The 70380-nt window shown below is 50.9% G+C and overlaps 2 protein-coding genes across 6 annotated transcripts; one reads left to right on the forward strand and one right to left on the reverse strand.

Annotated features, from left to right (window-relative positions):
- Positions 1-15336: 15336 nt before the first annotated feature.
- Snrk (SNF related kinase) lies at positions 15337-45905 on the forward strand. 5 transcript variants are annotated; one of them, XM_090323091.1, is made up of 8 exons: positions 15362-15403; positions 19099-19148; positions 27970-28029; positions 30152-30846; positions 40173-40314; positions 42185-42397; positions 43429-43563; positions 44544-45905. In XM_090323091.1, the coding sequence occupies exons 4-8, from the start codon at positions 30258-30260 to the stop codon at positions 45880-45882; spliced, it is 2418 nt and encodes an 805-aa protein (XP_090179217.1). In that variant the 5' UTR covers positions 15362-15403; positions 19099-19148; positions 27970-28029; positions 30152-30257; the 3' UTR covers positions 45883-45905. The 5 variants fall into 5 exon arrangements, with proteins under 5 accessions (XP_090179215.1, XP_090179218.1, XP_090179217.1 ...); XM_090323090.1 differs by lacking the exon at positions 15362-15403 and adding an exon at positions 16539-16860; XM_090323093.1 differs by lacking the exon at positions 15362-15403 and adding an exon at positions 16539-16860 and having other exon boundaries at positions 30195-30846.
- A 4654-nt stretch (positions 45906-50559) lies between these two features.
- LOC150043273 (GRB2-associated-binding protein 2-like) lies at positions 50560-52196 on the reverse strand. Its single transcript, XM_090323194.1, has 5 exons — positions 52120-52196; positions 51408-51708; positions 50949-51021; positions 50644-50789; positions 50560-50582 (listed from the first exon to the last, which is right to left on the reverse strand). Exons 1-5 carry the CDS (start codon positions 52189-52191, stop codon positions 50560-50562), a joined length of 615 nt encoding a protein of 204 aa, XP_090179320.1. The 5' UTR covers positions 52192-52196.
- Between the last annotated feature and the right edge of the window lie 18184 nt (positions 52197-70380).

Consider the following 70380-nt stretch of genomic DNA (forward strand, 5'->3'; position numbering starts at 1 on the left):
TTGGTGGAGTGTATTTTCAATCTCCTTCCTTCCTTCCTTCCTTCCTTCCTTCCTTCCTTCCTTCCTTCCTTCCTATCTCTCCTCCTCCTCCTCCTCCCCCTTTCTCCTTCTTCTCTTCTTCTTTTCCTCCTCCTCCTTCCTTCTTCTCACCCTTCTCTCTTATTCTTCCTCCTCTTTCTCCTCCTCCTCCTTCTTTATATTTTTAAAAAGGAATGCTGGTCAGTTGTGGGGCTTGAACTCTGGGCCTGGGCGCTGTCCCTGAGCTCTTCAGCTCAAGGCTTCCGCCCTAGCCCTTGAGCCACTGCTCCATTTCTAGTTTTGGGCATTTCATTGGCGACTCTTGTCTCATTGGGGACTTTTCTGCCTGGGCTGGCTTCAAACTGTTATCCTCAGAGGACAGCCTGCCGAGTCAGCTGAGATTCCAGGTGTGAGCCACTGGAATCTAACTTTCTTCTCTCTCTTTTTTCCCTTCTCCTTTTCCTTCTTCTCCTCCTCTTCCTCCCAGCCCTGGGGCTTGAACTCAGAGCCTCCCTTCCGCTGCTGGCTTGGAAAGGAAGCAGTCATCAGAATCACCAGGCCACCACGTCACCCGACCTGGGTGTCGTCTGAAGCGATGCTCAAGGTCTCAGGGGAGAAAATCCCAAGTGGATCCCAAATGCCAAGTAGATCTTGGGTGTCACACCTGTTAGCCCAGCTACTCAGGAGGCTGAGATCTGGAGGATGACAGTTCAAAGCCAGCCCAGGGCAGGCAAGTCGGTGAGACTCTTACCTCCCGTGAATCACCAGAAAACCGCAAGTGGAGCTGTGGCTCACGTGGTAGAGCGCTAGCCTTGAGCCAAAGCAGCTCAGGGACAGCGCCCAGGCCCTGAGTTCAACAACCAGGAGTGGAAAAGAAAGGAAGGAAGGAAGAAGAGGGAGACGTGACCGCAGGGAGGGGACGAGAGGCAAGGAAGCCAAGGGGAGGAAAGATCACAGGGTAATAAGCAGTTGGCGAGAGGTTATTAGAAGAGCAAGGTTCAACTCCAGGCTGGGCCCTTGGTGCTTTATGACGAGTCACCAAACAATCCAGGCCAGCAGGGTCACATTTATGGCCATCGAGCCAGCCACGTGTCATTCAGAAAGTGTACGCCAGCCGGTGCCAGTGGCTCACGTCTGTCATCCCAGCTACTCAGGAGACTGAGATCAGAGGGTCGAGGTTCAAAGCCAGCCCAAAGAGGGAACAATCCTCGAGACTCTCCTCTCCAATGAACCCCCAAAGAGCTGGCCGTGGAGCTGTGGCTCAAGCAGTAGAGCACCAGACTTGAGTAAAAAAAAAAAAGTGCTCAGGGGCAGTGCTCCAGGTCCTGAGTGACAGAAAATAAAAGAAGAAAGAGGAGGAGGAGGAAGAGAAGGAGGAGGAGGAGGAGGAGGAGGAGGAGGAGGAGGAGGAGAAGAAGAAGAAGAAGAAGAGGAGGAGGAGGAGGAGAAGAAGAAGAAGAAGAGGAGGAGGAGGAAGAGGAGGAGGAGGAGGAGAAGAAGAAGAAGAGGAGGAGGAGGAGGAAGAGGAGGAGGAGGAGGAGAAGAAGAAGAAGAAGAGGAGGAGCAGGAGGAGGGGAGGAGGAGGAGGAGGAGGAGGAGAAGGAGGAGGAGGAGGAGAAGAAGAAGAAGAAGAAGAAGAAGAAGAAGAAGAGGAGGAGGAGGAGGAGGAAGAGGAGGAGGAGGAGGAGGAGGAGGAGAAGAAGAAGAAGAGGAGGAGGAGGAGGAAGAGGAGGAGGAGGAGGAGAAGAAGAAGAAGAAGAAGAGGAGGAGCAGGAGGAGGGGAGGAGGAGGAGAAGGAGGAGGAGGAGGAGGAGAAGAAGAAGAAGAAGAAGAAGAAGAGGAGGAGGAGGAGGAGGAAGAGGAGGAGGAGGAGGAGGAGGAGAAGAAGAAGAAGAAGAGGAGGAGGAGGAGGAGAAGAAGAAGAAGAAGAGGAGGAGGAGGAAGAGGAGGAGGAGGAGGAGAAGAAGAAGAAGAAGAGGAGGAGGAGGAGGAAGAGGAGGAGGAGGAGGAGAAGAAGAAGAAGAAGAGGAGGAGCAGGAGGAGGGGAGGAGGAGGAGGAGGAGGAGGAGAAGGAGGAGGAGGAGGAGAAGAAGAAGAAGAAGAAGAAGAAGAAGAAGAAGAAGAAGAAGAAGAAGAGGAGGAGGAGGAGGAGGAAGAGGAGGAGGAGGAGGAGGAGGAGGAGGAGAAGAAGAAGAAGAGGAGGAGGAGGAGGAAGAGGAGGAGGAGGAGGAGAAGAAGAAGAAGAAGAAGAGGAGGAGCAGGAGGAGGGGAGGAGGAGGAGAAGGAGGAGGAGGAGGAGGAGAAGAAGAAGAAGAAGAAGAAGAGGAGGAGGAGGAGGAAGAGGAGGAGGAGGAGGAGGAGAAGAAGAAGAATAAGAGGAGGAGGAGGAAGAGGAGGAGGAGGAGGAGAAGAAGAAGAAGAAGAGGAGGAGCAGGAGGAGGGGAGGAGGAGGAGAAGGAGGAGGAGAAGAAGAAGAAGAAGAAGAAGAAGAAGAAGAAGAAGAAGAAGAAGAAAGGAGGAGGAGGAGGAGGGGGAGGAGGAGGAAGAGGAGGAGGAGGAGGAGGAGGAGGAGAAGAAGAAGAAGAAGAAGAAGAAGAAGAAGAAGAAGAAGAAGAAGAAGAAGAAGAAGAGGAGGAGGAGGAGAAGGAGAAGGAGGAGGAGGAGAAGAAGGAGAAGAAAGAATTTACTCTACATGAAACCTCTCTCTCTCTCTCTCTCTCTCTCTCTCTCTCTCTCTCTCTCTCTCTCTCTGGAGAAAGTTAACTGGGAAGCCATCTTGTGTCAGTCTGTCCCACTTGCTGTCCCCCTGTCACCCCTCACTCTCTGGCCTACTTTCCTCTCCTTGCCTAGAGCTCTTAATTTGTATGATGTATGAGGTGTCAACCTCGAGGTCTCGTTCGCTGCCAAAATTAAAAAAAAAAAAAGCACTATAAAAATTCAGCTGTGTGACCGTGTCATGCACCAATACCCTGGAAAGTGAAGCTTTAGAACGGCGTGAAGAATAGATGCAGTGTTGAGTTTTTCTTATGCCCCTCTTCAAAACAGGCTATGGGTGTATCCTCCTATGCCCCTGAACATATCACGAACCAATCAAATCTCAGGGAGCTCAGAGACATCCCATCCTACCATTTTATCTTCATTTTTTTGCCAGGCCTGGGGCTTGAACTCAGGGCCTGAGCACTGTCCTTGAGCTTTCTCAAGGTTAGAGCTCTGCCACTGGAGCCACAGGTCTGCTTCCATTCCCCCCCCCCCTGTGGATGTGGTACTGAAGAATCAAACCCAGGGCTTCATGTATGCTAGGCAAGCATTCTGTCACTAGGCCACACTCCTGGCCACCATTTTACCTTCAGAGTACAACCAGAAACGTGATCAAGTGCTAAATCAATACAACACAAATACAGTAGCATAAGGAGAGATGTTATGGGCCCTCAAAAAAAACAAACAACAGAATCACTGTGAGACCTCATTTTTGTTTTTACTTGACACATAATGGTATGATTTTATGTGAGGTGCATATATATATATATATCAAGTTAACTAAGACATCATTAAAAAAAAAAGTTCTTAGGCTGCGGGGAGTGTGGCCTAGTGGTAGAGTGCTTGCCTAGCATGCATGAAGCCCTGGGTTCGATTCCTCGGCACCACATCCACAGAAAAAGCTCACGTGGTAGAGGTGGTGAGCAAAAAAGCAGCTCAGGGACAGTGTTCAGGCCCTGAGTTCAAGTCCCAGGACTGGCCCCAAAAAAGAAAAAAACCCAAGAATGAAAGAAAAGAAAGAAAGGATCGAGTTCAGAACAGCATAATGGAACAAAACCAACCCAGATCTCAGATTGCTCAGACCGTGGGCTCTCGGGCCTGGAACAACTCTGAGGAGGAAGGAAACGGGCTGCATGGGAAATGTTTGCCCCTGTGGTTCAGGACACGGCTCTCTCCCTGCCCCAGAACAATCCTGAACCTTGTCCAAATGGCTGGACCCTCGGGTCATGTTGGAAGCATCTGGAAAAGACTTCCAGCACATTCTAGGGTCAAGATCTCCAAGTCCTGGAGCATTTCCCCTTGTTCCCACCAGAGCCACCTATGTCCCTCTTGACAGGGCCTGGGAGGAAACACGCAAGCTGAATCCTGCAAGAATGGAGAGCGGCTGAGATCTAGGAGATCAAGGTTCGAAGCCAGCCAGGGCAGGAAACGCCACCAGATGTTCCTCTCCATGAGCTGGAAGCCGACCTGTGGTTTCAGTGATGGAGACTCAGGCCTGAAGGAAAGAGCCCAAGAATGGAGCTCAGGCCCTGGGTTCAAGCACACAGACATGAGTGTCAGTCTGAGGGGCTGAATGTCTTTCTTCCCTCCCCTCCTTTCCTCCCTTCTTGGGGGTGCTTTGTTTATTTATTTATTGCCAATTCCTGGGTCTTGAGTACTGTCCTTGGTCTTGATATGTGAAGGGGTGAAAGCTTGGCTCTGTGGACAGAGAAGGAGCAAATGAGAACGCAGAAGGGATTGAGTTTGAGTCCCAGTCTTGGACCTAATAAAACAAAGGAAGGAAGGCAGGCTGGATGGAGGAATGAAGGGAAGAAAGAGAGAGAGAAAGAAAAGATAATTGACATGCCCTCAGCCATAGAGAGTTTAACTACTTACATATGCTCAGGCGCACACAGAGACAACACTGCATGCCTTTACAACCTTTTTTAGGAGCTTCTTGGAGATAAGAGTCTTACAGACTTTTTTGCCCTGGCTGGCTTTGAACCTTGATCCTCAGATCTCAACCTCCTGAGTAGCTAGGATGGCAGGTGTAAGTCACCAGAGCCTGGCCAGGAAGAAATAGATATATATATTTATTTAGTATATGTAATATTTATTTTATAAATGAAATACACACTTGTAAATGTAATATATAATATAAAGATGTAAAACTTATAAAAATAAACGTATACTATAAAATAATATTTGTTTATATTGTATATTTTTTTATTAAGGATATGGCAAGAATGATCTAAGTTCTGAGTGTAGTTAACCTGAGTAGCCGAGGACCAGATGGTTTGGCTGGAATGATAATGAGAAGCCAAAAATATAAAAAATAAAAAGAATCTCTATCTAGGTCAGCATGGAGTACAAATAACAGAATTATTTTTAGGGGGGTGAGAAGGGGTGAAATTGTGTGCTCAGAAGCTACCAGAAATGAGAGGACGCACTAAAACAATAAAATTAGAATTTTATTCTAATTAGGCTTCCTTTAATTACAAGAGGAGTTTCCTAATAGTTTAGTGTTTACTCTACTTTGTTCGCCATTTATTTATGTGTTTATACATTTATTTGCTAGTCCTGGTGCTTGAACTCATGACCTGCGCACTGCCCCTGAGTTCTTCAGCTCAAGTCTAGCACTTGAGTCACAGCACCACTTCCCGTTTTCTGCTGGCTCACTGGAGATCAGAGTCTCATGGACTTTCCTGCCCTGGGCTGGCTTTGAACCCTGATCCTCAGATCTCAGCCTCTTGGGTAACTAGGATGACAGGCGGGAGCCACCAGTGCCCAGCTCATTAAATTTTCTCCGCGTGGTGTAACACAACTCAAATGTACTTTTCTGATCTTTACTGAAAAGCAGAAAGAGAAAAAAAGGAAAGAAATCAAAGCTTCCCCAGAATTCTACACCATGGACCACGAGGTTGGAAAGTGGAACTAAAATCCATGGAGAAAGCAATCCTGTCAAAGAAGAAATGACCCAGCTGGGAGTGTGGCCTCGTGGTAGAGTGCTTGCCTACCATGCATGAAGCCCTGGGTTCGATTCCTTGGCACCACGTACATAGAGAAAGCTGGGAGCCCTGCTGTGGCTTAAGGGGTAGAGTGCTAGCCTTGAGCCCAGAGAAAGCTCAAGGGCAGTGCCCAGGCCCTGAGTTCAAGCCTCAGGACCAGCTCAAAACCAAACCAGAGCACAGAGCCTCTGCCGTGAGTACTTGACTCAAGGTCACCATAGAATTCATTCTAGATCTGAAGTTTGGTTGCCCAGAGAAGAAGCTTGGGGGGGGGCTAGATGGAACCCAGACCCGTGGGTGAGAAAAACCATTTGAAAAATTATCTTTGGAAATAGCATTCCTCCTCCTTCCCCTCCTCCTCCTCCTCTTCCTCCTCCTCCTCCTCTTCTTTCTTTTTGTCTTCCTCTTTTCCTCCTCTTTCTCCTCTTCCTCTTCTTTCTTTTTGTCTTCCTCTTCTCCTCCTCTTTCTCCTCTTCTCCTCCTCCTCCTCTTTCTGTCATTCTTTCTTAAAAATATTTTATTGTGTATGTATGTATCATTAGTTTGTGTGTGTGTGTGTGTGTGTGTGTGTGTTGTTACTGGGGCTTGAATTCAGGGTCTGAGTGCTGTCCCTTTGTGGGTTCAAGGCTGGCCCTCTACCACTTGAACCACACTTCCACTCCTGGCTTTATTTTTGCTGGTTCATTGTTGATGAGAGCCTCATGGACTTTTCTACCTCGGTTGGCTTTGAACTGTGATCCTCAGATCTCAGCCTCCTGAGTAGCTAGGATGACAGGCGTGAGCTGCCAGCACCCCGGAAACTTCAGGGGAGATGGGAAGAAGGTTCTGTCTTGCCCGATCAGAATCCGCTTAGGAGCTGGTGTCGTGTAAAGACGTGGGTTTTCGGCGTGGCTAGCTGCTTCCATTCTGATCGTTTTCCTGTCTATGCACAAAGAATGCTGACATTGGATATTCAGTGGCTTTGATTTTTTTTTTTCCTGTTGGCCTTCATTATTTCCTTCCTTCCTTCCTCCCTTCTGGCTTCCTGAGCTTTTGTGACGTTCAAACTTTTGGCACACAGAGCGGTCCTGACATATCTTTTGCACACCAAGCTGTCACGCTCTGCTTTCAGAAATAAACACAATCAAACATACAAAAAAATAAAAATGACCCCAAACAGCCTACTGGGATTAGATTATTTTTTTTTCCCTCCTCCTATCTTGATTTGGAACTGGAAAATTTCAGGTCTTATTTCTCTGCCTGCTAGCTTCAAGCACCAATAAAATATTTAAGATCTTTTTGATCATTTGCAACCAAACCAAACCAAACCATCACCACACAAACTTCCCACAATGAAATCAATACTCCTTATTTATTTTTGCCAGGCTAGGGCTTTGAACTCAGGGCCTGAGCACTGTCCTTGGGCTTTCTCAAGGCCTAGGGCTCTATCACTTGAGCCACAGCACCACTTCCAGCTTTTTTTGCTGGTTCACTGGAGAGAAGAGTCTCATGGGGGCTTTCTTGCCTGGGCTGGCTTTGAACTCAGTCTCCTGAGTGGCTGGAATGCCAACGCGAGAGCCATTTGGTACTCAGCTAGAATGTGGACCTTCTCATGAACTGAGGTAGTCAGAAACGAAGTCACAACCTCAAGTCTGCCTTCCAGTTGGGGGATTGGTTTATGTATTGATGTATTTATTTTCTTTAAATCTTTGTATTCTGACAGGATGTGTTTACAGGACAGATTTCCGACTCTGAAAGTGGAGAGAAATCTGCTGCGGGAAGGAAAAGCCTGCGTGCATTCTATGATAAACAAGGAGGCCTGAAGCCTCTATCTGGAATGTAGTTTTAAAAAAAAATAAATAAATGAAATTAAAGCAAATAACAAAAATTAAAAAACCTGTTGGCGTCAATGCTGGCAACAGAGTGATCCATTATTACAATTTTTGAAGCAGCACACTTTGGCATTCTTCTTCTTATTATTATTTCAGTTCACCTAGTGGAAAATTATTGAAGCCTATTTCAGATAAGCAGGGTCAAAAATGGATTTGGCAGTATTTAAAGAGGGGAGGAGGAGGAGAAGAAGGAAAGCCCTGAAGCCAATTAAACTGCCATGGTTTCTGCATTTGCCAGTCTGGCAATCTTTAATCAGGAGAGGAGAGAGAGAGAGAAAGAGAGAGAGAGGGAGGGAAGGAGGGAGAGGGAGGGGTGACCTCCAAAAAGAAACATACTCTTTACCTGACTCGTGTGACTATAAGCCCTCTGTACACCTTTATAATAATTTTTTTTTTTTTGCCAGTCCTGGGCTTGAGCTCAGGGCTTGAGCACTGTCCTTGGACTTTCTCAAGGCTAGAGCTCTACCACTTGAGCCTCAGCACCACTTCTGGCTTTTTTCTATGTATGTGGTACTGGAGGAATCGAACCCAGGTCTTCATGCATGCTAGGCAAGCACTTTAACCACTAGGCCAAACTCCCGGCCCCACCTTTATAATAATTTTAAAACATTTTTTTTGCCAGTACTGGGCTTGAACTCAGGCCCTGGGCACTGTCCTTGGGCTTTCTCAAGGTGAGTGCTCTATCACATGAGCCACAGCACCAATGCTGGCCTTTTCCGTATATGTGGTACCAAGGAATTGAACCCAGGGCTTTGTATGTGCAAGGCAAGCGTTTTACCACTAGACCATGCTTCTGTCCTTAAATTTTTTTTTTCCCCTGTATGTCACATTTAGGGAATGAATGAATGATGCAAAAAAAAAAAGGTAGCTTCATTCTGTCCTGGTGTCTTAGATCTAGCTGTGGCATAAGTACATTTCTTTTGCTTTCAAGTAAGCCTGCTCTGTCTGCTTTAACCGCTTTCCTGTCCCATTGCTGCTTCTTCTGTTGGTGGAAAAAACCCAAACTCGAACATGAGACAGGAACAAAACTCTGTGTTATTGGGTCTCCAAAGGGATGAGAATGCAGGAGGGAGTACAGGAGGCCTCGAACCAGCTAAGCCAGGTCCCCTGACAGTAACCAGGAAGCCAGAGTCACGAGCTTGCAGCCTCCTGGGACCTCCGTTGCCTCTGAGGAAGGGGATGTGAGTTCTTCATCTCTGTGGTTGTTGTTACTCTGGTATCTAGAACTAAAATAAAATAAATCTCTCCGCTTAAAAAGAGCAGAGCCAAAAGAAAAAACAGTAGATGGTTAACACTAGCAAAGAGACTTAGGGTGAGGGGCGTTTTTAGGAATTGGAGTTTTATGATTTGTTTGGAAGTCTTTATAATATATAGAGCTCAAGCCCAGGACTGGCAAAAAAAAAAAAAAAGTATGCTTGTCCATGAGATGACACCCAAGGATAATTCATTGAGCCAGACCCCTTTGCTAGGACAACCCCAAAGAACAGTACCTGAGCCTCTAAGTAAGGTAAAGTTCCATTTGGAAAGAAGGAAAAAAAAAATCCCCATGGTGCAGGAGAAAGGAGCCTGGATCCATTTTAGAGCTCAGATCTCACTGGAACACTGAGTGACTTAATGATTGCAAATCCTGAATTAGCCAGGAGGCTGAGATCTGAGGCTCCAGAGTTTGACTCCAGTGGCAGACATTGAGCTCCAAAAAAAAGCCTACAAGGAGAATTGTGGTTCAACCCGTAGAGGACCAAGCCTTGAGTGGATAATGGACTCAGGCCCTGAATTCAAGCCTCTGAGTCTAGGCATGGCACGTGCACACACACACACACACACACACACACACACACACACACACACACGATGAGAGTTCTTTAAAAAAAGTCCATCTAGGGGTGGGGGTCGGGGGGAGGGACTTGGGGACCAAGACATGAGAAAGGGTATCAATGTATGTGAATGAATGCACCTTCTATCTGGCGAATATCATGTAACCCTTCTATTAATTACAATAAAAATATAAAAAACAATCCATCTATCTGTTGGTGAAATGCTCACGTCATGAAGCTCTGGAATGGAAAAGTCAACATTCCTTAATGAGCCGGGGTAGGCAGAGGATAGGCCTGGATATTGAGTCACAGGGATCCCCAAAGACAGCCTCAAGAGACAGACAAGCCTCGGGGTTCCCCACTACCAGAATGGGGCACACATCGTGTAATAATCTGGGTATGTCTTAAAAGGTACAAGGCCTGGACTTCAGATCGAATTCTTCTAACTTTCCTGCCAGGATACATACATTATTTTACCTGTCCTGGTATTACAGAAAATTATTTTTCTACCTTTCCTCACCCCCCTGGTCCTGGGGCTTGAACTCAGAGCCTGGGTGCTGTCTCTGAGCTTTTATGCTTTAAGGCTAGGTAGTACTCTACCACTTAGAGCCATAGCTCCTCCTCCTCCTCCTCCTCATCTTCTTCTTCCTCCTCCTCCTCCTCCTCCTCCTCCTCCTCCTCCTTTTTCTTCCTAGTGGTTCATTGGAGATTAGAGTCTCAAGAACATTTCCTGCTCCGGCTGGCTTTGAACCCTGATCCTCAGATCTCAGCCCCCCGAGTTGCCAGGACGACAGGCATGAGCCATGGGTACCCAGCTTGGCGAAACTCTTTTTAACCCTTCAGATCAGGTTAGATTGGCAAACCAGCAAAGGTACCCAGAAACCAAGCGGCTTGCAAACCCTACAATACACCAGACCTCAGCGTGTCTGGAATGTTCTCAGACCTTGCCTAAACTTGCCTACAAACTGCCTGCTAGCCAAAAAACACATAGCAAAATGTATTAATCACCTCTACACTCCCCCTTCTTTATGGAACTCGAACCTCCCATTCTCCATGTATCTGGTGAAAAATCTCAGACTTTCCTGCCTGGGGTTGGCTTTGAACTGTGATCCTCAGATCTCAGTCTGAGGATCAAGGCCCCAGTCCTGGGGCTTGAACTCAGGGCCTGGGCACTGTCCCTGAGCTACTTTTGCTCAAGGCTAGAGCTCTACTACTTGAGCCACAGCACCACTGACAGCTTTTTCTGTGTATGTGGTACCGAGGAATCGAACCCAGGGCTTCGTGCATGCTAAGCGAGCACTCTACCACGAGGCCACATTCTCAGGTCCAAAGGCTGAGGTTTTATTATTGTTATTGTTGCTTAGGGCTTGAACCTGGGGCCTTGTGCATGCTAGGTGAGCTCCATTATCCCCCTCAGTTAATATAGCCCCGGCTAATCTGGAACTCATCCTTCTCCTGCCTTGGTTTCCTGGCTACTGAGATTCAATATGTACGCCACCATACGCAGCCTTAAAATCTTGTGAATCATCCGAATGACCAGAGGCTCAAAAGTAAAATTTTCATACCACTTGTTAATTTTTTTTTTTAAACCATCGCTGTCCTCAGCACAGCAGACGTGCAACAACACTGTTTTTCTTTTTCTTTCTTTTTTTTAAAAAACACTTTTTACAGTGGGGGAGGGGAAGTGTGACTTTGGCTGATTTGCCAACAGCCAAAGATGTTCTGAAAAGGTCTGTCATTTTTTTTTTTTTCCAGGTGGCAAGACACCCTCAACTAAATTCATTAGCAGCTTTTCTGTGTGGAGTTTGAAAATATTCTCTGACCTAGATATAATATATCACTTATATTCTCACTGGTAGTGGGGGGGGAAATGAACTGTCATGTGTCTAAGGCTTAAAGCATAAAGGACAGAACAGTGCAGGGCAGGAAGGGTCAGTCATTTCACTGGCAAAGGCACAAAACTCCACCCTCTGCTAAAAGTCTGTGAAACTCTCATCTCCAATGAAAAAGCCAAAAGTGGTGCTGTGGCTTGAGTGGTAGAGCAGATGCCTTCTGCAAAAGGAGCTCAGACTCAGGGCCTGGGCCCAGAGTTCCAGCCCCAAGACCGGCAAAAGAAGGACAATCAAATATAAGCAAATAAACAAACACATGGCTCATGCCTTTAATCCTAGCTACTCAAGAGGCTGAGATCTGAGGACCACAATTCAAAGTCTGCCTTGACAGGAAAGTCTGTGAGGCTCTTATGTTCAGCTCGTCAGCAAAAAGCCGGGAGTAAAGCGATGGCTCAGATGGTTAGAGGGCCAGCTTTGAGTTTGGAAAAAGCTAAGGGATAGCTTTCAGGCCTGGAGTTCAAGCTCCAGTACTGGCATAAATAAATAAAGAGCTCATCTTACAATTTTTTTTATTGCCATATTACATAATTATAACAGATCTCACCCACATGCTACTGAAAAGGGATTTCACTAAGTCAGGGCAATAAAACGAAGTCTTCTAATAGTCCATAAATTCATACAAGTGTATTGGGGTAGAAATAACAAAATAAGAATTGGGAGAAAATTCAGTGTTGGAAATAACCGTGAAATCCTCATGTATTAGAATTTTTTTTTTTTAACTTGCTAGTCCTGGGGCTTGAACTCAGGGTCTAAGCACTGTCCATGAGCTTCTTTTGCTCAAGGCTAGCACTTTACCACTTGAGCCACAGCACCACTTCCAGTTTTTTCTGTGTACGTGGTACTGAGGGCTTTGTGCATGCTAGGCAGACACTCTACCACCAATCCACCTACCCAGCCCTGAATTAGGACATTTAACAACACACTTCTAAATCAACCCATGGGTCAAAGAAGAATTACACCCAAGGAAATTAGAAAATAATTGAAATGACTGGAAATTTCAAAAAGCACACACACACACACACACACACACACACACACACACACACACAACCAACGATGTATCTCAGCAGGTTCTCATGATAAATGTAGAGCTTTAAAGAATTTTAAAAATTTATTATAAAGGTGATGTACAGAGGGCTAACAATTATGGAAGTCAGGTAAAGAGAGAGTATGTTTCTTTTTGAACGTCATCCTTTCTCTTGTTCTCTCCCAATTTTCCCCTCCCATCCCCACTTAAGATGTTGCATAGTTCAAGTTAAGAGATTTTAATGTCTAGCTTGGAAAACACTAGTTCCCAGCTTAAATTTGAAACAGAAGATAGGAGATGATATGGGAGTGGAAATTTTAAAAAATAAACAATACCATAGAGAAAGGCAGTGGAACTGAGAGCTGATTGGGAAAAATCCACAGAACAAACTTTTAAGCCAGACAGAGAGGGGAGGATGCACTATCAACCAACAGAAATTAAAAGACTTGCAAGGCAATGCTATGAAATGACTGGGGGCAACAAACTAGATATCTTAGCTGAAAGAGATGCACACTTAGTAACAGGCAAATTGCCTAACTGAATTCAAGAACTAGGAAATCTGAACAGACCTACAAGTAAAGACATTGAATCAGTCTTTCTTCCAGGGAGAAAGCCCATGGCCAGATGGTTTTTACTAAAAAAGTCCTACCAAATATTTAAAGTAGAATGACAAACACTCACAAACTTCCTCAGAAAACAGAAGTGGGGCAGGGTGAGGGGGCGTGGGGTCCCTTCTTTGATGATTCTATGAGATCAAAGAGAACCATTACAAAATTTTGACATGAATCTGAATAAAGACTATAAGGCCCCGACAAGTTAAATCTACCAATATAGCTCCAACAAGGAAGCTTGTTAGACTCTTATCTCCAATTAGCCGGCAAAAAAAAAAAAAAAATTGAAAGTGGTACCCAGTTTTGAGTAAAAAAGTTAAGGGACAGAGCCCAGCTCTGAAGAGGAGATATTAACTGATAGGATAGGAAAGTCATTCCAAAGGAATTTCAGTTGTAATCTTTCTGAGATGAGCCCTGGGATTTAGAAATGCACAGGTTATTATATGCAAAAAGGCGAATGAAAAAAATAAGACGTAAATGAAAATCACGTTCAACACCAAAACTCAAATTTGAGCCTCATGCCATTACAGAGTTTGAACACTTTTTTCTTTTAATCAATGATGCTAACCATGTCAAGAGAAGGTAGCTCTGTCACAGATGAACATGGTAATTATTATTATTATTATTTTTTTGCCTGTCCTGGGGCTTGAACTCAGGGCCTGGTATTGTCCTTGGACATTTTGCTCAAGTCTAGCACTCTACCACAGTTGAGTTACACCACCACTTCTGGCTTTTTCTATGTAATACTGAGGAATCGAACCCAGGGCTTCATACATAGTAGGCAAGCACTCTACCACTAGGCCACACTCCCGGCCCCAAGCATGGCAATTTCATGGATCAGTTTGATTGTTTTTTTTTTTTTTAAACATCTCCGTCTAATTCACAGCCCCTCCCTGGTTTCTTCCTGATAAACAACATCTTCCTTAAATCATCTGTATTGTTATTTTTGAGACCTGAATCAGGGAGACTGTAAGGCAAGCTGGCCTGCTCCAGCTTGTTATCTTCTACAGTTCTGTATATCTAATTAAAGCTTACCAAATCCATAAAAGACCCAACATTCAAAAAAAGCAATGGGTGTTAGAGAAAGCCTCATTTGCTTAAATCCAGAGTTCAGTAATAACATATCAATTGATACTTGAATATTTAAAAATATTGCCCAAGCTTAATCAGATCGTGTTAACACCTTTACTGTGTGGAATAATAATAATAATAATGGGTCATGTTCTTTCTAGGAGCATTCACTCCCCAGAAACATGGCGGCCAAGGAATTGAATTTACTACATGGCCTACACTGTATCTGCCTTTCTGGAAGAGAATTGAGTCTGTTGAAATTAATTTAACTTATCGGTCTTCTCTATTTTATTTTATTTTTGGTTCTGGGACTGGGTCTTGAACTCCAGAAGTCAGGCTCTGTCCTTTTTTTTTTTTTTTTTTTTCTTTGAGGCGATGACACTATACCATTCCACACTTTATCCATTCCACCGCTTCTGGCTTTTTGGTGGTTCATGAGAGATGAGAGCCTCCGGAACCTTCCTTCCCCTGGCTGGCTTGGAACCTGGGGATGAGCCACCAGTGCCTCGGCTGACTTTTGAAGGCTGCTTTCCGATGCAGGAAGGGCAACCAGCTCCTTTCCAAACTGGGTTCCCAGAAGGGAGCAGGCACAAGAATGGGAAAAGAATGCATGATGGCCTGAAGCAAAAGAGTGCAGGGATCCAGTAGCGCCTAAGCCCTGAGTTCAAGCCCCAGGACCAAGACCACCAATTAAAACGAAGAAAAAAAAAAAGAAGATTGCATTGTGAGTCACACACACACACACACACACACACACACACGTGTCAAGGTCAGTGTATACATTTGCCCTGACAGCTCAGCTGCTCCATCAAGCCATCGTCCTGGGACCCTGCCCCGTCTTTGTCACAGCTTTCATCCTCCTGGGGTGACTCCTCCCCCCCCACCCCGTGGATCCTCCTCCCCCGGGGTCCTCCCTCCCTGCTCAGCCCAGGACACCCCTTAGGTAGAAAGGGCTGGCAGCTCCAGCCTGCAGGTGTGTTGCCTTGTCTGGCCACGCCCCCTCGACCACGCCCACAAAGACACGCCCCCGATGGAACCCCATGTCGACCACGCCCCCTCCAAGAAAGCCACGCCCACAACCAACCCCACCTCCTCCGCGTACGTCAGACCGACGCTCAGTCCGCGCAGGCGCACTGGCCCTCCGCCGTCCCCCCCCCCCCACCACCTCCCCAGCCCCTGCCCTCCCCCCCCTCCCCAGCCCTTCGGCGTCCAGCCGCCCGCCCGGTATTATGATTAGCGCTGGGTGCGGGGTTCCGGCGGCCGGGAGGGAGTCGTCGTTGTCGTCGCCGTTGTCGTCGTCGTCGTCGTCGGCGCGGCGGACGCTGCTGCGGACGGACCCCCGCCTGCCGGCTGAGGTAGGGCGGGCGCGGGGCGTGTGTGTGTGTGTGAGAGGGAGCGGGAGAGGGAGCGGCGGAGGGGGGGACGGGGCCGGGAGCGGAGGCCGGGGGCGCGGGGAGGACGCGGGGCCTGAGGTGCGGCCTGGGCGGCGGCGGAGGAGCCGGAGCGGGGACCCCCGGCCGCGGACCGGGCACTGAGGCGGGGACCCCGGCCCCGGAGCGGCCCCGGCCCCGGCCCGGGCACTGAGGCGGGGACCCCGGCCCCGGAGCGGCCCCGGCCCCGGCCCGGACACTGAGGCGGGGACCCCGGCCCGGGATCGGCCCCGGCCCCGACCCGGGCACTGAGGCGGGGACCCCGGCCCCGGAGCGGACCCCGGCCCCGGAGCCGGCACTGAGGCGGGGACCCCGGCCCGGGATCGGCCCCGGCCCCGACCCGGGCACTGAGGCGGGGACCCCGGCCCCGGACCGGGCTGTGCGGCGGGGACCGGGGAACCCACGCCCCGGCGCAGCTCCGGAGCCGGGCCTTGCCCTACGTGCCCTCGGCCACCCCCCCCCCCCCCGCCGTGGCGGGACTGCGGCACCCCGGGACTCACCTGCGATGTCCGCCCGACCCCGGCCCTTCTCCCCCCCTCCTCCCGACTCCCCCTGCGAGCCTGTGTCATCATCATCATCATCATCATCATCATCATCATCAACGCTGGAATCGGGAGCCTCAGCACCGGGGTGGGGGGGGGGGAAGGTGTCTATGTGTGTGTGTGTGTGTGTGTGTTCCACAGAATGGGGGTGCACCTATGTGTATTGTGATCCCTGGAGAGAGAAAGGGGGGCACCCCGGGTGTATCAGTTCCCCCTCCCCCCCCGGGGACAGCTCGAATAATAGTAGTAGTAATAATAATAATTGTTCTGGCTTGGAAAAATCTCGTAGGTTCTTTCCCCTCGTCATCGCCTGTTGACTTCTTTCTGGATCATTGTACCAAAAAGAAAAAAAAAAAAAAAAAAAAAGAAGGCTTTTCTGTCCTTGGGTGTAGTTGGACTTGGGAGATTCAGGAAAGTGCTGGCAGCTTTTGATGCTGGGAAGGAGGGAGGGGTAGTGGTGGGGAGAGAGATTGTGGGGGGTGTGTGTGTGTGGGGGGGTCCCTAGAGCCGTGCTGGTGTTGGATAGCTGGGGCAGAGATAGTTTAGTAGCTTCTGGGGAGTTTGGGTCAAGTGTACTACAGTACCTGGAGGTGGGAGGGGGTGAATTAGGCAGTGGGGTTCCTACATCTGTGGATGTGTGCGGATAGAGGGACCTTCCCAGCTGTCAGATTATTTTCACTTTGCTCTCCCTCTCCTCCCTTTCTGTTTAAACTCCTTCTCCAAGTCTGAGGGTCTAAGGTGAAGCTCACCCAACTACATGATCAGGTGTTGGGGAGAAAGCTAATGGAACATGTGAATGTTGGGTATCCCCTGATCCCTGCCAAACACCAGAATGCACAGGTTTGGGTCTCTTTTTTTTTTTTTGCGGTGGGGTGGATGGTGGTAGGTGTTTGGGTTGCTTTGTCCCCAAATCACACTTTGGTTTATCGATGTCTCCTATCAGTGTACTGAAAAGCCTGGGTTGTCAGAGCTTATGTAATCAACCCTGTTAATTTATAATCTTGTTACATTTATGAAAACCCTTCCCCGAAGGGAATCTGTTGTCAGCGTCTGCTTAAATATTTTTCTTGGAATCGCACTGTACGAGTTGTGATTAAAACGTACTAATTAGACAAGTTTCTTTTAAGAAAAAAAGGGAAAAAAAAAGTACCAGATTGATAATCCTTTCTAACTATGTAAGTCTCCCTGTGAAGGAAACAGTTGATTTCCCATTTGACAGAACTAGAAGCTAGAAAAATAAGGTGTCATTCCCCTGGTCCGATGTGCAAGGTCTGTGGAGACTCAGGTGCCTGGGGCAGACTTTCCTTGAGTCTGTTAGAGCAGGAAACTTTGCTCTTCCTTCTGGTTTTTAAGATTTGCACAATAAATGATTGTCTCATTTTGTGCACAGAAGCTACTCTCACTTGTTTGTTTTTTTTTTTAACTGTTTTGAGTAAAACTTCATTACATCAGTAAATCTACAAGTTTACATTTAGTATTAGTATTTCATCCTTCCACTTTTTCTAGGCCAGAAGGTATTTGCTTGGGTCTGTATTACTCATGGCATCATCCTTGAAGAAAGGCTTTTAAATGTCCTTGTTTGAATGGAAGGGCATCAATTTTTTTTTTCTGGTCCTGGGAAATAGTATTTGTCCCTCCCTCTCTTTTTTCCTTCCTTCCTTCCTTCCTTCCCATTGAAAGTGAAACTAAATAGAAAAGTTACTTCTAGAACGATTGAACAATCAGGATTCTGAACACTGGTATAAATGTAGGCAAGCTTTCTATCCCTTTGGCATCTCTCTGAGCCAGAGAACTCATTCCATTGTCTGGGAAGAAAAGGGTACAAAATGAATTTTCCACATGGCCAGAATTTTAGGAATTAGAAAGGTAGAGGAACTCTAAAGCTTGATTGAATAGCCTCTCGGCTGTTGGCTTCACAACCACAAGACACAGTTTTTAGCCAAAATGCCTTCATATATGAAAACTTGCTCAGAATATAGGTACTTTGTCTATAGAGCTAGGGTAGGAAAAGTTGAATAGATTCTAGAAATTTTGCAGATAAACTGTGTGTGTGTATGTGTATGTATATGTATGCATTTATTGGCTGGTCCTAAGGCTTGAACTCAGGGCCTGTCCCTGAGCTTTTTGTGCCCAAAGCTAGCACTGTACCACCTAAACTACATCTCCACTTCTGGCTTTTTGCTATTTAATTGGAGATAAGAGTGTCACAGGATTAGGAATGTGGCTTCGTGGTAGAGTGCTTGCCTAGCAGGCACGAAGCCTTGGGGTCAGTTTCTTGGTACCATATACACAGAAGAAGCCAAAAGTGGCACTGTGGCTCAAGTGGTGGAGCACTAGCCTTGAGCAAAAGCAGCTCAGGGACAGTGTCCCAGGACTGGCAAAAAAAAAAAAAAAAAAGAAAGTCTCACTCACAGACTTTCCTGCCTAGGCTGGCTTTGAACTGGGATCCTCAGATCTCAGCTTCCCGTGTAGTTAGGATGACAGTATGAGTCCTCCCGTGCCCAGCTAAAGATATACTTTTCATCAGGGCTTCATAGAACTTTTGTTTGGGGAGCCTTTGGGTCGGGGCTAGCAGTGGAAAAAGCAAACAGAAACCAGTTCCTTTCCTGTTGCTAGGAGCTCAGAAGCGCCTGGAAAATGCCAAGGTGAACCTGTCACAATAGGATGTGGCAGATGTAGAGCCCATGCCAGCCTGACCAGACACAGGAAGAAGGGGAGGTGGAACGGGCCTTAAAGGATAGCGGGGTGGGGTCGGCCCAGGGCCCAGGGAAACGAGAAGATAAGCTACAGCAGTGAGAGAGGATCCCGGCTGAGGCAGAAGAGGCAACACAGCTTTTCTTTAAAGCTTTGGATGAGACAAGGGAAACAGAGCACTAACTTGGTGGGGTGTGTGTGTGTGTGTCAAACCCCTCAGGCCTAGTGGCCCCCTCCCCAACTGCCCTACTCTTATCAGATTCGGGTCATTTCCTGCCCATCTGCCTTGGGCTGTGGCTTTACCTCCCTCGGGGAACCATTTCTTGCTGTCCGCAAGGGAGGAGCCTGTCCCAAGAAGTTCATTTTTTTGCCCTTTGCTTCCAGAGCCTACCTGGAGTCTGCTTTGGTCCTCCCCACCTTTGGCCTCTGCTCAGGTAGGCATTCTTGTACATCCCCCCCCCATCCCCCGCTACTCAGCAGCTGTCTGCAGAGCCAGTGATACAGAGCAGCTTAAGTTCTAGAGCGTCTCCAGATGAGGGTCTGTCCTTCCACCAGTGCTTCAGAGGTTGCGAGGGTCATTTTGTGCCCTGTCACTGCGGTCAGACCTCAGCCATGCCAGGGCACAGTCTCTTCCCCCAAGTAGTATCTTGAACAAATTTGAAACAAAATCTAGACTTTTGTTGTGGTTGTTACCAGACTATGAATGGAAATCATACTCACTTTACTACAGCTTAAGAATTTACCCAAAGACATTTCCAGTGGTGCTTTCACCCTACCTTCCAGCTCTCCATCCACCCTCTGAGTCGGATCGGTGCCGTGCTGCCAGTGTGATTTGTTGAACTGTCATCCCCAATAGCTGTTCCCTAGCCTGGGCTTTTCTTTGGCTTCCCGTGGCGGGTGTCCGTGTGTTCATCTAATGAAATGGGTGGCGTTCAGGATATATACAGAACTAGACAAAAGAGCCATGGCCCTTAACTCCTCTCGTGTACTGAATTTGCCCCCTAGTCCAGTGGCGCTGGGAGGGGGGCAATGGAGATGCGTGGCCATGTGGTCACATGAATATATGGCTGCATAGTTGTGGTATTGGTGGTATAATCATGGCACTGATGTATACAAGGAGGGGAAGAGGCATGGGGGTAGTTAGAACCGTAGACCCTCATGCTGGCCCCAAGGCATGGATCCAAAGGCCAGCTAAGCCTGAGAAAGAGACACTTTCTTTGTAGGAACTACTGGACGATTGGGGTATCTGGCCCTCATCTCATGATCTGTATGAGTTTTGTCATAGTCACAGTAAGCTCTCTTTCCCAGAAAAATCTTTTTATCACCACAGTTTTCACACACACACACACACACACACACACACACACACACACACCCACGGGATCCTCTTGTCTTTCCTGATTAGTGATTGTAAGGGACGGAGTCTTCTACTATATATCCAATAGAGTTTGTTGGGACATTTCCTTTTTTTTTGGAGGGGTGGGCACTGGTAACAGTGAGTTTGGGTAGCTCGGTTTATAGCCCTTCTCAAACACTGGAACCCCCTGTCAGAAAATTTCACGGGGTAGAAATTCTTGAGTGAATTTAGTGCCACCACCCACACACCTCATTGCTTGTACTTGCTTTCTCACCTAGTGTCCACACTGTCCAGCGTGGAGACTGTCGTTGGTTTATAGACAACTGAAGTCCAGTTTGGGCCTAGATTCCAGTATCTGTCGTCACACTGTTTTGTTACGCAGCTTGGTGTAGTTGCTGAGTAAACTGATTTTGGATCAGTGTGGTAAAGAGTGAGACAAGCCAATCATGCAGTGCTTTGAAATGTAGACTGCTAATCTAGCTCCTTCTGATGTTCCTTCTCCGACGACCGCCCTCCCCAAATGTCTGCATACCCGTTATTCCATTACATTGTCTTGTCTGTGGGTTAGTTTGGCAAAATCTTTGGTATACCATGTCAAACTTGGGTTTTGGGTTCTGTGTTAGGTAATCTACATTAAGTTCATTGTAGATTTTGGGAAGTATGCTAACAACTTTGAGGGGCATCAGAAAGCTGCAGCATTCTGTATTCTTGAATCTCAATACAATATTTGTGATGTTGTAATTGTGGCAGTGAGCAAAAGCAGAGTGACTGAATTTTAGGGTCAAATTTAGCTTTCTGTTTTACCTCACTTAACTCCGTGGGTTAAATCATTCTCCATGGCAGAAACGTGGTCAACACGACTAAGGAAATCTGAAGTATGAATATCCAGTCTACAGTACAGGACTTGGTTTTGTCCTTTGTCTTCCCGTGATTTGAAGAAGCACCTGTTATTCTTTTTTATGAAGGGAAATGCTTTGTCAGAAACAAATGGAAAGAAGGTAATTTTGCCAAATACATGGAAATCTCAGTTTGAGAAAGGACAGAGTTTGTGAGAAGTAAATAGAACCTGCTCCATGGACTGGAGTCCGCTTACATGATATTTATTACCTTGAGAGAAATCTTGCCATCACAAAATTGTATGTAGACAATCGTAGGAAGTTATTTTCAACGTGCCGTTCCATTTTTAGGTAGTTAGCTTGCCTTTTGAATGGTTATTTGCCTCTAACTTCCTGCCTTAAAAACATTAAAAAAAAAAGTCTAAACATTTTAAATAGACATGTTTGTTATTGTGTTTATCAGGCAGTTTCTTTTTTGGCAGGAGGGACTTGGCTTTGTTTAATTGATTGCTGGAGCAGGACTATCAAAATTGGCTGTATACCAGAAAGGTCATAGAGGGTTTACTTTAGTTTGTCTGGGAACTAGAGAGGCTTAGGTAAAAGAGAAGCACTGTATCATTTCAGGAAGAAAATGCAAGGCCAATCTGTGGACCCTGGGCAAGACGGCTGTTCCTTGGGTATAGAACCCAAATCCTTTCCTCCCCCCACTTTTCTCATCTGTACTGTGCAGGAACCAGAGATATATTGGTCTATTTTATAGTTTTCTGTTCGGGTTGAGAAGACAAATGGTGTAAGACATTAAGAATTCCTCAGAATCATCTTCTTTAAAAATTGACCCTGTGCGCCGCCTCTCCCTTTCCTTTGTCACCTTGTCCTCATCCTGTGACAAACCTGATCCAGGCTATGTGAAGAAAAGGGAGGAGGAAGGAAGGAAACGGGCCGGATTCCGTCTCAACAGGCTAGGACTGTTTGTTGCCAGCGAGGGTCACAGACTTTCCCGTGGGTATGGAGGTTTTGTGTGGGGGCGGAGGGGAGCACTGGGTTGGAGTCAAGGTCCTTATATAGGATCTGAGCAAGGAGACCCGGGTTGCATGAGTTTAGTTTTGGGGGTCTGCAGGTGTGGGCAGGGAAGTATTCCCTTCTCCGTGATGTCAAGCTTTTTAATGGTCAAACAGCTCTACATCTGTCACGCCTAGGCGGTTTGACCTTCACAGAATACAGTTTTTTAGTCTTCCAGCCCTTAACCCTTTGCTGGCCTCAGCTTTACAGGCTAGGTCCCCAGTGGAATGACCACAGCCAGGCTGGGTTCGGATTGCCCAGCCTGTGTCAGGCTTTGGTGACTTGCCTGGTATCTGTATGTAGCTGGGAAAACAGAGTAGGGTCAATCCTTCAGGCTGACGTATCAATTATTCATCTTTTCCTACGTACTTTGAGTTTGAGCTTGGAACCTTGTATTTGCCAGGCTAGTGGTTTGTCCCCTGAACCACACCCCTAGTCCTGCTTTTTGCCGGTTATTTGGAAATGGCATCTGGCTTTGTATGGCCTGAGACCTTGATCTGCCAGATCCCAGTCTCCTGAGCTTACTGACAGGAACCTGTGGCCCCTATTTTCTTGGCTCCTTTGGTAAGATCTTAAAGGACAGGGACCAGGCTGTGTTCTGTAGGGTCTGGGCTCAGATTGTTAATGGACATGATTCAGTGTTCTTCAGCCTGAATCCAAGATATTTCATCAAATAAGACTTGTCGTGGATTGAGATTCTATCAGTAGGCATTGGATGGTACATTTTTCCAGGAAGTTGGCTTATTTTATAGATCTCAATGGAAAAGTGAATGAACAGGTACAGAAAGTCAAAAATTTTAATAACCTCTGCCTTTCTTTGGTAATACAAGCTGCATGTACTCACTGGCAAAGATTTTTTTTTTTTTTGCCAGTCCTGTGCTTGAACTCAGGGTCTGAGCACTGTCCTTGGACTTTCTCAAGGTCAAAACTCTACCACTTCAGCCCCAGCACCACTTCCGGCTTTTTTTTTTCTATGTATGTGGTACCGAGGAATCGAACCCTGGTCTTCATGCATGCTAGGCAGGTACTCTACCACTAGGGCCAAATTCCCAGCCCGATTTTTTTTTTTTTAAAGAATGAAATAGCATAGAAAAAAAAATAGGTGATCTTACTGCTGTAACATTTTAGAATTTTAAAGTCCATGATTCTTACAAAGTATATGCTCAAACATTGATATGATGTGTTATGAAATAGAGTGTATGAATTTTTTTAAAGTTAACGTTTATGCTGTGAGGATTTCCCCATGAGGCTAACCAGCCTCAAACACAACAGCAGGGTGTTGGTTATAGTGCAGTTTATTTAATAATTTCTGTATTATAGGCTTTCAGTCATTACTGACTTGGAGAAAGATATTTTGGCATATTTCTGAGGATAGTCAAATGTAATGTAAAACAATAAAAATTTGCTTTTTTACTAGACATAATTAAAGGCCACGTTGAATATCCCTTACCCGAAATACTTGGTACCAGAAGTGTTGGGATTTGGGTTTGTTTTGTTTTCAAAGTTTTGCACCTTTGCTTAGCTATATGGAAGATATTTTGGGAATGGTACGCAGGTCCTGACGTAGTTACCTCTTACATAATCTGAAGGTAATTTTATACAAAAATATCATTTTGTTTGTGAAGTCAAGTTTCATGATGTGGAATTTGCTCATGTGCTGCTTCAAAGTTTCCATTTGGGAACGTTTCAGGGTTTTGAATTAGATGTGCTCAACCTGTAGAGGAGCTTATGATATCAGGGTATTCGTTGTTGAAGGCTCTTGAGCTTTTCATAAAGTGTGTAGGCTTGTTGGTGTAAGAAATGTCCCCAGTGGCTCTTTGTCTGAAGACCCATTAGCCAAGATTTTAGTTTATTGGGTTAATGTTTGTTTTATTTATTTATGTTTTGTTTTTGTTTTGGCGGTTGTTCGGCTTGAACTGGGAGTCTAAGCCCATTCCTAAGCTTTTTTTTCATTCAGAGCTGATGCTTTACCACTTTGAGCCACAGGTCTTCTTTGGTTTTCTGGTAGTTATTTGGAAGTAAGAGTCTCATCTGGTTTGGAACTGCTATCCTGAGCTCTTAGTCTCCTGAGTAGCTAGGATTACAGGTGTGTTTTTAATATTTTATTCTGTTTCAGAACTCCTTTTTTTTTTTTTAAGTTAGCCTTTATCCTAAATCCGGGCGGGGCTGGGGGAGTGGAGACAAAGAGTTAACAGTGTATATAAAAGTTTTGGAAGAGAAGAGTTTGTAAGTATTCCCTAACTTACAATTTATGTTGTTTTCCTGGGGGCGGGAGGGGGTGAGTAATAGGGTAGCTTTATTTATTTTGGAGTGATTTCTACAGGTCAGCTTCTGTTTAAGCATTGAGTACTTCTGCAGGCTGTCAGCATAGCTACAGTGGCAGCTTCTGTTTGGGAATTTAATGCTTACCCATTCCTTGTCTAGCTACAACATCCGGATTCCTATACACCTTTCAACTTCCTGGATGTACTGAGGTCTGTGTTGATTTTCTTAGAGGAAATAAGGATGATTTAAGCCAGCACTTCAAGGATTGCTCTGCATTGGCAACTCAGTCACTGCCTGGAAAGACAGGAGAGAGGGTTTCTTTGGTGTGACATCGCCAGTCTCCTCTGTGGTCCGCAGCTCATGCAAATCAACTACCTGGAAGAAAACTCGAAACTATGCTTGGGGAGACAGCTCCTTTGGTTGGGGGCAATCCCATCTTAGAGATCTGGAGGCCATCTGCAATGCCATCTTGAGACCAACCCTGTGAAAAGTGGAATATGTTTGCTTTGCCTAAGAAGAACAGTAGTGACTCCATGAGAGACATGCAGAGATGTCTGAACTACATCCTGGCAGAGGTAGCTCACTGTCTTCTGTTCAGCCCAGGCCACTTTTAACTGCAGGTTCAAGTCTTAGTAGGGGGATCAGGTTGAGAGTTACTTCCACCACTTAAGTCAGCTTTCATATTTTGACATTGTCACAGATGCCCGATACTTTCCATGTTTAAGCAGCTTACATGCAGTTTTAGAGATGTCTGTATATAGGTGCATGTATCAATGCATTGATGCAGAATTTTACCAAAAAGTTCCTTGAACATTTTTTCACGTGACTGAATTTTTGAATTGTACTATGGATGGGCTTATTAAGGGAAAGTCAGATAAATACCCCAGACAGAATGGATAGAAGTTGTGTGAGTTGCCTGATTTTTTTGTGTGTGTGCGGCCCTCTTTTGCGTGGTTCTTTTGCTTTGTCACGCCGTGGATTGGTCCGGAGTGGTCACTGATGAGCCTACGACCCATATGTCTCTACCTCTTCACGGAGGAGACGTGAGCAGGAGACATTTGTTGGATATAATATCGATGAAACAGCGATGGGGCAGATGGCACCAAAAAGTGGAGTGAGTTTTAGCAAGATTAACAATGAATTCCAAATTGACTGGCTTCACTGGGGCTGGTTCTACAACTGTTTCCAGCAGCTTGCACAACGTGGGTGAGGCCACCCACACTTCCTTCCAGCCACACCCACACGAGTGGCTTCTGCTTGCTCTCTTCAGCTGGGAGAACGAACAACGGGCAACATGTGGATTCTTGCTTTCTCAGACATGAATTACCCTATCAGCAACGCTCTTGGCTCAGCTGGCCTGCTTTCTGTAGCCCCGGCCTAGTTCCCTGCCAGCCTGAGCATGCGCTGAACCAGAGGACTGCTTCCGGGTGGCCTGTTCCTTCCCATGATGTGGCTGTTTAGAGAGATGCTCTCCTAGCCGTGTGATTCTTCTCTTTTTTGTTTTGGCCCAGTCCTGGGGCTTGAACTCAGGGCCTGGGTGTTGTCCCTGAGCTTCTTTGGCTCAAGGCTTGCACTCTGCCCCTTTGAACCACAGCACCACTTCTGGTTTTCTGATGGTTCCTTGGAGATCAGAGTCTCACAGATTTCCTGCTGGGAGCTGGATTTGAATGGTGATCTTAGATCTCAACCTCCTAAGTAGCTAGGATGACGGCACCACCTGGTTAGTATCTCCCCGCCACAACATCACCCTCACCCCCCCATTTTCTGTGTATTTTTCCAGTTTATTATTTATAATAATGGTGTCTGGGCATATAGGAAGGGAAATAAGTTGAAAAGCTCTGTATCAGATATTAACAGATGTTATCACGGATGACGAGATAATGATTTTTCTTTGTTAAATTCCTTCATTTTTGCCAACCTATATGTTCTGATTATATTTTACTTAAAATAGACAGTTTTCATAATTGAAATAAAAGTAAGGGAACAAAGGAAAGTACCATGTTGAATGATAAAAAGGAGTATAAAGTTAGGTGTAAAATGATCATTCCTTTGCAAAACAAAATAGAAGAAGCTGCATATGATACTTGTAAGATAAACAGCAGAATGTTAACAGTGCTGATTTTTAGTGCTGGGACTATGGATGAGTCTTTATTTTTTATCCTTCCCATTCAGTGCTTTGGCAGGTTTTCGATGAGAATATATTATGCTGAGCTGGACCTTGTGACAAAGCTGTCACAACAGTATCGATCTCACCATTCAGGAGGACATCAAGTTTGAGGCCAGCCTGGGCTGTATAACCAAACCCTGCCCCAAACAACACAGAACAGAAAATTTACTTAGTCAAAGCCAATTCTTAGGCTCTTTGAGATTTTTTGAGACGTTATCAAACTTTAGTGATCACTTAGAGACATTGTTTATCTCAAAATCCTGTGGCATGCTGGTTTTTGTGGGGTTGTTTTGTTTTGGTTGGTCCTGGGGTTTGAACTCTGGCCCTGTCTCACACTTGGAGCCACAGCACCACTCTGGGCTTTTTCTATGTATGTGGTAACCAAGGAATCGAACCCAGGTCTTCGTGCATGCTAGACAAGCACTCTACCACTAGGCCAAACTCCCGGCCTCAACTCCTTTTCTCAAGCACTTGTGGGCTTTTGCTTAATGATTACCTAGACCCGCCTCATGTTTAATGTGTGATATTGGTTCCTGTGTGATACTTCAGCCTGCTAGGCTGCCTAGGTCAGGGAGGTCTCTTGTATAGCTCCTCCCCCTTGCTGCTGTGGGTGTTTCCTGTGCACATCTAGGGGCTCCTGAAGGTGGGATGGGCTTTAAAGTCAGGTTTAACCGGATTGGACCTGGAAACTGCCACTTAACCCAAGCCGAGCTTCCTTGTACCTGCCTTGCAGGCCCATGGTGGGGATTCACAAGGCATGAAGAAAATGACAGTGTATTCAGGTTCTGATTATTTCTTCCTTTCAGTCAATTAATCTTTGTAACCTGTCTGTGTAGACATTCCTGTCTATGAAAGATATCTGCAAAGAAATCGTGATTAGGGCCTAAAAAAGAGGTGAGATGGGGGAGAGAAGTTAATTAACAAAAAGGCAAAACAATTTTCAATATAATTTTGTTATTATTATTAAGGCATTGTATAGCAGGGCTACGGTTTCATGTCTGGTGGAGTATATTTCTTTTTTGACATTGCCATTCCTTCCTTCACTTTCCCCCACTTTCCTCATCTTGATTCCTGCTCGTAAGTTACATAATTCATTTTTCACATAGCGTATACTGAATAGCATGATTGCGTTTTTCACTCTTCCTTCCTTTCTTTTTTTTTTTTTTTTTTAAACATAATGGGGCCAGGGGCCAGTGGCTCATGCCTGTAATACTAGCTATACTAGCTATTTAGGAGGCTGAGATCTGGGGATCACGTTTCAAAGCCAGCCTGGGCAAGAAAATTCTTAAGACTCTCATCTCCAATGAACCACCAAAAAAGCTGGAAGTAGAGCTGTGGCTCAGGTGGTAGAGTGCTAGCCTTAAGCAAAACATGCTCAGGGACAGCACTCAGATCCTGAGTCAAGCAAGCCTTGGGGAATTCCTCTCCCCTATGACCACATCATAAAGACTTTCTCAAAAAACTAGTTTTATGTTTGTCTAGAATCTTGTCTTAGGGCATGTACTTTTTACTTTTAGCCTAATTAAAAAAAAATGAAACTAAAGTGAAATCTCTCACTATTTTCTTTTTAGAAGAAAGACTCGACTAGCACGAAACAGTGAGGAGGGTTTATTCAGTGTGGAGCTTGCAGGGTAAGTCTCAGAATTGGTACAAACTCCCCTTCCCTCTCTAAAAGCCACATCACATGTTCAGAACGTTCACATATTGGGCCCTAGAATAGTCTCAAAGATTAAAAAAAAATCATTTGATTCTCAGTGTAATTCAAAATATATTTGCTGGGAGGATTAGGTAGTTTAAGACTCTGGGAACTGGGACTGTGGCTTAGTGGTAGAGTGCTCGCCTAGCATGTATGAAGCCCTGGGTTCCATTCCTCAGAGCCACATACCCAGAAAAGGCCGGAAGTGGCATTGTGGCTCAACTGGTAGAGCACTAGCCTTGAGCAAAAGCAGCTCAGGGACAGTGCCCAGGCCCTGAGTTCAAGCCCCAGGACTGGCAAAAAGAAAAAAAGAAAATGACCTTATACATTTTCTTTAGTTGATCTTTTAACTCCCACTTTGTATTCTTATCTCAAACATCACAGTGATTAGAGTTGACAAATGGTTTGGGCCTGCAGTTCAAGTGGTAAAGTGCTCAACCAGCATGTGAGAAAACGCGTGGGCTTTGAAATACAAACGGAGGTTGAATCATAGTTGCAGTGCTTCACCCAGCCAAAGAGTGTTTCCTTGGCTATAAAACAAGAGGAACGCTGATCTCGCTGCCTGTTCAGAACCACTGACCTATTCCAAGCTGATTCATTCCTCACGAATACCTGTAGTAGTAGCATTCCAGTAAACATTAGCTTTTCTTATCTTCTGTTTTGAGATGAGCTTTTCTTCTCTTTTCTTTCTTGAAGAAATATAAAATACCAGTGCTTTAAAAACTCTACTCCTTTGTCTTAGGTAAAATTGTGGACCCCGTTTAGAATATTCTCAGAGAAATAGATTAAATAATTCGAAACGACCCTGGGAATGTTAAAATAGCCTTTAGCACACTGATGGACACATGTGTCATGGGAATGTCTAATCTGATGAGGTTACTTCCTGGGGCTTGTTACTCATTTTGATTGAATTTAGACAGGAAAAGTAAAAGCCAGGTGTTGGTGGTGGCTCCTAGCTAATGAAATATCTGTAAGACTCTTCTCCAATAAATTACAAAAAAAAAAGGCTGGAAGGGGCATTGTGGCTCAAGTGGTAGAGGGCTAGTCTTGAGCAAAAGAAGCTCAAGGACAGAGTTCAAGTCCCAGAACTGCCCCTCCCCCTCAAAAAAAAAGTAGAAGTGAAAATTTTGCTTGTGAGTTGTAAAAAGCGACCTTTTAAATTTGTGTAATTTTTCTACCTCTGTTTTTCTGAGTCATTTCCCATCCTAAAGGTTAAACATTTTTAATGGAATATGAAATTTTGCCTGAGACTTTGTAAAAGCGCATGCTTTGGTGACTCTTAAAACACGAGAGGTCACGGTGGTTTGTATTTCAGAGTTGGAAAAGCAGAGCAACAGCTCGCACCAATAGTGAGGGCTGGCGGTGTTTATTAAGTGACTGCTGTGTTCCCAGAGGTTGTCTGAATATCAGTGATACAAGATCAAACAATTGGGTGCTGTCTTTGAGCTTTTGTGCTCAAAGCTAGCATTCTACCCCTTGAGCCACAGCTCCACTTCCGGCTTTTTCTATGTATGTGGTACCGAGGAATCGAACCTGGGTCTTCGTGTATGCTAGGCAAGCACTCTACCACTAGGCCAAACTCCCGGCCCTGAATTTTTTCTTTCACGGTTTGCAATTTTTAATATGGTATAAAATTTCTCAACCTTTATATTGTAAACTCTATATAAAAAATAGGTTTTAAAAATGACCTTGAGTCATTGTATGACCTTGACTAATTTAATGACTTAAGAGTCTTGTAAAAACACAAAAAGGACTGAGAGCCAGTGCCTCATGCCCGTCATCCTAGCTACTTAGGGAGGCTAAGCTGAGGATGGTGGTTCGAAGTTAGCCCAGGCAGAACAGTCCCTGTAAGACTCCTTATTTCCAGTTAACCACTCAAAAACCTGGAAGTGGCACTGTGGCACCAAGTGGTAGAGTGCCAGTTTTGAGCCCCCCCCCCAAAAAAAAAGAGGTTAAGGATAGCACCCAGGCTGAGTTCAAGTCCCACCGACTGACAAAAAACAGGACAGACAGACACACAGACTTAGAAAGTTAGTTTTGTCTCTCTTCTTTTGTAGATGTCCTTGGCACCACTGAAAATGAGTTCCTTCTCCTCACCAGATTCTCTTCCATGAGAAGATCCCTTTCACGCTGTCTGATCTTTCTTCCCTCCGCTGCACCAGCATGGCAGGATTCAAACGGGGCTATGACGGGAAGATTGCCGGCCTGTATGATCTGGATAAAACGTTGGGTCGCGGTCACTTTGCGGTGGTTAAACTGGCCAGGCACGTCTTCACAGGTGAAAAGGTGGCCGTGAAAGTGATCGACAAGACCAAACTGGATACACTGGCCACGGGACATCTCTTCCAGGAAGTAAGATGCATGAAACTCGTGCAGCACCCCAACATTGTACGCCTTTACGAAGTGATCGACACCCAAACCAAACTCTATCTGATTCTAGAACTCGGCGATGGGGGAGATATGTTCGACTACATCATGAAACACGAGGAGGGTCTCAGCGAAGACCTGGCCAAGAAGTACTTCGCCCAGATTGTCCACGCCATCTCCTATTGCCACAAACTCCACGTGGTTCACAGAGATTTAAAACCCGAGAATGTCGTCTTCTTTGAAAAACAAGGTCTCGTAAAGCTGACCGACTTTGGTTTCAGCAACAAATTTCAGCCGGGGAAGAAACTCACCACAAGCTGTGGTTCCCTTGCTTATTCGGCCCCAGAAATCCTGCTTGGTGATGAGTACGACGCCCCGGCCGTGGGTAAGTGCCCCCGTGGCTCGTGGGCGCCACCTGGTGGTTCCCCCAGTGATCTCAGCAGCTGTTTGCCTGGTGGGGGGAAAAGATTTTCAAGGAATTGCATCAGATGGGTCTCACTTCATACACTCGGTTTAATGAAGGCTGGGTCTCAAGGTCTGAGTTCTGTTCCTCCTTCCCCCACCCCTCCATGTATAACAAGAACATTTCCCCTTTCTTTGGCGATCAGTTTAGACTCACCCTAGAAAGGTCCTGTAAGTATTACTGCGGGGTGTTGCGAATGCAGGCACTGGAGTCGTGTATAACTGTGACCTTGAGTCTGCCTGTTTTTTCATTTATGAAACAGAATAGAAGCAGGTGTCGATGTCTCTTCTCCATATTACCTGCTTTGTCCATCTCCTGGAGAAATTCAGTCCCCCCCGACATGGCACAATCAAAAACCAGAAGGTAGAATAGAAAACTTGGCCCTCCAAGTGCCCTCTTCCCCTCACAGTGTGCTGGATTAAGGAGATGAGGTGGTCACTGGAGCCCCAGTCCTGGATAACTCCTCTCCTCCCTTCACACACTTTTGGGTTTTCCTTGGTCAGATTACCCCCCCTTGTGGTAGAATTTTATAATGCTTTTCAGGTCATATCACTTTCATTGCCTTGAGGATCCCCTCTTTTTTTTTTTTTGGCCTGGTCCTGGGGCTTGAACTCAGGGCCTGAGCACTTTCCTTGGGCTTTCTCAAGGCTAGAGCTCTACCACTTGAGCCTCAGCACCACTTCTGGCTTTTTCTATGTATGTGGTACCAAGGAATTGAACCCAGGTCTTCATGCATGCTAGGCAAGCACTTTACCACTAGGCCAATCATTTGGCCTCTTCTCTGTCTTCGAGGGTCTTAAAAAGTTACTTTTAATTTGTAAGGGTTTGTTGATCTAAAGGTGCAATTAGGTTATATCAACTTTTTCCTTCAATCCCCCCACGTATGCCGGGATCTTACTGTGTGTGTGTGTGTGTGTGTGTGTGTGTGTGTGTGTGTGTGTGTCTTCCTGAGTGACTTATCGAAGCCTGCTCGTTTGCAATGAAGGTTACAATAGTGAAGATGAATGACATGAGATCATTTCACCTCAAAGATTGCTGACATTAAAAAAGGGGTGATCTTCATTCCAAGACCTGGATTTTTATGTTGGACTGTTGTGCGATGAAAAAAAAGAGCGTTAATAAGTGGTTGCTCCCTCCTACAGATGACCAGGTTTCCTTGAAGTCTTGTATTAGAATAGTCGAGCTATCGATTCTCGATTAGTGGAGCCACCCTAGTCAAAATACCAAGCTAGGGATTTCAGGAGAGGACGTGCAACTGTTCAGACATGAAAAGACACTAAGCCTCATCAGTACAGGAAAACCAGATGAAAGCCCAATAAGATCCTGCTGTGTTCTGTTCACACTGAGGAAAGCTAAAATGAGACAAGAACAGTTAATGATAAGAATCTGTCAAGAATCCTCCTTGGAGAATTTAGAAGATGAAATAAGATACTAAACATTCAGCTTGAACTCTGTACCTTGGTGGAAATCAGTGGACATGATGGGATTTTTGCAAGCATGATATGGAAAGGAAAACGGTGCATATATAATATGTAACCAATAGTTGCATATATAATACGTATGAGTGTGAAACACATTGAATGTATGTTTTAAGGAAATTTGTGCATGCAGTAAGCTGAAGAAAGCACCTAGAACTAGATAGAGCAGGTATATCTGTAGAGTTTCAACTTTTAAAACTTGGCGATACTTAATTTGAGTTTTCGTACACCTGTATTCATATGCAACTGTTCATTGTAATGTTCCCTCCCCCCTTAGCTATTGCTTAGAACAACTTGAAAAGTTATAAAAATGGCAAATAACACTGGGAAGACATTTTGATGAAATAGGATGGGATGGAGTTCAGAGGTAACCCTTTTTTTTGGCCAGTCTCGGTCTTGAGCTCAGGACCTGAGCACTGTCCTTGGACTTTCTCAAGGCTAGAGCTCTACCACTTGAGCCTCAGCACCACTTCTGGCTTTTTCTATGTATGTGGTACTGAAGAATCAAACCCAGGTCTTTGTGCATGCTAGGCAAGCACTCTACCACTAGGCCAGACTCCAGGCCCCCAGAGGTAGCATTTTTCATTTTGCTTTTCTTTCAATCATTTTGTGTAACTATGGGATCAGACATAGAATTACTTTTTTAAAAAAGACCCCAAATGAACAGTTATCCTTCTATTTCCTTGCAGTGCTAGGGAGTAAGCTCAGGTCCTTTTGCATGCTAGAATTAGAAATTCTGAATAAGGCTCTTGGTGTGTTTTGTCTTCCCCTGCCGAAAGCACCATTAGGAAACTGCTTACTCTTTAAGAATCTAAATTAGGCTTTAAGATTTCCTTCACTGTAAAACGCTAAATTGAGAAAACACAGAGAGATCACAGATTTACAACTTTCCTTAATTTTTTTTTTTTTAAAATTTTCAAGTTCAAATGGTTTAAATTTGGTATTGAGCAATCACTAACACAACCATTCCAGGAAGCAGTCTGACAGTTTCTTAGAAAATGCAACCCTGCAGTCATACTCTCGGGTGTTTATCTCAGGAAAGCGAATAGCCCCGTTCACATAAAAACCTGAGCGTGGGTGTTCATAGCAGCTTTATTTTAAAAACCACACACTGGAAGCAGATGTCCACGGAGTGGGGGGGAGGGGAGAGGGTTGATACTTTGCTTTTTTTCTCTCTTTCTGAAACTACCCAACTTCTGGTATGTCTTCAATGGGTTTTAAGGGACATTGCAATTTTGAAGTGACAGCGATCTCAGTGATGCCAGGGACAACAGCTGTGACTGTGAAAGGGCCGCTGGCCATGGATGGGACACCTCTTCATATGTAAATCCACGCGCAAGGAAACGCGTGGACGGGACGCCTCTCCATACGTGAATCCACACACAAGGAAACGTGTGAATGGCACGCCTGTCTGCGTAAATCCACGTGCAAGGAAATGCGTGGACGGGACGCCTCTCCATATGTCAGTCCATACACAAGGAAACACGTGGATGGGACACCTCCCTAGGTAAATCCACGTGCAAAGAAATGTGAATGGGACACCTCTATAAGCGAATCCACGCGCAAGGAAACCTGCGGATGGGACACCTCTCTCTGTGCGTGAATCTGCATACAAGGAAATGCATGGATTGGACGCCTCTCCATGGACGAATCCACGGTTCAAGGAAACACACGGATGGGATGCCTCTCCCTAGGTGAATCCACACTCAAGGGTGTGGGACGCCTCTCGAGGGGCTGAGGGGGTGGGCCCTCCACAGTCAGAAGACTTCCGGTTCCTGGAGGAAATGGATTCCAGGCATCCTAAATGCCCGAGGTGGGAAAGCTGTGGGGCAATGCAGGCTGGACCTTCGGCTCATGTGGTTTTACTTGTATTTAGATTTCAAAAGGTTAGGCTATTTACATTTAGGAAATAGGATAATTTAGAGATCTTCCTCTTTTCTTTTGGTTAGATTAAAATGAATTTTTTTTTTTGTGTGTGTGTGTGTGAGTGACAAAGTCTCTTGAAACTTCAGAAGAACTTTTGAAATCCCTGTAGTTATTTGAATGCCAGAACATACAGAGACACGGAATCTACTTATATCCATTTTAGGTCAGAGCGTAGGAGTAGGAAGTGTTTAGAAGACATCAAACCTTTAAAACTGCTTGTTTTCATTTTTGAGGTTAAGGTCTTGGCCGTGTAGCTGGCCTGGAACTTGGTATACAACCTAGGCTAACCCAGAACTTGCCAACTTGCTGTCCATCTTCTCAATCTCCCAAAATTCTTGGGATTATAGGCATAGATGGGTAATTTTTAAAGCCTCCCCCACCCTTTCTCTACGTGGGATTGAACCCACGCCCCTAAGCTTATGCTCCTTAAGCTATGCCCCTTGCCTGAATGCATTTGAACCACGGTCCTGCTCCCTTGCCAGGCTGGTCCCCAACACTTGTTCTTCCCGCCTCTCCTGCAACTCCCCTGGTGGCTGCGATTATTAATATGCCCCAATGCACACTGGCTTTCCAAGGCCTTTTGAAGACAAAAAACTTCACAAGCAAAACGGAACCTAATGGTTAGAACCAACTTTTCAACCCAGTGATCTTAGACTCCTCTTTGTGATTTGTGTCTCCATGCAGCGCGGGTGCCAGAGTTGGGATGATCATATTAGAATGATTCTGTGTCTGTGCACCCACATGCGTCTGCCAGTTGTTACTGGGGCTTGAACTCTCGGCCTGGGGCGCTGTCTCTTAGGTCTTCCAAACATGGCTGGCGCTCTACCACTTGAGGCACAGCTCCACTCTGGCTTTCTGCTGGTTCATTGGAGATAAGAGTCTTACTTGTCCTGCCTGAGCAGGACAAGTTCCTGTAGAAATATTTTATACTCGGAAACTAGGTCTCAGTATAGGACTAGAAAAATAAGATGGTGAATTGAGATCATCTTTATAGATGGGTCACTACGTTCTGGAGTGCTCAGGGTGGAGCCAGGTCTGCCTTGTTGGTTGGATAAAAATAAAGGAGGGGGGCCTGCAGCGTGGCCTAGTGGTTAAAGTGCTTGCCTAGCATGCACGAAGCCCTGGGTTCGATTCCTTGGTACCACATGCACAACAAAAGCCAGAAGTTGCACTGTGTCTCAATTGGTAGCCTTGAGAAAGCCCAAGAATAGTGCGTAGGCCCTGAGTTCAAGTCCCAGGACTGGCAAAAAAATAAATAAGTAAAGGAGGGCTGTGAATAGTTTTGTTTTGTTTTTTTTTTAAAGAGGATGATAGATTTCTGGGGGCACATGCCCTGATGATTCTTTCTCCTTAGAATTAATCGGACAGCGTGGTGCCAAGCCTGCTTTCAGATGGCCTGCCCCCTTGTTAGAGTGTAAGTCCTTGAGACAGTGGACCCAAATGTGTTTCTATCTTATCAGTGTACCATTGCCTGGTAAACATGGCAATCTCTTCATGTTTTCCTATCAAATAATTATTACAAGGATGGACCTAACAGCCCCCCAGCAAAACACCAACCAGGTATTTGTTCGAGAAGTGTCGATAGGAAAATGCTCTTTGTGGCCTTTATGCGTCATTGTTGGACATTAAAAGTAAGTTGCAGAGCACCTGGGTGGAGATTGCAAACCTAGCAGTCACACGCCATAACTCGTGCAGCGTGGACGAGACCCAGATGCATCCATGGAAGAATCCAGACCCAGAGATGACAACATGGGATTCCATCTCAAGGCCAAACTGGAACATGACGTAGCTGTGCAGTTGTCAGAGGCTGTCTCAGGGCGGGGGTCTATCACAGGAAGCCAGGGAAGGACTTTGAGCCCCCGTGGTAGCTACACTTAAGCCTCTGTATCCTTCCATAGTGGGAACTGCTGAATTGCATTTGTCAGAACCTGAAGAAATTTGTGACTGTACACCTTAAAGAACTTGGTATATTTATTTTTGAATGTCGTATCAAATTTATCACGGTTTGTATTTTTTTTAACCTCACATGAGAAAGTTAAAGTTTCTTGACAAGTTTTAAACACCTCAAGCAATCAGAGATAATTCTGTATTCTCGCAAAGGACTCATCCGAGACGTAGACACTTGTGTTCCATTCAACAGTTAGTGGTTTCTATTAGCTGGCGTTTTAATGGCTAGTGGATTTGTCTAATGCAGGCATTCCCCAATCTTATGTGAAATACCCTGGGCTTTAAACATCAATTTAAGGAAACATCAAACTGCTTTGCTCACCGTGGCACAAAAACAGGTTAGCACAGATTTTAGGTATTTGAAATGCTAACTGGGTGACATGTCTACTCACTGTAAACACGTGCTTTGTGGCTCGTGGTGGACTCAAATACCTGGGAGGAAAACACTGAGCTTGCTTGGTCAAGGCGAGTCCTCTACTTGAGCCACAGCTCCACACTTGCAGCTTTCTGTTGGTTAATTGGAGAGAAGAGAGTCCTGGAGTTTCCTGCATGGGCTGGCTACGAACTGCCACCCTCTGATCTCAGCTTCCTTGTTAGCTAGAAGGACAGGTGTGAGCCACTGGGACCTAGCTGCTGATGGCATTTTGTAGAGAGAAGAGACCCAGAAAATGAAGTGGTAACATGGCCAAGTTTTCCCAGCTAAGCCGCCATGACAGGGTTTGAACCCAGAACTCCCTGAAGCTCTAGGCCTGGTAGATCTTGTGTTCTTTGCATGAGGCTCAGCTGAAGGAAGTAGTTTTAGCCAGACTTGCTTCTCCTCTTCATTTGTGATTTATGAAGGGATGCTAAGTCCAGAGGCCGTCCACTGTGCGTCTGGTTTGGATTCGTGTTGCTGATAACCCTTGGCTTCTTGAACTTTTTCCTACTTTGATTTGAACAAAACAAGTTTGCCCAAGGCCTTAGAACAGCTGATCCCAGCCAAATGCAGCTTGTTAACATTGATTGACTAGTCAACTGCTCTGAGGGTTTCTCAGTCTTTCCCTCCCCGCGTGTTGTTTTTTTTTAAAGACTGGTCATACCCACTGCCTCCTTGTCACTCTGTTTCAGCTACTTTTGTGGGGCTCCACCCAAACTATTGTCAGAACCCTATTCTGCATCCAAGGACCTTCCAAATACCGCAGGAGAATAGGAGACGGTGTTTAACGACGGCCCCTGTGAGAATGCTGAATCCTTGAGGTCTCTCTGTGGGAGGGTAGCGTGTGGTGGGTTTGAGCAGCATTGATTTTCACGTCACCAAGGGCCCTTGAGGTCAGCTCATGTCTGGGAAAAGAAGTGTTCAGATTGCGAAGACCCTGTTATTTCCTGGTTGAGGAGGAGTGTTTCCCTGTGAGATGAGGGAACCCTGCTTCTAGCCGGAGCATTGATAGAGAGCCTAAAGCATGTCTTTAAGAGACTTGCCCCAACCCATCAGCCCTCCTCTGCTTCACTGTTGCCTTGCTTTTCTTTTGCCTTGCTGGCAATCGAGCCCAGAACCTTGCCCAAAATTAGGCAAAGGTTGTGCTACTAAGCTGTGCCTCAGGTTCTTGGCTTTTCTCTGAACACTTCCGATGACCTGATTTAATTTTCTTTGCCTCTTTCTTTCTCTTCCTCCCCTCCACCCCCATTTTTTTTTTTGGTGCTAGTCCTGGCTGGGCCTTGAACTCAGCCTGGGCCTGGGTGCTGTCCTTGGGCTTTCTCAAGGCTAGCACTCTATCACTTGAGCCACAGCTCCACTTCCAGCTTTTACTGAATAGTGTATTGAAGATAAGAGTCTCACGGACTTTCCTGCCCAGGCTGGCTTCAAACTACAATTCTCAGATGCTGGCTTCCTGAGTAGTTAGGGTGACAGGTGGGAGCCACTGGTGCCTGGCTCTGTTGTGTTTTGATTGACTCATGGCTACTCATTAAAACGAACTTCTGATCTTCCCTTCAGTTCTTTCTGAGTCTGGTTCTCTTACTATATAAATGAACTTAAGGAATAATTTTTAAAAAGGAGCTCTCACCTTCACCTGCATTTTGCATTTGTTTGTTTTTCCTTAAATGATTGGCAGGTTTTTTTTGGGGGGGGGCTATTTTGTGTTTTTATTTATTTATTTATTTATTTATATTTATTTTTAATTAATTTATTTTTTTTTTGCCAGTCCTGGGCTTGGGCTCAGGGCCTGAGCACTGTCCTTGGACTTTCTCAAGGCTAGAGCTCTACCACTTGAGCCTCAGCACCACTTCTGGCTTTTTGCCATGTATGTGGTACCAAGGAATCGAACCCGGGTCTTTGTGCATGCTAGGCAAGCACTCTACCACTAGGCCAAACTCCCAGCCCTTGTTTTTATTTTTTATCTGTTAATCCTTCTTGAAGTAAATGTTGCCAAAAATACAAACTCTACTTCTAGCCCTAGAAATAACATTGTGTAATTGTATTGTGATAAATAGAGCTATCGAGATGAGATTGAGGACTCATTTTGGGATCTTGCTTGAGGGTAACCAGTAAGAAGGACCAGTAAACTCTTCCAGGAGTTAGGGAACATCCTTCATGAGCCATACAGAGTTATCAATTGGGCAGATGGCCATGGAAGCCAACCAGTTACATGTCTGTCTCATGATGTACGAATGAGCTCCCAGGTCTTGGCCCAATTTTCCTCACCCCTGTGAGCTATCAGAGTGTCCTCTCTCTCCCTTCTTTCCCACCTTTCCATGAGTTGAAAAAGATGTTTTCTTTATCAACCAAACCAATCACTTCATTAAATGATATTTTTCGTTTTTTATTTTTTATTAAGCAGGAGCCTATCTTTGGATCCCAAGTCAAAGTATGTGCTTTAGGTTGTGTAGTTGTGTCAGCATTAAATTTGGTTACTCAGATGGTGATCTTTATTAACCTGTATAAACACATTACCATTACCCCATTACCCCCCTCCCTTTACCATATTTGGGTGGTTTGCTTGCACAAATAGAACCTGCCGCAGAACAGCTGTAAACACTCAGACTCCTCGTTGCTCGGAAGGTTATTATTGAACGGGAAAATAACGTGTTCTCCAACTAAATAAGAATTTGGGGATAATTGCGACTTGATATTTATATTACTCTATTTTTAGAACATCAGTTTTTATAATTACGCCATCAGATGTCTTTCAGTGGCTCCCATTTAGCACAGAGAGAAAGCTAGAAAACAACCAAACTAGTTTATTCATAGTTATCGTGTGAGATGCTAGAAGAAATAATAGAACTAATTGCATCATTTTGTAAAAGCTTTTTTTTTTTTTTTTTTTTGCAGGGTTTACATTGGGAAGAGATGGGTTTATTGTACATCAGATGCATCAATACTAGTGGCTAGAAACCGTAGCAATAGAAATGTCAGCATTTGAACCACAGGGGAAGAAGTGTTTTTCTTCTGTCTAGATTTTGATTTTATGTATTTTTTATTTTATGAATCACTTAAAATTATAAAACTGTGATGCATTTGTATTCTTGTATAATGGACATCATCAGAAAGGCAAGATTGACTTTACACTTAGTTTCTAGAAAATAACTTGTAAAACATAGACCACATAATAAAAATAATTACTTAGTTTTTTTGTCTGTTTGTTATTGTTGGTTGTGGGGCTTGAATTCAGGGCCTGGGCACTGTCCTTGGGCTTTCTTAAGGTTAGTGTTCTACCACTTGAATCCCAGCACCACTTCCGGCTTTTTCTGGCGTATGTGTGGTATGGAGGAATCAAACCCAGGGCTGAAGCTAGGGCATGCTAGGCGAGCCAGCGCTCTACCACTAGGCCCCACTCCCAGCCCAGCTGCTGTTGTTGTTTGTCCTCAGTCTTTTCTCTGACTCTGGTTCTCTGACTAGCCCAATGTGTCTCCGGTCTGCAGATATCTGGAGTCTGGGAGTGATCCTTTTCATGTTGGTGTGTGGCCAGCCGCCCTTCCAGGAGGCCAATGACAGCGAGACACTCACCATGATCATGGATTGCAGATATACTGTGCCGTCCCACGTGTCCAGAGAGTGTAAAGAGTAAGTAACAGTGGCGTTTGGAAGTGGCTTCGTATGAAAGCCCAGGAGAGTTTGGTGTCTTACTTGCATGCTAGTGTTTAATACTTGTCAGAATGCTTAGATGGGGGGGGGGATTATCTCTAGAGTTTAACTGGAAATCTAGTAGTAGAATACAAAATATATTTTCACTAATTACTTCCCTGACCCGCCTCTTGCACCTGTAGAAGTACCTGCAGGAGTGACCTTGATTAGAGACCAGCCGAGAATTCTTCTTTCCCGACCCAGACCATCTGCAAACTTCAGTGGGGGGATGGGGGATGAGAGAAATTATAGAAAAATCCTTTAGTGGTTCTAGTCTAAGCTGGGTTCATCAGAAATATCACTCATAAAGTCAATGGCACAATCTAGACTCTTTAAGTTTTATCTCATCATTATCCTTGGAGGTGGTTGATTTTTTTTCTTTTTACTCACCTTTGATTTTTTCTTCTCAACTGTCTGGAAAGTTACAGTCTATCGTAGCGATTTTCCTTCCTATAAACCACCTTGTTTGTATACTTGGTGTGAAAGCTACAGTTAGTCCTTATCATTGTTGTCTTCTAAAACAACTCAGAACCTTTTGTTTACCATCTGATATTTTAGTAATTTTCCTCCTTCCCTAAACTCGGTAATCTGTCGTCAAGAATGTTTTCTAATTACCCAGATATTTAGCAAAACCTTACTTACCCCCGCTGAGATTGGAATCACATTCTTCAGCCACAATTAGGTAGAATTTCCTTTGGCCATCTGTTGGTGATTACTTTCTCATATTTTTCTGGAAAATGCGCATATGTAGCATGCAGATAGGCCCGTTGCCTGTTGGCAGTTGTTTTCTCAGTTTGTCCCTCTGCAGTTTGCTGACATCCACTGTTGCTGTGGGGAACGGAGCTGTCCATCTTGGGGTTGTCCTGCCTGAGCCTCCCTCAGGCTCCTTGCTTCTCTATACTGGGATTTCATATGTGAGACTTCCCAATTCATGATCCTCCTATTTCCTGTGTTTTCCTTCCCGTCAGGATCCCTGGAGTATACGTTTCACTCTGTTCTTATTTTTGAATCTCTTAGACTATCTATAGAAGGTTCTTCCATAGAACCTTCTCAGGTAGAAAGTTCTTTTCCAGATAGAGGGTTCCTTTCTTTCAATTCATTGTCTATGGCAAATATAAAACAAAACTTGGTTGTTGTTGTTGTTATGATTGTCAGTTTGAGAAGCCACATTTACACATTTCATTTCTTGTTTTCAAGACTGTGGTGTATTTTCTTCCTGGTTCTGTTTTCAAGCCCTAAGCACATTTGGTGGTTTGGTGTAGTTTTGTCGGTGGTGGGGCTTGAACTCGGGGCCCGTGTGCTGTCCCTGAGCTCTTCAGCGCAGGTCTAGTGCCACTGTAAGCCACAGCACCACTCCCCAGTTTTCTGGCGGTTCATGTCCCAGGCTGGCTTTGAACCTCGGTCCTCAGATCTCAGGCGTGATGAGCCACTGGCACCCAGCTCCTTATTTTTCCAACCAGGTTCCTCTAGGTAAAAACGCAATCCTAAGCCTGCGTGGTATTTCTGCTGTTCTCCCGGGAGCCCAGCTCCTTTCCTGGCCATTGCCCGACATGAGGCCCGCTTCCCCTGGGTCCCTGCGGGCCTTGGCACCCACTTTGTCCTGCGTGATAGGGAGCGGCGTCTGTGTGTCCGGCTCCTCAGCAAGCTGGGGCTTGTGATTCTAGGAACCCGTGGCTCTGCCGGGTCTGTGTTCTCCCATCCTGCCCCCCCCCACTGGTAAGCCCCCCAAAGTCAACATACATGGGGGCCCCCCCCGATGTGCACGGATGAAAGAAGCCGTGACAGAACCCCTGCTGCCTCCTCTCCCCAGCCTGATCACCCGGATGCTCCAGCGGGACCCCAAGCGGAGAGCCTCCCTGGAGGAGATCGAAAACCACCCGTGGCTCCAGGGCGTGGACCCCTCGCCCGCCACCAAGTACAACATCCCGCTGGTGTCGTACAAGAACCTCTCGGAGGAGGAGCACAACAGCATCGTTCAGCGCATGGTGCTGGGTGACATCGCCGACCGGGACGCCATCGTGGAGTACGTGCGGGGGGGGGGGGGGGCCCGGCGGGGGGGGGGGCGGGGGGCTGGCCAGGGCCAGCGGGGGAGTCCTGTTGGTTTTAGGAACCAGCGCAGTTTGAAGTCACTGGAGTATATTATTTTCTTTTTCTTCTTCTCGGTGGCACCAGGGTCTGCACGTGGAGCCTTGCGTTTGCTGGACAGGTGCTCTACCACTTGAGCCAGGTCCTCCAGCCCTTTTTAGCCGTGTTTGAGCTAGGCGTTTTTTGGCCAGCGGGACCCGGATCACGGTCACCCCAAAGCTAGGAGGAGAGGTGGGCACTACGGTGCCTGGCTTGTCCGGTCGTTCGTTGGAGATGGGTTCAGACAGGCTTCCAAGCACAGTCGTCCGCATCCGTGCCTCCTGAGAAGCCGTGGTGGCACATGCGCACATCCGCAACCCAGCTCATGCTTGTCCCTCGGGGTCACCCCACACACCCCACCGAAGAAACACTCGGGGAAGTCCTCCTGCTCGTGCCCGCTCACTGGCTCCCTGTCCCTTCGGAAGAGGAAGGAATGCGTAGACTTGACCTGCAGGCAGAGGTGCCACCGCCGCCAGCCCTCAGCTGCTCGAGTAATTGCTGGGAGTCTGAACGTGCACTTTTCCCTTCGGTGCCACCGCCTGGGTGACTTCCTGTAGCAGCACAGCCTCGTCGTTCTCCTGCTTGCTTTACAGACAATCCGCAGCACTTCACCTGTACATGAAATTCACTTCCGATGTATCTAAGGCTGATGCCCAGCTCAGCCGCTGGGTTGGTTTTTTTTTTTGTTTTTATTGGCACCCTCAAAATGAATATTTTTATTCAGTTGCCTTTTAGAATCTCCAGTGACTTCAGAACTAGATTCCACCCCCACCTCCTCGTTTGCATGCTGGTGGGATTTTCAAGTTTCCAGTTACTGAATTCCATTTGCTTGGACTTGGTTTTTTTAAAATCGGTTCTCTTTGTGGAAAAACAAAGCAGCCTCCCACCTCTCTGCGTGGCTTATACTTGCTCCCACCTTGTTTTCCTCAGCGCCCTGGAAACCAACAGGTATAACCACATCACCGCCACCTACTTCCTGCTTGCTGAAAGGATCCTGAGAGAGAAGCAGGAGAAAGAGATACAAACCAGATCTGCAAGCCCGAGCAACATCAAGGCCCAGTTTAGGTGAGAAAAACCCTTCACTGATTTTTTTTTTTTTGTTTTTTAAAAGCAAGTTCACATTTTGTGAACAGTGAACTCTTCCTCACCTCTTTTTTTTTTTTGGCCAATTCTGGGGCTTGAACTCAGGGCCTGAGCACTGTCCTTGAGCTTTCTCAAGGCCGGAGCTCTACCACTTGAGTCACAGCACCACGTCTGGCCTTTTCTGTGTATATGGTACCGAGGAATGGAACCCAGGGCTTCATGCATGCTAGGCGAGCACTCTACCTCTAAACCACACTCCCGGCCCCCTCCTCACTCTTCTTAACCTCAGGGTGAGAGGTGACTTAACTTTCAGCCTGTGGATGTGCACAACTGCATCCCATCCTGTGTCCCCCACGTTACTGGGCAGGACAGGTCAGTGCGGGAGGACAGGTGTGGAGAACGCCCCCCCCACACACACCTGGGGGGGTGCCAGTGTCCGTCTGTCCATTCATGTGTTATTTCCTGGAAGATTTCACTCCAGGAACAATGCTGAATCTTCTGTTTATTTTTATTATTATTATTTTTTAAATAAATTAGACTGTAGTGGAATATTGTGAGCCGCCTGACCTTGAGGGGACCCTGGCCTCTCCCCCTTACTGGCCACCTCTGTAGGGTGGGGCGCTGAGGAGGACTCCCAGGCCCGGGTGACGCCAGCCTTGTCCCTGGAGGAGGATTTCAGGTTGGGGTGGAGGGAGAGGGGGGCCTCTTTGGGGCTCTGCCCAGGGCTGTGCCCGGGTTCTGAGGAGCTGTTCATTTCCAGGGAAGGCGGGGGTGGCCGCGTGGGGCCCAGGGCTCGGTGGAGCTGGTGGGCGTGGCCAGAGGACGGGGGACGTTTCCTGGAGAGGCAGCAGGAGGAGGGGGGCCGCAGCTCGGGGAGCTGGCTGGGCCCGGGCCAAAGACGGAGCAGGGCTCCCCTCGCCGCGGCCGGGTGCCCACACGCCCCCTTCCCCGTTGTCGCGCAGGCAGTCGTGGCCCACCAAGATCGACGTGCCGCAGGACCTGGAGGACGACCTCACCGCCAGCCCGCTGTCGCACGCCGCCGTGCCGCCCCCGCCGCCGCCGCCGCCCGGGCGGGCCGGGGACGGCGTGCTCAACGGCCACCGGGCCCGGGCCCTGGGCGAGCCCGGCCGGAAGGAGGAGCCGCCCGCGCCGGCGGGGCCCGCGCCGCCCAGCGCCACCGCCGCCGCCGCCGCCACGCCGGCTCCCGGCAGCCTCCCCGCCGCGGCGGGCGGCCGCAAGTGCCTGTTCCGCGTGGAGGAGGACGAGGAGGAGGACGAGGAGGACAAGAAACCCATGTCCCTGTCCACGCAGGTGGTGCTGCGCCGCAAGCCCTCGGTGACCAACCGCCTGACCTCGCGCAAAAGCGCGCCGGTGCTCAACCAGATCTTCGAGGAGGGCGAGTCGGACGACGAGTTCGACATGGACGAGAGCCTGCCGCCCAAGCTGAGCCGGCTGCGCATGAACATCGCCTCGCCGGGCCCGGTGCCCAAGCGCTACCACCGCCGCAAGAGCCAGGGCCGCGGCTCCAGCTGCAGCAGCTCCGAGACCAGCGACGACGACTCGGAGAGCCGCCGGCGCCTCGACAAGGACGGCGGCCTGGGCTACTCGTGGCACCGCCGGGACAGCAGCGAGGGCCCGCCGGGCAGCGAGGGCGACGGGGGCGGCGGCGGGGGCGGCGGCGGGGCGCAGGGCAAGCCGGGCGCGGGCGGCGCGGGCGCGGACAGGACGAGCCCCGGCGGTGAGCACGGCGCGGGCGGCCCGGCGGCGGGGGGCGGCGGCCCGGCGGGCGGCTCGGGCTCGGCGCGCCGCTGCTGCGCGGGGCCCCCGCCGGCCTCGGCCTCCTCCGCCGCCTCCTCCGCCCCCGCCCCGGCCCCCGCCGCCCCGGCGCCCGCCCCCGCCCCGCGCGGGCCCGGCGAGCTGGTGGAGGGCCTCAAGCTGGTGGGGCTGTGCCTGGGCTCGCGGCTGCGCGGCGGGGCGCGGGGCGCGGCGGGCCCCGGCGGGGCGCCCTGCCTGCTGGACCCGCGCCGCGGCCTGGCGCTGTCGAGCGTCAAGGTGCAGGAGAAGTCCTCGTGGAAGATGTGCGTGGGGGCCGCGGGCCGCGCGCCCCCCGCCGCCAGCGCCGCCCTGCGCTTCCTCTCCGAGACCTCGGCCGAGCTGCGCGGCCTGCAGGGCCGCGGCCTGAAGAACAACGTGCTGCAGCTGCCGCTGTGCGAGAAGACCATCTCCGTGAACATCCAGCGCAGCCCCAAGGAGGGCCTGCTGTGCGCGCCCAGCCCGGCCAGCTGCTGCCACGTCATCTGACGGCGCCCGCCGGCCACGCCCCCGGCGCCCCGGCCACGCCCCGCCGCCGGGCCGGGCCGATGACCACGCCCCCGGGCCGGCCACGCCCCCTGCTTCGCCCAGTCCTCGTCCACCCGAGAGCGCCGTCGTCATCTCCTCCTCCTCCTCCTCCTCCTCGTCGTCGTCCGCCCGCTCGCTCGCCCGCCGACGGCGTGACAATGCATGGTCTTTGTGCATGCTGCTAGACGCGTCTGCTCGGCCGTCCCGTGTGCTGGCCTCCCCTTTAACGCGGGTGGCCATCGGGATTCGATTAAAATGTATATTTGGAACCGACTGCAAACGGAGCACTTAGCCGCCAGCCGTTCTGCACCGGAGCCTGGAGCGGGAAGGGAGCCCGCCTCGTGTCCCTGCGCCACGGCAGCCTGCCGCCCCGGGACGGCAGCGAGCATGCGCGGCGCTGACCAAAGCAATAACCTGGGCGCATGCGCGGGGGCGGGGCCCGGGTGTGGCCCCCACACCTGTGTGTCTTAGGCCGTCGTCGTCGTCGTCGTCGTGGTCGTCGTCCTGCACGGCGGCCTCCCCGCCACGGCGGCCTCGGGACGTGTGGGGGACGCGTGGCGTTCACACAGATGCGCAGAGCCCGCCGCTGGCTGGGACCCCGCCCCGCCCCATCCGCCCCATCCTATCCTCCCCGCCCCGCCCCGCCCCACCCCACCCCGCCTTCTTGCCAGACAAGGACTTCGGAACCCACACGCGAGCCGGGGCCCGGGAAGGCCGAGGACGGCGCCCCCGGGCCGCAGCGGCGGTGGGGACGGGGACCGGACCAGGCCACCCCGGCCCGCACCCGGGCCCCGCGCCGCCGCTCGTCCCTCCCCTCGGACTCCTCGTCGGGATGCCTACCCAGCCGTGCAAGGTAAGAGAAGACGGCGCCTGGCGGCCGAGCCCTTCCCCTCGACGCTGCGGCTCGGGGATGGGGCGGGGGATCTCGGCAGCAGGGCCCGGGACAGAGGGCGCGGCGGGCTCCGTGGCGGGCTCCCCGGCGGGGAACCCCTCCTCGTGGCCGCCGTTCTCCTGGCCGTGCACACAGCGATGCTCCCGTGGTCGCCCAGAGCCTTGCCAAGGCGCCGTCTCACTCGCCCCCCGTGTCTGGTTTCCAGCCGTCGTCAGTGTTGTCTGTTTTTGTTCAGCTGTATCTCCAGATGTAGACACGGTGCTTACTTTAGGGTCAGCAGCGATGCCTTACGGGTGGCGCGTGGTTGGGAGGGGGTTGCCTCCGGGCCCGCGGGCGTCTCCACCCTCGTCTGTCCGGGGACGACTGCCTGTGTCTGTCAACAACGTGTCACGTACCGGAGAGCGAGGATACTACCGGACCAAACGACTCTACCTGCTCTAAACACCGTCCTTGTGCCCCTTAACCTGTCCCCAGAAGTTGCATAGAGTTACAGTAGTGTGTTAAATATCGTGAGGGAGGGGGCGGAAACAGTCTTGTATTTTTCTGTATGTGTGTGTACATATATACATGTGTATATATATATAAAAAAATTATGTACTTCTGACAATTCTCTGTGTATTTAAAGACAGGTGACAATCTCGACACGGATTTGACCGAGAGCCGTGAGGGTGAATTGAAGGGGAGGGGAGGGGTGGACCCCTAACTTGAGTCAGAGGGACAGAATTCGCAGCTGCTTCCAGTTCTGTTCCATTTTCTTTTCTTCCGTCATTGTGTAAACATTGGCAGGTATTTGACCCACGGGGAAAGAATCCAAATAATAAAGCGACATATTGGTGTTCAGCAATAGAACCCGAGTCCTTGTCATGAGTATTTCCCGTCATGAGTGCTGTGTTTGGGGGTACAGTCAAAGCCCAGCCTGGTGAGGCCCTGCCAGGCCTCCCCCCCCCCATGCCCACAACCTGCACAACTTCACACCCACACAAAACCATCCCGACCACACTGCTGCCAAGACCACGGGGGCTCCAGCATGCTCACAAAGTGTGCTTTTTGCTTCCTGAGTAGGATTTTTCTTGCAACACTTGAAAACCACCTAGCTAGAAGAAACTGCAGCCATGTCATTATTCTCCATAGGGCTTTACTATACTCTTTATCCACTGGTTGCTGTCTTTCCCTAATGCAAATGCTGAAAACTAGAGCCAACCAGAGCCTGTGTAGGTCCTCCCTCCCTCCCTCCCTCCCTCCTTCCCTTCTTTCCTTCCTCCTGCCCCATCTGGACTTTTTGCTACACTTTTCCTTTCTCCTATCTCTAGCACAGACAGCATAGCGACCGCCTATTCCGTTTCAAATACCCAACAAAACAAACATGGCTGGATCTGTCTCTCTGCAAATTGCCACATTCCTCTGTCCCCCTTTCTGCCTCCTGATCACACTCTTGGGACTGCTTTCTCCCAAGATTCTGTTGCAACAACCTTCCCTGTGCAGAAGTCAGTGGTTTAAGATCAAGACAGCTTTATGGTGATCGTTTCCCCGTCTCCTGAAATCACACCATTCGATGGGGTTTTCCAGTATGCCTTTTCATGGGAGCCTTACCACCACCCCCTTTTCACATTTTCACCTGGACCCCTCCACCTAGAGACACCATGATCATACTCGGCCTTTTCTCCTCATCTTCCCATCAGTCTAGGCAGTCACGACTTCAGGGTCAGTTTGACAATCTTGCAAACTTCACTTCTTCTTTGTTCTACTTATTCTAACTGCTGGCTTCTCTTTCCCAACAGCCTGACCCCAGGTTCTTTCTGTCAGCATTTGACCTCTTGATGCTTCCAGGAACTAACTACTTGTTTGGCCTTTCTACTTTTCAAAAAGAATCTTTTAACTATTCCCCCCGCCCTTTTTTTTTTTTTGGTCTGAGACTGGGATTTGAACTTGCTACCCGATGCTTTTTGTTCACTGGGTAGTGCTCTGCCTTGCTTCCCACCCGAGTCTTGGGGCTTGAACTCAGGGCCTGCTTTCACTCTGCTTTTCTTCTCAAGGCTAGCACTTGAGCCACAGTGCCACTTGCAGCTTTTTCTGCGGATGTGGGGCCGAGGAATTGAACCCAGACCATCGTGCATGCTAGGCAAGCACTCAACCACTGGGCCACGCTCCCAGCCTGGGGAGACGCTTGGAAGAGGAGGAGGAGGAGGAGGAGGAGGAGGGATAGAAGAACCATGTATGTGGGAGAGCGTCCATGGATGGGAGAGCAGAGGACAGCATTCTCCACTCTCACCACACGAGGGCGCGCTAAGCCCAGGCTGTCACAAGTGCCAGGGACCCAGATGGCAATTCTCTACTTCCACCATAAGGCAGCACCCTAAGTCCTCGCCTCTGGGAGAGCGGATGATGGCGATTCCCCACTGGACCACTAGGGGGGGGGGGCGCTAGAACCAGGCCTTCCATAGGAGCCAGGGCCGGCCATTGCCCACGCTCACCACAAGAGGGTGGCACACCCCAGAGCTCCCCGAGATTCCACAGCGGCACCAGGAGAGGGTGCCCTAAGTGCAGGCCCAGAACATGTGACCCCCCCCAAGGGCCACATGGGCAGAAAGACAATGAGGACCCAGGACCAGGAGCGGGCCTGGTGGCAGAGTGTCTGCCTATAGCTTGCACAAAGCCCAGGGTTCGATTCCTTGGTGCCATGTACACAGAAAAGGCCAGAAGTGGTGCACCAGCCTTGAGAAAGCCCAAGGACAGTGCCCAGGCCCAGGATTGACAGGACGACGCGAACCAAAGACACAACCGCAGGCAGCGTTGACAACGTGGCTTCTCGTTCATTGTGGAACGTTGTAGAAAGACTGTCACACTCGGTGCACACACCCCGAACCCGCTCCTACGGCTGACCCACAACCAGACCTCCTACCGTAGCCAGGCCAGCAGGGCCCGAGAACTCTCCCGCGGGAGCCCGGGCACAGGCTGAGTCGGGAGGGGTGACAGGGGGGGACGTGGGGTTGAGGACGGGGTCGGGGGACTCCAGAATGGCCACCTGCCACTCCTCCACGCTGGGCTGCAGGTTCTGGTACCCAGGGACTCCGCGTGGGTCCATGGGAACATACTCGGGGTCCATGGGCATGTAGTGGGGTTCGTGGGAGTCACAACAGAGGGAGTTTGAGGGGTCCTGAGGGAGAAGAATGGGGAGGTCAGCGGGGAGGGGACACAGGGGTCCCTAAAAGTTGCCTGTGCAGGCCAGGACGTGGCCTCATTGCTTTGCCGTGGCTGTGGATGTCCACGGGAGTGGAGAATTCACCCACACATGGGAATCCACGGATGGGGGGGTCTCAACCCCGGGCCCCACCCCTAAGCCCGAGGGTGAGGGCTCAGGGCTGAGGGGACCCCAAGACCCCACTGACACAAGGGGTGAGCGCCATCTCATAGGCCCCCTCCTGTTCCTGCGCGGTGGGCACAGCGTGGGTGCTCACGTGAGACCCTGTGTGTCCCCCGAGATCCCCACGACTCCCTGAAAGGGACACAGCGCTCCCCTCGCTGCACGGCTCGCTGTGTCCAGCTGCCCAGGTGGAGGCCCTGACTCACACGTGGACGGAGCGGTTGAGGGGCCTTGGCCTTGAGGACCCCTCGGGGGCACAGCTGTCCCCCCAGTACGTTGTACCTTAAGGTCCCCGCTTGGAAAGCAGGACTGGAAGTCCAGGTAGACGTGGCTGTCGTCCACGAGGCTCAGCGCAGGTTCCGGGCCGAGGGCGGCGTGGGGGGCATCAAGTGGGGGACCCCAGCACTGCTGTAGGGAGCGAGGAAAGCATTCAACGAGGGGGGGAGCCTGAGTCCCTTGAAGCCAGGACCACACCGGGACACAGCCACACGCACGGCGGGGATGGGACAGCGCGGAGGACGCGTGGAAATCACCCCTGGCTTCTTGGCATCTCCCACGTCCACGCTGGGGCCGTGGCCCTGGTCCTGGGCTGAGCTGCAGGCGAGGGTGCCGGCTCTGTGGGACGAAGCAGTGGCGTCTCACACCCCGGCTGCCCGCCCTCCCCTGGGGACCCCACAGGCCTGGGGACAGCAGAGGAGGCGACAGCAGCCTGGCTCTGTCCCTTGGATCCTCACGCCCCCCCTCATGCCCCACTTGGACACGGGTGACACTCACGTGACCCCCGGGGAACCTGCCCCGGGCTGCTCCAGGCTGGCCCTGCCGTCGGGGCTCTGCATCAATGGCCTTCCTGGAAGGGACAGGGGCTGGTGACACATCAGAGCATGGCACACACACGTATGCAGCCCCCCGGGGTGACACACCCGGGTACCCACCCCAGAGCCCTGCTGGGGCCGTCGGGGGCCACGCTTGTGCCACGTGGGGAAGACAAAACTCAGCCTCGTCCACTCTCCCCTTCCTTGTCCCCTGTGACTCTGCCTGTGGTGGTGGAGGGTCCTGAATCCACCGTGTCAGAGAGGAAGACCAAGACAAAAGAGGTGACACAGAGGGACAGGCGGGTCTCTGTCCTCCGGCCTGGCCTGTGAGACCCCAGGGCGTCAGGAGCAGAGAAGCTGGAGGATGGCGCCTGGGCCCCGGGGGGCTCGGCAGCCCTTCTGCCCCACGGCGTCCACCCACCCGTGCTCTGGTCGATCTCCACGAAGCCCCGGAGCCGACAGATGCCGTCCACCCACTTGTACATGGCCTCCTCCGTGTCGGCCAACAGGTAGAAGGGCCGCCGGGCGGTCTCGATGGCGAACACGAAGCCGTCGGGCTGCCTCAGCGTGTGGAAGTTCACCTCGGCGTCTACCCACTGGCAGAAGGTCAGGTCGATGGTCCGCAACGGCCTCTGCGAGCCGGGGCTCCTGTAGTACTGCAGCACATCCGGGTCCCCGCTCATCTTGCCGCTCCGTAGCACGAACCAGCGTCTTCTCCAGATCTGGGGGGGCGCAGGCGTCATTTCAGGGGGAGGGGAAGGGGGAAGAGCCCCGGCCCGGGTTCGAATCCTTGGTCCCGCAGACCCGGGGAAAACGCCGGGAGCGGTGCCCCGGCTCAAGTGGTAGAGCGCCAGCCTTGAGCCGAAGGTGTCCAGGCCCCGAGTTCAAGCCCAGGGCTGCAGAATGAGAGGGGGAGGCGGGAGGAGGGGAGGCCGAGGGGGAGGGGGAGAGGGGGGGGGAGAGGGCGGTGGCCCCGGGTTCGAGCCCCGCCCTGCGGCCCGGGATCCGCGCCCGAGCCAGGGCCGGCAGCGCGGCGGGGAGGGGAGGGGAGGGGAGGGGAGGGGGAGGGAGGGCAGGACCCCCCCCGAGGCCGAGCAGCCCCCACCCCGACCCCCCTTGCCGTCCACACTCACCACGGGCCCGCACTTGTCCTCGCGGGGCGCCTTCCTCAGCCAGCCGGAGCACACGACGTACGCGCCGTCCATGGCGAGCGCCCAGCCCGGATGCCGGCGGAGCCCGCGCCCTCCGCCCCGCCCCTCGAGCCTGGCCCCGCCCCCAAGCCCTAGACCCGCCCCTCGAGCCCTGGCCCCGCCCCTCGAGCCCTGGCCCCGCCCCCAAACCCTGGACCTGCCCCTCGAGCCTGGCCCCGCCCCTCGAGCCTGGCCCCGCCCTCGAGCCTGGCCCCGCCCCCAAGCCCTAGACCCGCCCCTCGAGCCCTGGACCCGCCCCTCGAGCCTGGACCCGCCCCCAAACCCTGGACCTGCCCCTCGAGCCTGGACCCGCTCCCAAGCCCTAGACCCGCCCCTCGAGCCTGGCCCCGCTCTCGAACCTGGCCCCGCCCCCAAGCCCTGGCCCCGCCCCTCACGCCCTGGCCCCGCCCCCTCGAGCCTGGCCCCGCCCCCAAACCCTGGACCCGCCCCTCAATCCCTGGACCCTCCCCTCGAGCCTGGACCCGCCCCGCCCCGCCACGCCCTGTCCAGTGCAGCTCATCCTTGCCCAGCCCCGCCCCCTATATGCCCCGCCTCCCCGTCCCACGCTCCGCCCGCCCCCTCCCCCACTGCCTCTCCTGCACCCCACTTCCTGTTCTTCCTCAGACTGTGTGTCCCACCCTCACTGGGCGTGTGTCTGCGTGTGTCTGTGTGTGTGTCTGTGTGTGTCTGTGTGTGTCTGTGTCTGTCTCTGTGTCTGCGTGTGTCTGTGTGTGTGTGTCTGCACATGTACGCGTGTGTCTGTCTCTCTGCGCGTGTGTCTGTGTCTCTGTCTGTGCATGTGTCTGTGTGTGTATCTGTGTCTGTGCGTGTCTGTATCTGTGTCTGTCCGCGCATGTGTGTGTCTCTGTGTCTGTGTGTCTGCGCGTGTGTCTGTGTGTGTCTCTGTCTGTCTGTGCGTGTGTCTGTGTGTGTGTGCGTGTGTCTGTGTGTATGTGTCTGTCTGCGCGTGTGTGTGTGTCTCTGTGTCTGTGTCTGTCTGCGCGTGTGTCTGTGTGTGTCTCTGTGTCTGTGCGTGTGTCTGTGTGTGTGTATCTGTGTCTGTCTGTGTGTGTGTCTGTGTGTGTATCTGTGTGTCTGCACGCGTGTGTCTCTGTGTCTGTGTGTGTGTCTGTGTGTGTATCTGTGTCTGTCTGTGTGTGTGTCTGTATGTGTATCTGTGTCTGTCTGCACGTGTCTGTGTGTGTGACTGTGTGTCTGTGTGTGTCTCTGTATCTGTCTGTCTGCGCGTGTGTCTGTCTGTGTGTGACTGTGTGTGTGTGTCTGTCTGCGCGTGTCTGTGTGTATGACTGTGTCTGTGTGTGTGACTGTGTCTGTGTGTGTGTATCTGTGTCTGTCTGCGCGTGTCTGTGTGTATGACTGTGTCTGTCTGTCTGTCTGCGCATGTGTCTGTGTGTGTGACTGTGTGTGTGTATCTGTGTCTGTGCGTGTGTCTGTGTGTGTGTATCTGTGTCTGTCTGTGCGTGTGTGTGTATCTGTGTCTGCGCATGTGTGTGTGTCTGTGTGTGTCTGCGCGTGTCTGTGTGTGTCTCTGTGTCTGCGCGTGTGTCTGTGTGTGTGACTGTCTGCGCGTGTCTGTGTTATGACTGTCTGTGTCTGTCTGCGTGTGTGTCTGTGTGTGTCACTGTGTGTGTGTATCTGTGTCTGTCTGCACGTGTCTATATGACTGTGTCTGTGTGTGTCTGTCTGCGCGTGTGTCTGCGTGTGTGTCTGTGTATCTGTGTCTGTCTGCGCGTGTGTCTGCGTGTGTGTCTGTGTGTGTATCTGTGTCTGTCTGTCTGCGTGTGTCTGCGTGTCTGTGTGTGTATCTGTGTCTGTCTGTCTGCGCGTGTGTCTGCGTGTCTGTGTGTGTATCTGTGTCTGTCTGTCTGCATGTGTGTCTGCGTGTGTCTGTGTGTGTATCTGTGTCTGCGCGTGTGTCTGCGTGTGTGTGTATCTGTGTCTGTCTGCGTGTGCGTGTGTGTCTGCGTGTGTGTGTCTGTCTGTCTGCGCGTGTGTCTGGGTGTCTGCGTGTGTGCGTGGCTGCAGTTCCAAGTCCTCCGGGCGCCCTGGGGCAGTCAGCTCCCCTCTGGCCGCCGGGTCTTCCCGGGTTAGACGCAGGCTGCCCAGGCCGGCCTGGCGGTGGTGGCCAGGGGTCTCGCTCCATCCCGGACAGCCTCCGTCCCCCGGGGCGTTTGCTGTGGCTCTAACCTTGAGAAAATCCCAAGGACAGCGCCCAGGCCCTGAGCTCAGGACCAGCCACAAACAACAACAATAACAGTAATAATAATGTGCAGATGAACGGAAGTACTTTCCCCATTCGTGAACCCCTGGCTCATTGGGAACAAACCCATCTGCCCTGCTCAGGCTCTAGCATTATAACTTTGTACCCTAAAAAAAAGTCAAATGCTAACAACCTTCAAGCCTCCTAAGCCCTGGTTGAGAGGGAGAGAAAGGTCAACTGACCCATCAAGGGTCAGAATGAGGATTTCAGGGGAGCTGTGCAAGCAGGAAGAAGTCTTAAATGTAACAGTTCCTTGGCAGGACGGAAAGGAGGCCGAGCAGGGAGAGACCTGGGCCTGCAGGTCTGCAAGACCAGAGGCAGGTGGTTCAAGTTCACCCTGAAGCCAGCAGGGAAAGCAACTCTGCTGGTTCCCCAGCTCAGCCAGCCTTGGGGGAGACCTGCAACATTGGTAACAGAGTTGCCCCCAGAGTCAGGCCTCTTCTTAGCCTGTCCAAACAAGGTCTTAATTAGAATCCTTTCCCAGCCTCAGAGGAAGGCAATTTATTGTCTTGTCAGGAGGTAAAACAATAGCAGGCCCCATCTCCTACCAGAGGCAAGCAGAACCTCTTTCCTTCCTTCTCCCAATCATCAGAATCCTTAGAAGCCTGGATGCCCTCCCTCCCTGTTTCCATGCAAACCCTCACTCCACAGTGGAGTTGCAGGGCCCTTTCTCTGCTGCCTCCCTGCACCCCAGTGAGTCTCTGCCCTCTTGGCTCTGGGGCCTGAGGCTGCCTGAGAAGTGGGGCAGAGACCATGTGTGTGTGTGTGATCAAAGTGGTGCTGAGGCTGAAGTGGTGGAGCTCTAGCCTTGAGAAAGCCCAAGGACAGTGCTCAGGCCCTGAGTTCAAGTCCAGGATTGGCAAAAAGAAAAAAGGGCTCACATACAAAAAAAAAAAAACCGCACATAGGATTATTTTGAGGGGTGATGAGCCAGTGACCAATACACAGAGATTTGCATTTTGAGTAAGACAAATAATCCGTTCCATTGTGTCAGGATGGGAGAAGATGAGCCTGGAAAAGTCTCCTGGGGCTTGAACTCAGGGCCTGAGCACTGTCCTTGGGTTTTCTCAAGGCTAGAGCTCTACCACTTGAGCCACAGCACCACTTCTGGCTTTTTCTGTGTATGAGGCACCGAGGAATCGAACCTGGGGATTTGTGCATGCTAGGCAAGCACTTTACCAGGGGATCAGGGCGTGTCATGGATTTCCCTGCCAGAGGTGACTTGAACCCCACTTCCCATCTCAGCCTCCTGAGCATCTTCTCTGCGCAAGGAAGGGACCCCATGTGGTGGTAGCCTGCCCCAATGTCTGCCACAGACCCATGGCTCTATTGTCACAGCCCTGGGGTCCCAGAGGATCCCCGGGGAAGAATGTGGGAGGGCGAGGAGCGTTGGGGACAAACCCACAGGAAGTCACGTTCTGAAGAGTGTTTATTGTGGAAATAACATATTGAAGTCTACATAGCCAGCAAGTGGGGAGACAAAGACCCTCTCCCCACGCCCCTCAAAGCTGCAAAGCTGCTCCCTCTGGCTTCCTACAGCGTGGTCTGCATCACGGGCCAATGCTCTGCCATATGTCTGCCCACTCCTCCCTGGTGTACTGCAGAGCCCGGGTCTTCTCCTGGTCCAGTACAGCATACTGTACCTTCTCATCGGAGTGGATGGAGAAAGGGAAGGGCTGTGGGGAGCAATGTCAGGGCAAGGAAATGGCTGCAGAGCTTAAGACAGGCCTGATTTCATCGTTGTGTAACCAGAGCTCTGAGGTCTCCCCTTCAAGAGAATGATTCCCTCCCCTGGACTTAATTGCTAGGGCAGCTTCTGAGGTCCCAGCTTCAAGGGGACCCCAGCCCCACCCCATCCCCATCTTGGTCGGAAGGTAGGTTCAGGTCTTCACATCTGTCCCCCTATCCCAAAATGCATGCAGGAAATGACACCGTGCTGGTGGCTGGCCACGAATTCCATGGACAGCAAATCCTTACCTGCTCTCTCCACTGGATCCCAATTTGCTTTTCCTTGCTGGTCTCCTCTGTGGCAGCCCCCAGCTTTGGGGGCTCCCCCGGGATAGCCTTCCTCAGAATGAGGGGCCCACCCCGCCCCCCAGGCTGCCTCTCTGTGGGTGTACCCATAGCCCACCCTGTGAAAAGGGCCAGAAGAGAAGCTCGGACAGCCAAGGGGGGGGGCACCCTGACTAAAGCCTATCGAGTTGCTAGACAAGTGTGGATGGGATGGGACAGGGAGAGAGGCTCTGGCCCCTGGGACCCCCTCCTCAGGCTCAGGGACCCCTCTTCAGCTGACCCACGGGTACCTTGCAGCCATATCTTGCAGAGTTTGTCTGGAAGTCCAGGTCCACATAGTTGATTTGCCTGGGGCTCCTTCTGGAAGCTGGGCCCTCAGCACCCCAGTGGGTAGGAGGTGCCTTCTCCCAGCTCGGCTGGTGTGCATTGGAAAAGCCATCTATGCAATGCCCGGCCCATACCAGCTGTGCCCTGCTCAATGGCCTCTTTCAAACACACTTCTCCCAGTGAGAATAGATACCAACCCCCCTCCCACGAGGACTCCCGGCAGGAGACAAAGTGGCCCAGATGCGGGGAATCCAGTGGAGTTAGGTGAGCTGATGCTAGGTACCAAAGGACTCACCAAAAAGATGTGGGAAGTCTTGCCATCTCTTCCAGCTGTGCCATGGGCGGGGCCCAGGCCAAGGTCCGGGGTGGAGCTGCGGGTGTGGAAGGATCTGGTGAGCCCTGGACAGTGCCCAGCTGCCCTCAGGGTCACTTGAGATAGGCCTCAGGGCAGACACCCCCCCCCAGCCCCAGGAGATGAGGGCGCATCAACCCAGAGTGGTTCCGAGCTCTCCTGATGCTCGGACTCTCCTGGTCACCTCCCAGCCCTCCACGGGTGACAGTGCCACTTCAACCCGCTGTGTGGCTGCTCCAGGTCAGCTTTGCTGTCTGGATTGGGTGTCACTGATTCTGCTGGAATGGAAGCAGGGATTTGGTTGAGTTAGTGAGTGCCACAGCTTTCTGTGGGTCTCACAGTGCCCCCACACACAGTGCCAGTCTCCTCCTGAGCCCAGGAGCTTTCTGACGTGAGGCAAATGCAAACACAGACCCCCCCCCCACCTTCCACTCCCCCTTCCAACCCCCCCAATCCTGGATAGCATGCAGGACAAGAAGCTTACTTTTCCTGTCGGGCTTGAGGTGACGGTAGATGGGAGGTGGCTGGATCTTGTCTGCTCGTGCAAAGGAGGGGATTTACAGTGAGGCAATCTCACTTGCCACAGCAGTGGGGTCCTAGGTTCTCACGCTACTGCTTCAGGCTCTGAGGCCCCCCGCCCCTTCCTCCTCACCCTCCAGCTCTGGCTCTCTGAGCAGTGGATCTTCCAGATGGAACAGATACAGCTTCATCTGGTCAGCCAGGTCTGAGCAGGGCAGGACATGCTGTACGTAGCCCATCAGCCGATGCAGGTCAGACAGGTCAGTGGATTGGAAAAAATCCTCAGGATATCGATCCAGCCAGGTTCTCAGGATGAAGCAGAGGGTCCTGGGAAAACAGGGAGATGGACAGAGGGGTCAAGGCCTCTCTTTGTCCACCTCTCCCAGCATTATAGCTAAAGAGAAGGCTCCAGGGTAAACCCAGCCCATTTCACCAGGGAAACACATGCACACTCGCCCACCAAGGCTCCAGATCCAGCATGGCGCTGGACAAGGGAGCCCAGAGATGGACTGTGAGCGGGAAAGAGGTCCCCAGGGGCCGCCTCTGAGCCCCCAACTCCTCCATACCCAGGCATCCACTTGCCATTCGCTTCTCCTCTGCCTGCGGGATGAAGCCCGGGTCTCGGCCTTTACAGTGGGAACACAGACTTTTCCCACTCTCCAAACGGGGCCCCCCTGCATTTATCCCCACACTTGAAGACCCCCCCCCCAATTCCACTCACTTCTTTATCTGCTCATCTTCCTCACGACCGCAGCACAGGTACCCATGTCTAGGGAAGGCCGGAACGATGTCACTTTTAATGTCCTCCGTCCCTCAACTCAGGCAGACGTCTAGACAGTCTGCCTAGACTGGATCGACTCCTCGCCTGATCATTCACCCACCCCCCGCCCCCCACTCCCCTCTGCTGCTGCCTGAATCTCACACTAGCTGGAACATCCCCTCAAGGTCCATGTACGCGCCTGCGCTGTCAAGCCCTGCTTCCCAGAAGTCTCAGGAGACACTGGGGAAACACACAGTGGCCCTTCTCTGGCTTCCTGTCAGGTGGGTTCTAGAACATTCCCTGACAGATTGGAAGTGGGATAATCATCAGGCCTGAAGTCAGTGACACAAGGGAGGCCTACAACTCTGGGCAACCCACTGGAAGGCAGAGTGTCCCCAGACCCAGCTGGGAGGCCGGGGTGGTCTTCTCCATGCTTGGATGTGGTTGGGGGGTGGGGGGGAGCTGGGAACGTACGTTTTGAACAGCAGATCCAGTACTTGCTGGGTACTGCCGAAATTCCTGTAGAAGCACAGGAAGGAAGGCAGGAAGAAAGGATCCCCTCGCAGCAGGGTAGAGACCAGTCGGTTTACCAGCTGCTTCAGTCTTCGTGTCTTCATGGCTCTTTTGGTGGGGGGCTCATCCGTGGCCGGGGCTGGCTCATCTAGCTTGTCGATGGGTGGCTCCTTGGTGGCTGGGGCTGAGTCACGTGTACCCTGAAGGATCAGGTCAAGAATGGAAGGAAATGGCGTGTTCAGGAAATTTCCTGAACAATCAGACTGAAAGACATAGACGGGGCAGGGGAGTGGGGAGGGAGGGGCAGGGGTGGGGAGGGAGGGGGCAGGCCTGTGGAAGGCAGGGGAAGAGTCCTCTTGGATCGCACACAGACACACGATGTGTGGGTTCGGCCGAGTGTGTCTCAGTGGTGGGGAGACTTACCTGCTTCCCCCAGGGCCTGACAGGTGCAGAGAGGCCTTTCGTGGGCTCGAGGATTGGGGCCATGTGGTCAGCTGGTGACCATTCTCTATGGCTGGGAGGAGGGAACAGGGATGGAGAGTTATTACTACATCAGACTGAGAGGAGGCCAGGATTTGTTTACACACACACACACACACACACACACACACACACACACGAAAAGCCAGGACTGACTTGGCCTCGTGACTGTGGAATCTATGAGAGACCCTGGGTGGAAAACACCTAGAAGGTTGGTCCCTTTGGGTTTCTGGATGCCTGAACCCACAAAACCGAGGTGGATCCCAAGAGTGGCACACCCTCCTTCCCCAGGCCTTTGCTAAGCGTTCCCTGAGTCTGGGTCGAAAGCCCTCACCCGGTGACACCTGGCTCTGAGGCTTTCTGACTCCAGGATGAGATGGAGGACTTCAGAGGTAGAGCTGTGATAAGAAACAGAAGACAACACACCTGTGCCAGCCATGTGGTGGCAGCCACGCACACCCCCGCCATCCCCAGTATTGCCTGGCATCTTGGCAACACTCAGAGATGCCCTGCTGGGCCTCTGGAATGAGATGCCATGCCATCCCCCCACCACCCTGGTTCCAGCTACAGTTGGCACTGACCTGAGTGAGCCCGGCTGTCATCCACAACTGGGAAGATGCCACCTCCAGGGGCGATGGCATTAGCTGAAAACGATCCACCATTATTCCCGACGGGGGCTTTCTGTGTGCCCTGCTTCTGGGATGGGCACATGGGAACCACAGCTGGGCTTCTTGGTTTGCCCATCACCACAGACTGGTGATTCTCATTCCAGGTAAACACCCTGGGCACGCCGGGATTGTCACGCGAGACGTAATCAGTATTCTGATACAGGGTGGACCGGCGAGTCTCGAGCTTGTGTGCCACGGGAATGGAGGCCTGAGGGCCTGTGTGGCCACATTTGGACTTTCCTGGGTCAGTCGGGCTCTGGAGGACACGACTGGTTTTTTCTTGGGATTCTGCAGCATGCCAGAGTGGCTTAGAGAGGCCACAGAAGTCTGGGGTCTGGTTACGAGCCACGGTGACTTGCTGTCCTCTGTCCGGGATAAAGCTCCACACAGACTCAGCACTTGTGACAAGGACGTTGGCACTGGCATGCCCTACAAAGTTGTCCGTGTTCCTAACAGAAAGGAGAGAAAAGTGACCTTTTGGGTTACCTCCCTGGGGCTGTGGCCACATATCTGATGTGGACCAAGCAGGAAAGAGGTTTCGTTTGGCTCGTGGTCTTACCGTTTATCCTTGTGCGCAACCCTCTTGTGTTTATACCCGGCCCTTGAACTGGTTGAGATGGAGAGGCGGAAACTTTATGGGAAGCTCAGCTTGGACCTCAGACTTCCCCACCTCTACTGTTCAAGTAGCTGGGATGCCAGGCGTGAGCTGCCACACCCATGAGGGCTGTCGTTGCACTTTTTCAAGTGCAAGACTGGAGACAGGCCCTGCCATTAGGGAAACCCTACCCCTTAAAAGCATAACAAGGGCCTGGGAATGTGGCCTAGTGGTTAAAGTGCTTGCCTAACATGCATGAAGACCCGGGTTCGATTCCTCAGTACCACAGGCATAGAAAAAGCTGGAAATGGCGCTGTGGCTCAAGTGGTAGAGCTCTAGCCTTGAGGAAAGTCCAAGGACAGTGCTCAGGCCCTGAGTTCAAGCCCACAACAGCATATCAAGAGAGAATTCACTCGAGAAATGAGCAAAGCCTGTCCTAAACATGCACAATGTCTTTGTATAGACCGGGAGCCTGAGTGGCAGAAAAATGGAACCAGGAGAAAGCGAGGACACACACGTCCCCTGGCCTCTCCCTGTGACTTCCAAGATGTAAGCCACTCCCCTCGATGAACTGAAATAGCCAGGCAAGATAACCTCTCCACTTTCAGCTGTCTGTATCAGATACTTTGTGACAGCGACGCACACCCCACTGAAGCCAGAGATTTGGAAATGTTTGGGACACGGGTTAGAAAAGGGTCTACGGTGCTGTAAGCAGAGGTGAAAAACTCATTATTTGCTTGCTTGCTTGCTTGCTTTCTATCTTTCCTTCTTTCTTCTTTCTGCCAGTCCCGGGGCTTGAACTCAGGGCCTGAGCCCTGTCCTTGGATTTTCTCAAGGTTACAGCTCTACCACTGAAGCCACAGCACCATATCCAGCTTTTCTATGTATGTGGTGCCAAGGAATTGAACCCGGGTCTCCATGCATGCTGGGCAAGCACTCTACCACTAGGCCAAACTCCCAGCCCTTGTTATTGTTTGAAATATTAAAAAAAAAATCCAGACTTATTCTTGGATTCAAGACAGACAGATTGTACTCAGCAGATTTCAGATAAAAATGTTCACTGCATCAGAAACACATACCACGATGGGTTCCAAAAGGTATTCCCAGGGAGAAAAATTATTTTCCCACCTAAAAAAAAATAAAACCACCTTTCTCTTTGCAAACGCTTTTCAGGATAGGCAAGGTTTTGATGCTTATGCTTTCAAAGCAATTGAGAAAGAGGACAAGTGCAATGAAAAACCCATGAAGATGCTTGCACAGGCTCCAGGCTGCCCTGGCTGGGATCTTTGGCCTCTCTCCCTTGGTGAACAAAACTAAGGCTTTACAAGAGCGGGTTCTGTGCGCCTGCGTCCTGAGGCTGGAACTCCACGGCCCCAGCTCAGTTTGCTTTTGCAATAGTTTGTCGAGGGAGCATTTGTGGATATCTGGCTAGCGGGCTGGCTGGGACAGCAGTCCTCCTTTTTACAATCGTCACCCAAGGAAATAATCCTTTCAGGGGATACACGTCTCATGTCTACGTCTTTCCTCCGAGCATCTGAAACAGAAGCTCAGAAACCACAGGTCCCCAAATATGATCACCGGTCAGTGGGGTTCCGTGAACCTCACCTTGCACTCCCAGGAGCCCTGTTGGAGCTTAGATGCGAGAAGAGGGGTTCCTGGGGCATGGCAGGGGAGGTGGGTTGCAAGCCAGGGGTGGGCGATGGATGAGAGGTGACACAGGGTGGCTGAGCACCGGTGCTGAAATCAGCTGGGAAAGACCCGATGCCTGGACCAGCCAGGACTTCCTTTCTCCAGGACTCTGTGAATGGAAGAGGAAGAAAGGCAAACTCTGAAACAAATCCTAGAAGCCCGGGACATCTTGATCTTTCCTCTAAACCCCACTCTCTTTATTTTGATGGTCATTCCGTGGACCCTTCTGGAAAAGTGTGTCTTCAGGCTGAGCTCAACATTTAGACCCAGGGTCAAGCCTGAGAGTCTTCTTTATTTATGTATTCTTTTCTTTTGGTTTGGTTTTGCCAGTCCTGGGGCTTGAACTCAGGGCCTGAGCACTGTCCTTGGACTTTCTCAAGGCTAGAGCTCTACCACTTGAGCCTCAGCACCACTTCCAGCCTTTTCTGTGTATCTGGTACCCAGGAATCAAACCCAGGGCTTTATGCATGCTAGGCAAGCACTCTACCCCTAGGCCATGCTCCCCACCCTCCTATTTTATCTGAGACATTTTTCGGGGGGGGGGGAGGTGGGGTGTGTGGCCTAGTGGTTAAAGTGCTTGCCTAGCATGCACAAAGACCCGGGTTCGATTCCTCGGTACCACCTACATAGAAAAAAGCCGGAAGTGGTGCTGAGGCTCAAGTGGTAGAGCTCTAGCCTTGAGAAAGTCCAAGGACAGTGCTCAGGCCCTGAGTTCAAACCCCAGGACTGGCACAAACAAAAAAGTCTCATGAAGTGTCCTGCCCCGGCTGGCCTCAAACCCCCGTCCTCCCATCTCGGCCTCCTGGCTGATGGGCTTGAGCCATCATTTCTCTGTCCTGCCCACCACAGCCAGGGTGTCTACCTACCTGTGCTCTCCCCGACCAGGCCCAAGTGACAGAGGCGACAGAGGCTCTGCACCCACTCGTCCATGTCCTCCTCGGTCCTGGCCGACAGGTGGATGGTGCGCTGGCTGGTCTCGATGGTGAACACGCAGCCGTCGGGCTGCCTCCTCTTGTGGAAGGTCACCCCGGAGTTGACGGCCTGGCAGAGGCGCAGGTCCAGGCTGGCCCGGGGCTTCTCTGAGAGGCTGCTGGAGTAGTACTCCAGGACGCCCTCCTCGCCGGGCCGCCCACCGCTCCGCAGGACGAACCAGCGTCTCCTCCACACCTGAGCCACCCGGGGGACATGAGGAGGGCTCACACGACGGCCCCAGGAGCCCGAGCCACCACCGGACCCCGTGAACCAAACCCCACTGTGGTTGTCTGGGGGTTCACTGCAGATGAGCGGCTCTCAGACGTTTGTGCCGGGCTGGCTCTGAACCTCCATCCTCAGGCCGGGATGAGGGGGCAGGAGCCACCGCGCCTGGCGGGCACGCGGGGTTACCCAGTGTGGCACCTCATCTTCTCAGCAGCCGCCCAGGCCACCACCAGGCTGGGACCCCGTTCTCCCCGGCAGGGTTCAGCTGACAAAGCCGGGGTCACCAGGAGGGATGGGGACGGGCCCCGGGAAGACAGCCAGCCTGCGGGGAAGGCTGAGGGACAGTGCACACGCGCGCGCACACACACACACACACACAGGACATATGTGCACACACACGCACACACACCAACACACACGGACACACACACGCATGCACACATGCATGCACACATCCACGCACATGTGTACACACAGGCATGCACACATGCACGCACGCACATGCACACACGCACACATGCATGCACGCACATGCACACATGCACACATGCATGCACGCACATGCACACACGCACGCACACGCTTGCACACGCATGCATGCACATGCATTCACACACACGCACACACACATGCATTCACACACGCACACTCACATGCACACATGCACACACGCAAACACACACATGCACACGCACGCACGCATGCACACACGTGCACACATACATGCACACACATGCACACATGCATTCATACACACACGCACACATTCACACGCATGCACACACGCACACATGCATGCACGCACGCACACATTCACATACACGCACACAAATGCACACCTGCACACACACACAAACACACATGCATTCAGACACACACATGCACACATGCAAGCACATGCAAACACACGCACACATGCATGCACATGCATTCACATACACGCACACGCACGCACACACATGCACACACGCACATATGCACGTGCACACAAACACGCACACGCATGCACACATGCACACGCATGCACACATATGCACACACGCACACACACATGCACACACGCACTAACACACATGCACACACATGCATACGCGCACACACATTCACACACACAACGCACACATGCACACGCATGCACATCCACACACTCATTCACACTCACGCGCACACACATCCACACACACAAACACATGCACACATGCATGCACATATGTACACACACATTCACACATGCACATGCACGCACACACACGCACACAAGCATGCACACACATATACTTTCACACACATGCATGCGCACATGCACACGCACTCATGCACACACATGCACACACACGCACACAATGCACACACGCACACAATGCACACACGCCCCGCTGTGTCGTGGTTCCTCCCAGGCGTCCACACCTGACCCCGCTGCCTCCCCCCCCTCCCCCCGCGACCTCTGACCCCGGGTTGGGCCCCACTCTGCGCCCCGGCCCCCGCGCTCACACAGACTCCGAACGTCCTTCCTCGAGGAGACTTCTTCAGCCAGCCCGAGCGCACCACGCGCGCGCCGCCCTCCATGGCGGACGGGGGGGGGAGGGGGAGGGGCGGGGAGAGGGAGGGGGCGGGGGCGGGGGCGGGGGCGGGGGCTCCAGGCCCGGGGTCCCCGGGCGCACGCCAGAACCTCCCCGGCCGCCCCGACCCCGCGTCTCCACCCCCAACGTCAAGGTCAAGGTCAAGGTCAGGGCGCAGAGGCCCCGGCCCGTCGGGGGGCGCAGGGCCCGGACACCCAGGAGGCCCGAGAGTCCAGGCGAGCCCGGACCCCGGACCCCCGGATCCCCGGACCCCCGGACCCCCGGACCCCCGGACCCCCAGATCCCCGGACCCCCGGACCCCCGGACCCCCGGATCCCCGGACCCCCGGACCCCCGGATCCCCGGACCCCCGGATCCCCGGACCCCGGACCCCCGGACCCCCGGACCCCCGGACCCCCGGACCCCCGGATCCCCGGACCCCGGACCCCCGGACCCCGGACCCGCGCCCAGGAGGCCGCACCTCGGGACCAGGACGAACGCCGCCCCCACCCCCAGCCCCACCCCGACCCCGGGACCAGCGAGGCCTCCGGGCCACGGCGCCGCCAGGCCCGGCCAGGGGAGCCGCCACGGTGCCCGGGCGGCCAGAGTGGAGAGGAAGGCCCGGAGGGCGCGGGGAGGACCTGGAACTCCAGACACACGGGCGCAGACACACGGACAGACACACAGACACAGACACAGACACACACACAGACAGACACACAGACACAGACACAGACACACACAGACACACACACAGACACACAGACACACACACAGACAAACACAGACACACACAGACACAGACAGACACACACACAGACACATAGAAACAGACACACAGACAGACACACAGACACACACAGACACACACCCACAGAGACACACACCCACAGAGACACACACCCACACAGACACAGACACACACAGACACACACACAGACACATACACAGAAACACACACAGACACATACACACAGACACACACACAGACACACACACAGACACACACACAGACACAGACACACTCACACAGACAAACACACACATAGAAACACACACACACAGACACATACAGACACACACACAGACACAGACACACACAGACACACACACACACAGACAGACACACAGACACACAGACACACACACAGACAAACACAGACACACACAGACACAGACACACATAGACAGACACACACACATAGAAACAGACACACAGACAGACAGACACACACACAGAGACACACACAGACACACACCCACACAGACACAGACACACAGACACACACAGACACATACACAGACACACACACACACACAGACACATACACAGACACACACACACACACAGACACACAGACAGATACATAGAAACAGATAAGCACACACAGACACATACACAGACACACACACAGACAGACACAGACACAGACACACAGACAAACACACAGACACACAGACACAGACACACTCACACAGACAGACACACACACAGACACATAGAAACAGATAGACACACACACACAGACACACACACACAGACACAGACACACAGACACACACAGACACATACACAGACACACACACACACACAGACACACAGACAGATACATAGAAACAGATAGGCACACACAGACACATACACAGACACACACACAGACAGACACAGACACACAGACAAACACACAGACACACAGACACAGACACACTCACACAGACAGACACACACACAGACACATAGAAACAGATAGACACACACACACAGACACACACACACAGACACAGACACACAGACACACACACAGACAAACACACAAACACAGACACACACAGACACAGACAGACACACACACACAGACAGACACACAGACAGACACATAGAAACAGACACACAGACAGACACACACACACAGATAAACTCACAGACAGACAGGTACACACACAGACACACACAGACACAGACACACAGATACACTAACACAGACAGACAGACACCCAGACACATAGAAACAGACACCCAGACACACACACACACAGACAGGCACATACACAGACACATAGAAACAGATAGACACACACACACAGACACATACACAGACACACACAGACACACTCACACAGACAGACAGACACAGACACATAGAAACAGACACACAGACACACACAGACACACACAGATACACTCACAGACAGACACACACACAGACACACACACAGACACACACACAGACACACTCACACAGACACATAGAAACAGACACACACAGACACAGACACACTCACACAGACAGACACAGACAGACACAGACAGACACACACACAGACACACAGAGACACATAGAAACAGACACACAGACACACACACAGACAGACACAGATACACTCACAGACAGACACACACACACAGACACACACACAGACACACTCACACAGACACATAGAAACAGACACACACAGACACAGACACACTCACACAGACAGACACAGACACACACAGACAGACACACACACAGACACACAGAGACACATAGACACATAGAAACAGACACATAGACACACACACAGACAGACACATAGACAGACACACACACACAGACACAGACAGACACCCAGACACACAGAGACACACAGACACACACAGATAGACACAGATACACACAGCTACACAGACACACGCATAGACAGACTGGCACACATACAGACACATACAGACAGACACAGAGAGACACCCAGTCACACATACACACACAGAGACAGACAGACAGACACACACACAGACACACCCATAGATACACAGACACACAAACAGACACACATACCAACATACACACACAGATGCAGACCCACAGATAGACATATAGTCACACATACACACATAGACAGACATACAGACACACACACAGACAGACACACACACAGAAACAAACACAGACACACACAGACACACACTGGCACACAAAGAACCACACACACGAACACACACAGACACATAGACACAGATAGACACACACAGACACACAGACAGACACACCCAGAGACACACCCAGAGACACACACAGACACACACACACACACACACACACACACACAGAGGGAAACCGAGCTTTGGTAAACCATGGAAAGCAAAGGCCAGCTCGCCTTGTCTTGGAGGCCGCCAGCCGGCCAGGCCGAGGCTTCTTCTGCCCTGGAAGCCTGGAGCTGTGGCGTCCGGGCAAGGGACCCCGGGCCGGGCTGCTCCTCCCCCTCCTCCTCCCCCCCTTACACAAGCATACACACTCTAATAGACTACGGAGCTCACAGCCTCAGCACATTAGACGGTGACCCTAATCTCGGACGTAGAAGGGACTGTGTCGCAGATTTAGAGCGTGTGCGTGCTGTATAATTTATACATTTTAATTTATTTTATGTGCTTATTTACTGGTGCATTTATCAATTAACATGATATGTATTGGAGGTTCACCTACACTTATACATGTTGATGTCTGCTTATGTGCTTACACTTGTAATTATTTACATTTCTGTACATGGTGCACCTAGGAATCTAATGTAAAATCTACAGGTCCATATGTAATAGGGTAAAGAAGCATGTCTATATAAATGTGCAGTAAACACACAGACACATCTGCAACGAAGGTGTAAATATGTAGATAAATACGTAAATAACAGGGAAAATTACATGAATACAGGAACAACTACGCTGGACTGGGCGGTGCGAGAGTGGAGCTGGACTGGAGGTGGAGAGGGAGGAGCTGGACTGGAGGTGGAGAGGGAGGAGCTGGACTGGAGGAGGTGGAGAGGGAGGAGCTGGACTGGAGGAGGTGGAGAGGGAGGAGCTGGAATGGAGGAGGTGGAGAGGGAGGAGCTGGAATGGAGGAGGTGGAGAGGGAGGAGCTGGACTGGAGGAGGGGGAGAGGGAGGAGCTGGACAGGAGGTGGAGAGGGAGGAGCTGGACTGGAGGAGGTGGAGAGGGAGGAGCTGGACAGGAGGTGGAGAGGGAGGAGCTGGACTGGAGGTGGAGAGGGAGGAGCTGGACGGGAGGAGGTGGAGAGGGAGGAGCTGGACTGGAGGTGGTGGAGAGGGAGAAGCTGGACTGGAGGTGGAGAGGGAGGAGCTGGACTGGAGGAGGTGGAGAGGGAGGAGCTGGACTGGAGGAGGTGGAGAGGGAGGAGCTGGACTGGAGGAGATGGAGAGGGAGGACCTGGACTGGAGGAGGTGGAGAGGGAGGAGCTGAACTGGAGGAGGTGGAGAGGGAGGAGCTGGACTGGAGGAGGTGGAGAGGGAGGAGCTGGACAGGAGGTGGAGAGGGAGGAGCTGGACTGGAGGTGGAGAGGGAGGAGGTGGACTGGAGGAGGTGGAGAGGGAGGAGCTGGACTGGAGGAGGTGGAGAGGGAGGAGCTGGACTGGAGGAGGTGGAGAGGGAGGAGCTGGACAGGAGGTGGAGAGGGAGGAGCTGGACTGGAGGAGGTGGAGAGGGAGGAGCTGGACAGGAGGTGGAGAGGGAGGAGCTGGACTGGAGGTGGAGAGGGAGGAGCTGGACTGGAGGAGGTGGAGAGGGAGGAGCTGGACTGGAGGAGGTGGAGAGGGAGGAGCTGGACTGGAGGTGGAGAGGGAGGAGCTGGACTGGAGGAGGTGGAGAGGGAGGAGCTGGACTGGAGGAGGTGGAGAGGGAGGAGCTGGACTGGAGGTGGAGAGGGAGGAGCTGGACTGGAGGAGGTGGAGAGGGAGGAGCTGGACAGGAGGTGGAGAGGGAGGAGCTGGACTGGAGGAGGTGGAGAGGGAGGAGCTGGACAGGAGGTGGAGAGGGAGGAGCTGGACTGGAGGTGGAGAGGGAGGAGCTGGACTGGAGGAGGTGGAGAGGGAGGAGCTGGACTGGAGGTGGTGGAGAGGGAGGAGCTGGACTGGAGGAGGTGGAGAGGGAGGAGCTGGACTGGAGGAGGTGGAGAGGGAGGAGCTGGACAGGAGGTGGAGAGGGAGGAGCTGGACTGGAGGTGGAGAGGGAGGAGCTGGACTGGAGGAGGTGGAGAGGGAGGAGCTGGACTGGAGGTGGTGGAGAGGGAGAAGCTGGACTGGAGGTGGAGAGGGAGGAGCTGGACTGGAGGAGGTGGAGAGGGAGGAGCTGGACTGGAGGAGGTGGAGAGGGAGGAGCTGGACTGGAGGAGATGGAGAGGGAGGACCTGGACTGGAGGAGGTGGAGAGGGAGGAGCTGAACTGGAGGAGGTGGAGAGGGAGGAGCTGGACTGGAGGAGGTGGAG

The sequence above is a fragment of the Megascapheus bottae genome, chromosome 32 (assembly GCF_031878675.1).
Source record: "Megascapheus bottae isolate mThoBot1 chromosome 32, mThoBot2.hap1, whole genome shotgun sequence".
NCBI classification, from domain to species: Eukaryota; Metazoa; Chordata; class Mammalia; order Rodentia; family Geomyidae; genus Megascapheus; species Megascapheus bottae.

Excerpts from the sequence above, each read along its gene's own strand:
- LOC150043273 (XM_090323194.1), bottom strand. The coding sequence starts at position 52,191 with ATGGACGGCGCGTACGTCGTGTGCTCCGGCTGGCTGAGGAAGGCGCCC. Across the intron at positions 51,709-52,119 it reads AGGACAAGTGCGGGCCCGTG|ATCTGGAGAAGACGCTGGTT; the intron begins GTGAGTGTGGAC and ends GCGCCCCCCCAG. Across the intron at positions 50,790-50,948 it reads GCAGGTTCCCCGGGGGTCAC|AGCCGGCACCCTCGCCTGCA; the intron begins GTGAGTGTCACC and ends TTCGTCCCACAG.
- Snrk (XM_090323089.1), top strand. The coding sequence starts at position 30,258 with ATGGCAGGATTCAAACGGGGCTATGACGGGAAGATTGCCGGCCTGTAT. Across the intron at positions 40,315-42,184 it reads GTGTCCAGAGAGTGTAAAGA|CCTGATCACCCGGATGCTCC; the intron begins GTAAGTAACAGT and ends TCCTCTCCCCAG. Across the intron at positions 43,564-44,543 it reads AACATCAAGGCCCAGTTTAG|GCAGTCGTGGCCCACCAAGA; the intron begins GTGAGAAAAACC and ends GTTGTCGCGCAG.